This window comes from Chenopodium album, chromosome 1 (genome assembly GCF_948465745.1).
Source record: "Chenopodium album chromosome 1, dcCheAlbu1.1, whole genome shotgun sequence".
Lineage (NCBI taxonomy): Eukaryota > Viridiplantae > Streptophyta > Magnoliopsida > Caryophyllales > Amaranthaceae > Chenopodium > Chenopodium album.
Window position 1 is genome coordinate 85,611,820 of NC_137834.1, and position 58,936 is coordinate 85,670,755.

Genomic DNA, 58,936 nt, shown 5'->3' on the forward strand with positions numbered 1-58,936 from the left:
ATATCATAAAACCTTAACATTAATATAAACAAATCAAACCAAACAAAACCAAACTAAACTAACATATCATAATATTAAATATAGTAACATGCATTATAAAAAATTATACTTAAGTAAGAAACATTATATTAAACTAAACAAAACTAAACTAGATTATAATGAACTAAAGTAATCTAACATATATCATATTAAACAAAACAAACAAAATGTACCTAAAGTTTCATAATATTAAACTAATCTAATATACTTTAGTAAAACTAAACTAAATTAAACCACATTATATTAAAATAAACTAAACTAAAATTTCATAATATTAAACTAATCTAATATACTTTAGTAAAACTAAACTAAATTAAACCACATTATATTAAAATAAACTAAACTAAAGTTTCATAATATTAAACTAATCTAATATACTTTAGTAAAACTAAACTAAATTAAACCACATTAAAAAGTAAACTAAACTAAACTAAACTAACATACTTACACAAAAAAAAAAGTAACTAAACTAAACTAAAACACATTATATTAGGGTTTGTAATGTGACTAACCTTTAGATCTGCACTTGTTTTTGAAAAATTGTACAAATCCTACATACAAAATATTTTAAAAAAATAATTAAATTAAATAAATAAGGGTTTATTATTAAAAAAAAATTAAAAAAAAATTGGGGAAAGGACAACTTACCAACTGCTTCAGCCACGACGAGGGAAGGGAGGAGGCCGGAGGCTGCGGTGGTCAAGGGAGGCTGCGGTTGTGGTGTCAAGGAAGGCTGCAGATTTGAATGTGTTGTAAAAAAAAAAACCGAATAAAAAAAAAACAACAAAAAACAAAAAGAACTTACCTAGACGCGGCGCCGGCAACAACCAGAAGCGTCAACGGAGGGTCGCCGGAAAACGGAGGCTCGACCTCTTTCTCTTTCTCCTTTTCGTCCTCTTTCGCTTTCTCCTTTTCGTCCTCTTTCTCCTTTTCGTCCTCCTTTCGTTTTGGTCTTCGTCGGCGGCAGATTGGTGAAGACCGGCGCCGGAATCGGGACGGCCGGCGACGGATGCCCCTTTTTCTCTTTCCCTCTCTCTTTCTCTCTCCTTCTCTTTCTTCTGTTTCCAATTCGATTTTTAAGGTTTAGTCCAATTTGGGTATTTTTTAAAAAACGTATAATCTTGCGACGGAATTTTTTTCCCTCGTAATTTTCATTTTACGACGGAATATTCCGTCGCAAACATATTTTCGACGAAATATTCCGTCGTAAAAAGAAAATTACGAGGGAAAAAAATTCCGTCGCAAGATTACTACGGAATATTCGTCGTAGATATTTAAATCCGTCGTAAAGTTGCGAGGGAAAAAAATCCGTCGTAATTTTTGAATTTTGCGACGGAAAAACTATCCGTCGGAAGTAAACCGTCGCTATTTTGCCTATTTCTAGTAGTGTGAAGCAAGGATGACCTTGGAGTTGTGGCATCGTCGAATGGGTTATCCCTCAGAAAAAGTGGTTAAGTTACTTCCTCATGTTAGTGGCAATAAACATAATCTTTCTAAAGGGTGTGAGGTATGTATGCGTGCTAAACATCCTATAGATAAATTTCCTTTGAGTGATAGTAGAGCTTCTAGGATTTTTGAGAAAATACATTGTGATTTGTGGGGTCCGTATCGACATGTTTCTTCGTGTGGAGCTCGTTATTTTTTAACTATTGTTGATGATTATTCCCGAGCTGTTTGGATTTACTTGTTGGTTGATAAAACTGAGGTTTTTCGAATGTTTTTAGCATTTGTTGCTATGGTTGATAGACAATTTTCTCAAACCATTAAGGTTGTGCAAAGTGACAATGACACTGAATTTAATTGTTTGCATGATTATTTTAGTGCTACTGGAATTATTTTTCAAACCTCTTGTGTGGGGACTCCACAACAGAATGGGAGAGTTGAGAGAAAACACAAACACATTCTTGAAGTTGGGAGAGCTTTAAGGTTTCAAGCCAATTTGCCTATTTATTTTTGGGGGGAATGTGTTCTGGCCGCTGCTCACCTAATTAATCGTACACCCACTCCCTTGTTACAAAATAAAACTCCATTTGAAATTTTGTTCAATAAACCTCCCTTATTTGATGCCCTTCGTACTTTTGGATGTTTGTGTTTTGCTCATAATCAGAAAACAAATGGGGACAAATTTGCAAGTCGAAGTAGGAAATGTATTTTTGTGGGATATCCCTTTGGGAAGAAAGGATGGAGATTGTATGACCTTGAGTCAAAAGTTTTTTTTTGTGTCACGTGATGTGAAATTTGTTGAGGAAGTGTTTCCTTTTTGTAGTCCGGAAGTTGTGAATATAGAGTCCACGAATTTTGATCAAAATAATGATGTTAATACGAATTTCATGGAGTATGAGGTGTTTGATGATCATGAGGTAGTTATGGGAGACGAGAGCATTTTACAAGCTGCCACGAGTGTCGAAAATATTGTCCAACACACGCAGCAGCCCGAGACAGACCATGCCGCAGCCTACCCACGGCAGCAGGGGCCATCCCGCAGGCAGGCCGCGGCGTCTGCTGCCCAGCAGCCTGTCTCCCCGCAGGAAGATGCCGCGGGCGCGGGCTGTGAGGCCGCGGGCGCGGGAGGTGAGGCCAAGGGCACGGGAGGTGAGGCCGCGGGCGCGGGGTCGGCTTCCCAGCAGCAACCCGTTAGTTCTGTCTTCCCCGATGGATTTCCATCGGGCGATGGGTCGAGTGACCACCGATCGAGTGTAGAACCCTTAGGTAGGGGGTTCCGTGAAAAAATTCCCAATGTTCGTCATCGTGACTATGTGACTCACTTAGTTTTTGCTAAAAATCCGTCTCCGTCCACTCCGTCTCCAATCCTTCCTTCAGGTACGCCTTACCCTCTAGCACACTATATAAATTGTGACATGTTTTCTGTGAATTATCGCAAATTTCTTGTAGCTGTTGTTTTGGGAAAGGATCCAAAATCCTTTAAAGAAGCAATGAAATCCGAAGGTTGGCGACGTTCTATGAAAGAAGAAATAAGGGCATTGGAAGATAATGGAACTTGGACATTGGAGCATCTTCCTCCCGGCAAGAAAGCACTAGGTTGTCAATGGGTGTATAAGACGAAATTTTTGTCTAATGGTGATATTGAACGTCTCAAGTCACGTTTGGTTGTTTTTGGTAATCATCAAAGAGAAGGTATTGATTATGGTGAGACCTTTGCTCCGGTTGCAAAAATGACTACTGTTCGCGCTTTTCTTACTATAGCAGTTTCAAAAAACTGGGAGATTCAACAGATGCATGTTCATAATGCTTTCTTACATGGTGATCTTGAAGAAGAGGTGTACATGAAATTACCTCCAGGTTTTGAGAGCTCGGATTCAAGTTTGGTGTGTCGTTTGAGAAAGTATTTGTATGGGTTGAAACAAGCTCCGAGATGTTGGTTTTCAAAGCTCACTACAACTTTGAAAGGGTAAGGTTTTATTCAATCTTACTCTGATTATTCTCTTTTCACATACACTAAAGGCAATGTTCAGATTAATGTCTTAGTTTATGTTGATGATCTTATTATTTCTAGGAATGATTCCGCTGCATTAACTGTGTTCAAAGCTTATCTTGGTGACTGTTTCAAGATGAAGGACCTTGGTTCTTTGAAATATTTTTTGGGCATTGAAGTTGCTCGTAGTAAATCAGGTTTGTTTTTGTGTCAACGAAAGTACACCTTGGATATTGTTTCTGAAGCAGGGCTATTGGGTGCGAAACCAAGTGGTTTTCCGATTGAGCAGAACCACAAGCTTAGTCTTGCTAGTGGTGAGTTACTTGAGGATCCTGAGTCTTATCGTAGACTAGTAGGGCGGTTGATTTATCTCTCGGTGACTAGACCAGATTTGGCATATTTAGTTCATATTCTTTCTCAGTTTATGCACGAACCTCGGATTGAGCATTGGGAAGCAGCTCTCAGGGTGGTTCGTTATTTAAAAGGTACTCCAGGACAGGATATTTTGTTAAGTGCAGATAGTGACCTGACTTTGCAGGGTTGGTGTGATTCAGATTGGGCGGCGTGTCCTCTTACCCGTCGTTCGTTGACTGGTTGGCTAGTTTTTCTTGGTAAATCTCCTATTTCGTTGAAAACCAAGAAGCAACCCATGGTATCTTTCTCTTCTTCTGAGGCTGAGTATCGATGCATGGCTTCAACCACACATGAGTTGAAATGGTTGAAGACATTGCTTTTGAGTTTGGGTGTCTAACACCCTAAGGCGATCAAGTTGTTTTGTGATAATCAATCTGCTTTACATATAGCTCAAAATCCAGTTTTTCATGAACGTACAAAACACATTGAGATTGATTGTCACATTGTTCGTGATGCTATTACAGAGGGCTTAATTGCTCCTTCCTATGTCTCCACTAAGGAGCAACTTGCAGATATTTTCACTAAGGCGCTTGGAAAGTCTCAGTTTGATCATCTTCTTTCCAAGTTGGGCATTTACAATCCCCATGCTCCAACTTGAGGGGGGGTATTGGAGGATATATTTTGGATATATTTTGGGAAATTATTAGGATATATTTAGTTTCCATATTTTATGCTTAGTATATAATTTATGCCTAGCATATAATTTATGCCTAGCATAATATGTTTTTGATATCTTTGATTATTTCCTAATTCTATCAGGTTTGGGAACGATGTTTTATTTATTGGCCATGGCCATCATAATTGTAATTCAAGTGATTGAGTTTATTCAATTTATCAAATTCTCTCTATATTTTAGCAATGCTCCATAATTGATTTTACTTGAATGAATCCACTAAACGCACTAGTCATTTATCTAATCTTTATCTCCCTCAATCTTCTAAAAAATTGATCATAGGTGAATTAACCCACCTAGGTCATGTTTTCTTTACCTTTTTCAATTAATATATGGTAACAAAATAAGTTGAGTATAAGGATCTGTTCTCATACGTTGAAATTCAGTTCAGTTCAGCTCAGCTCAGCTCAGTTCAGTTCAGCTCAGCTCCTTATTTCCTTCTCTTATAAAATATTCTGTTCAGTTCAGTTCAGCTGAGTTCAGTCAATGAGAACATGCCCTAAGTTCAGTAAAATAAGTTAAGTACATTTAGGTTCTAGTTGATAAAAGGCATAGAATCGTGGATACCATGCTTAAATATGATATGGTTCTAGAGTGTAGTTGGCACTTGTCTCACCATGTCGATGGTATGAGGAGCCACTTTTTAATTGCAAATCACATAAATATTAGGGTGTTTAGTTTGGAGCTTTGTAAAATAGTTTTTTATCCAGCAAACTATATATCTTTCAAATACCTCATATGAGGATTTTTTAGTTTTTCGTTGTTTAATACACTAAAATAACTAATCACAACGAATCAAAATAATAGTTATCAAAATAATAGTTATTTACCAAATAATGTTACACAAGTAGCTAATTTAATCCGCTAGTCAAGCAGCTAACAACTAATACCCATTCAAAGCGGCCAACATAAACCGTTTAAAGCTACTCGCAAATCGCAATTGCCAAATAGGGCCATTGTGGCCCATTAATTAACCAAAAATTTCAGCTTTAAATTATTTTGATCATTGATAATCAATCATCTGGTGGTAGGTCCATTATTGTCTCCCCCTAAAGAAAGGCCCATTCAGGCCATTCGAAATATTTATGTATGGACCATCTGTATGCCCACCTTGTATAGAGTACGTCCACGGTCCACATGATACTGAATAGGTGAATTTAACTTTTTTTTTTTTTCCTTTGAAACGTTTGAACTTTGAATAGTAGTATATTAAGCAAGAACTTTTCGACTGTTTATTGAGCTAAATCATATCTTCTTTAAGGGATTATTCCGACTATAAGTAGACTCATTAGGATTGTTTGACGGGTAACTTGACTTCTCAATGTACCTTTAAACATATTATTCACTAAAATTCTAAACACACGTAATAATGATAATTCGCGCCAGGTATGGGTGGACCTGTGTTGCATCCACATTTCAAGCCCAAAAGGGCCTTTCATGTGAAGGGGAGTGATAGAGTATAAAACATATTCCTGGGCCTCAACCATCAGCTTAAGCTTTTGGTTGAGTTGGTCCTCTAACAATAGTAATAGTACAATTATTTCATATTGAAAGTTCGTCATTACCACCTAGCAAAATCAACCTTGTTCATTAGTGTTGTAACCCAAGTCTCAACATAAGAAATATGCAAACTACCTCAAAAAATAAAGAAAGAACAATATTAATGTTGTTAGTGATACTTCTCAATTTCATATCAGTAACAAAATCAATAACATATCCAACAAAATGCATCCGATCATGCAACGGAACAAAAGTAAAGTACCCTTTCGGATTCTCCGAAAACTGCGAGTTTGGACTGAATTGCACGTCCGACGGTACTAAATAGGTGAATAAAATCAACCATACTTAAGTAACAACTTTTTTTTTTTTCCTTTGAAATGTTTGAATAGTACTATAGACTATAGTAGTGTATTAGGCAAGAACTTTTCTACAGTTTATAGAGCTAATCTATCTTTAAGGGATTATTCCGCTTATAAATATGGACTCATTAGGATTAATTGACGGGGCAACTTGACTTTTCGATGTAACTTTAAACATATGATTCACTAAAATTCAAAACACGTAAAAATGATATTAGGAGCACAATTATTTCACATTGAAAGTTCCAAATTACGACTTAACAAAGTCATCCTTGTACATGTTCATTATGAGTTCTGTACGTAACCCAAGTCTCAAACATAAGAAATATGCAAACTACCTCAAAAAATATAGAAAGAACAATATCAATGCTAGTGATACTTTTCATTTTCATATATATACCAACAACAAAAGCAATAACAAATCCAACAGAATGCATCAGATCATGCAACGGAACAACAGTAAAGTACCCTTTCGGATTCTCCGAAAATTGCGAGTTTCGACTGAATTGCACGTCCAACGGTAGAATGGAATTCCAAGGTTTTGATATTATGAACATAACATGGAACTCCTTTTTACTAAGTCTCTCTCCAAATTGCAGCCGTCCGATCAACCAAATACATCATCTTTACGGAAGAAATTACGCTTTAACTGCGCAAAATAGTTTACTTTTACAAAACTGTGTAACGCCGTTAAACAAGTGCGTAATTCCATTATTGAACTTGGTTGAGAGCAGATTTTCGAAGTGTAAAGGAAGGAGTGAATATGCGTATTGTAGTCATGTCGGAACAATTGGGTTCCGGTGTCGGTGTCGTCCGGGTTTCACCGGTGATGGGTTCATCGACGGAGAAGGTTGTCGTAAAATTCGTTACGGTTAGTCATGGAAATGTAATTTGCACAGTATTGCATACGACCGTGAGTCAATGAGTCAACGGTGTAGTAGGTAATGATTTTAGATTTTTATGAGATATGTCTTGGTCAATGTTCATTGCGCAAGACCTTGAGAGTCAATGCGTTGACGTAATATGCCTTAATTTTCATTTTTTTTTTAAATAAATTCAGTACATAAAATTGTTGTATTTAAGGTTTAATTTAAAGTATTTTATAATACCTCTATTTCTTATTATTATATATAATAAGGGGTTTTATCTGTGAGACATAAAATATTATTTTAATACAAATAAGAAATGAAATGTGGGAAGTTAAAAGTATCAATTTTTTAATTGCTAAATTAGTGTAGGATAGCTCATCATCTTGCTAGGGTGATTTCTTTTGGGGTAGAACAAGTGTGGATTAACCATTGTCCTCCAGACGTCTCTCCCTATATACTCTCGGACAATTTGACCCTTGATTAATCTATTTCTTAAATGTGTTTTCCTAAAAAAAAAATAGATTTAGAGGATAACAGTGTTGGAAGTTTTTAATTTTCACTAAAAGACTATCAACATTTGTAAATAGATAGATATTCAATTCAATTGCTTGTTTTGACTAATACACTAGCAAACTTACGTTGTTACCAGGGGCATGAAGATTAGTCATCCCTCAATCTTTCAAGTTTAGTCTAACTTGTTTCTATTTGTAAGATTTTTCTTGTATTGTTGTTGAATAGGCAGAGCTAGATTTTAATTTTCTTGTACTGTTGTTAATATGCAGTAACAAAATTTGAAAATAACAAGATTGGTAGAGCGTATCCTGGTGATGATGAGCTTCATAGCCTTATTCGTTTGTCAAGTTCCCAAGTCAAGCAATGTAAGTGCAAGGGTCGACGACTTCTTCTTGTGGAGGTGCTTATTGCCTTTGTTGGGGGCTTTGGGTTAATGTCTTTGATATTGTTAATAGTATACTTCACAGTTCGTAGTGGGAGGAAATACGATAAGTTGTCTCAAATTTATAAGAGGAAAAAAAATAAGTTGTCTCAAGTATCATCTTTGAAATTAAAATCGCCCTTCTTGAAAGTATCTTACAACATGCTTTTGAAAGCAACAAAAGGATTTTCGAATGAAAATTTAGTGGGTGTAGGTCATTTTGGTTCTGTTTATAAAGGAGTTCTTGATCTGGACAAAAAGAACATGGTTGTCGCGGTTAAAATCATTAGCCTTGATCTGAAAGGAGCGACCAAGAGCTTCATGGCAGAATGTGAGGCATTAAGAATTAGTCGTCATAGGAACCTTCTTAAGGTTGTTACTGCTTGCTCGAGTATGGACTTTAAAGGTAACGATTTCAAGGCGTTGGTTTATGAGTTCATGCCAAATGGTAATCTTCAACAGTGGATTCACATTGGTAAATACGAGAGAACCTTAAGCCTCATTCAAAGAGTAAATATTGCAATTGATGTAGCATGTGCACTTGATTATTTGCACAACTATTGTGACATTCCTATAATTCATTGCGACCTCAAACCAAGCAACATTTTGCTCGACAATGATATGGTTGCTCATGTTGGGGACTTTGGCTTAGCAAGGTTTCATTTACATGCGCGTGTAAGTTATAGTAGTTCCCTTGCAGTTAGAGGGACTGTTGGATATGTTGCTCCAGGTAACTCCACACTATTATTTATTAATTTTTCTTGAAATAAGAAATTATTTTCGTATATTTTACCTATCAATAGCCAATTTGCTCACCTCTTAAATGTCCTGTTTTGGATAGAATATGGCCTAGGAAGCATAGTATCCGAGGAAGGTGACATTTACAGTTACGGCATTGTGTTGCTAGAGATGATGACTGCAAAAACTCCCACGGATAGGATGTTTGGCGGAGACTTAGACCTTCATAAGTATGCAAAATCAGCATTATTGACGGATCAGTTGTCCAAGATAATTGATCCACGACTTCTAGAGGCAAGAAATGGGAATCAAGATGAAACTTTGGCAAGTACTGACTGTTATATCAAGTGTATAAAATCTGTCGTTAAGGTTGGATTGAAATGTTCAGTACAATCATCTCTATATCGGATAACAATCAAAGATGCCATCAACGAACTACTGGGGACAAAGGATAAATTACTTAAAGAGTTACGCATCATCAATAGATACATGTATTGAATAGTGTCAGATGCTATATTTATAGACGGTTAAGCATGCTATTCAATTACAAAGTATTCATTGTGTCTTGATAACAACTTTTTTTTTGATTAATTTTTAAATTAGGTATAGTTTAGTATAGGATATATATATATATATTTTTTTAAAAGAAAATTTTGTCTAGAACTACCCTAAAGATAGGGTCATTTGTGAACAATTACCCAATTTTTTTTTATTTGTTTAGAACTACCCACAAGTTACAAAACGTTTGGGTAACACTACCCATTAACGTTTTCCGTCCAATTAAGACGTTATTGGGCCTACTTTTTCACTTTTCCCACTTAATTAACTCCCCTAATTACCTTCTCCCTTCTCCCTAATTAACTTCCTCTCCATTCTCACTCTATATTCCAAAAGATTATACTCAATCAATTGAACACAAATTCACAATTATTCAAGTAATGTTTCACACTTTCCTTTTAATTCATTGTTTATTGTATTTGTATACAAGTTTTAATTGAACGCAATTAACATAATTAGGGTGTAAATTAGGGATTCGAATTAGGGTTTATGGGTTCAAATAAATTTGGGGGTTTTGATTTCTAGGATTTAGGGGTTTAATTGAGTTCTAGGTTTCACTTATTTTGACTTTGAGATTGAATTCAATTGCACTTCAATTACTAATTGGCCATTGCAGTTGGTAGGATGTCTAATTGGTCATTGTAATTGATAGGATGTCTAAATTTGGGGGTTTTAATTTCTAGGGTTTAGGGGAAGTTAATTAGGGAAGAGGGAGAAGGTAATTAGGGGAGGTTAATTAGGGAAGAGGGAAAAGGTAATTAGGGGAAGTTAATTAAGGAAGAGAGAGAAGGTAATTAGGGGAGTTAATTAAGTGGGAAAAGTGAAAAAGTGGACCCCATTAACGTTTTTTTGGACGGAAAACGTTAATGGGTAGTGTTATCCAAACTTTTCTTAACTTCTGGGTAGTTCTTAACAAATAAAAAAAAAACGGGTAGTTGTTCACAAATGACCCTATCTTTAGGGTAGTTATAGACAAAATTTCCTTTTTAAAAATCTAAAATAAAAGGGTGGTACTTAAAATTTAGTCTGATATAATCTTAAATTTTAGTGGTCTAGTCGGGCGATGATGCCTTGATCTCTTAATCTAACAGAGTTTGTGCACAGTTGTTGCCTTGTTGGCATAAAAAGGATGGATACCGTGCTCAATGGAGTTATATAAGTGCATATTGATACGCATACTACGCTACCAATAAGCCTATTCTACTTCTTGAAATATTTCATATATATCAAACTTAGTTATGAATCTCATTTTTGCCTCTCTATTCATTTTGTTTTACACCGTTTTGCCTACAAATGATGTAGACCGTGTTGCCCTCTTAGCAATTAAGTCAAAAATTAGTGAAGACTCTCGAGGGGAGTAATTCCATGTTTCTCATATTGATTAACAACATTCGTTTCTCATGGGGGTAATACAGTAATTTCCAGGGGTATGAGTGGTTTTACATATTGTGAGGTGTTTCTGATTATGTCCAGCTGTACAAGTAGTGTAAAAGAAAAGATGACGGAGTTAAATTTCACCGTTAACTTACAAGTGAAGATCTGCATCTTGTTCGCAAATTCAAGTGTACCCAAAGTGAAGATCGAGGGATTCAAGTCTATTTCCCTTAATTTTGAAATTAAATCTGGATTCATGACGAAATTTTGATATATTTGTAAATTGGTCTTCTTTTGGCATCCATCTCTTCCACCAGTTGCTCTTCTTCTTCCCTTTCCTCACCTTCATCCTTGGAATTCAAAGACTTTCAATGGAGATTTTGAAGCTCACGAACATGTTCAATGGAGTAGGAAGATAAACCTTACCATTTTAGGTTAACCATGCCCTTGTTTCCCCATTTTTGTTAGGGTTTTCGTGAATACGGCGGCAAAGCCGCCTGAAAGACAAAGGAGGACAATAAAGACGGAGGAGCACAAAGAAGATGGTGGAGGTGCGAGCTAAAGGACACGAAGGAGATGTGGTTGACAGCTTCAATGGAGGACAAAGGTGTTGGAGGACAGTAGAATTAGGAACATTGATAATGTTTGATTACAATAACGGCATCCCACATACTCAGCTGCTCATGCCAACTAAGCATGTCCCACATATGTCTACTTACAGCACAACAACACAAAAAAGTTGGAAAAAATTGCAAATATGCCACTAGAGAAACAAAACCCGTTTCTCATGAAGAGTAACTGGGGTCTCCTCCCTCGAGGGGTTTTGAGCTCTTGGAATATTCCTCCTCTTTCACACTAGGCTTTGGAGCTTCCACACTAAAACCAATTGGCGATAGTAGGAGTAACTCCTCTACCTTATAAAGTGAAATCACCTCTCCTCTTTCTCCAATGTGGGACACTCACAAGTGGGCTACAATGGGTTTCAACATATAATATATCAAAGGCAAGGTGTATTATATTAAAGATCATGATGTAAATAATACAGAGTTACCAGCTTATCACTACTATACTATTGATCTCCCAGGTCCAGCAGTATCAAGAACGTACAATATCCAGCCTAAGCTAATCAAAGCAACTCAAAGAGAAGTTTAGTTATCGGCTTATCATCACTACTATACTATCCAATCAGGAGAACAAGATCATATTAAAGGTTGTTCATAGTTGCTATTTTTCGGTTTCTGTAGTGAGTAAAATCTACATCAATGGATTCACACGGATCCAAATTTGAGAACGAACCCTAAGTCTACTTCAAAGGGTTGGGGACTTTGGGCTGGCAAGGTTTCATTTACGTGCAAATGCAAATAACAGTAGCTCTGTTGCAGTCAAGGGAACAGTTGGGTATGCCGCTCCAGGTAATAACAAAACAATGACACTATTCTAATATGTTCAATCTTCATTTTGTCTTTAATTTTTTTAACAAGTGTATATTTTCTCTACTTTTATGATAATTTTTTAATAGAGTATGGTGTGGGAAGCATGGTTTCTAAGGAAGGTGACGTATACAGTTATGGCATTGTGTTGTTAGAGTTGATGACTTCCAAAAATCCCACTGATAGGATGTTCGAAGTAGGTTTAGACCTGCATAATTATGCTAAATCAGTAACATTGCCTAATCAATTGATAAACATCATTGACCCAAGGCTCTTAGATGATGGCGCAGATGATGCAGGTGAAGGAAATGAAGGCGAACTTTTGGCAGAAAATGAAAAGAAAATGAAGTGCATAAGGTCTGTGGTTGAAATTGGAGTGATATGTTCAGTAGAGTCACCACAAGATCGAATGAAGATCGAAGATGCCATCGGAGAGTTACAATGCATATCAAATTTCACTACTGAAATTCAGGCAAATTGCGACCATCAGAGACGGTTGCTGAAAATAGGAAAAACGGTCGGTATTTAACTCAATCGCATAGTATAATAAATTCAATTACATAGTATAATAAATTCAACTCAATCGCATAAAAATGTCATACAAGTCAAAGCATTACAAGTAGAAAAAAAAAATTTAAGAAACAAAAGGAAAAGGGAGTCTTTTATAGATTTTCAGCACATATTTTCAATTTAGCAATTTGTTATTTTGTCATCGTTGCGTCATCATTTTCCACTAGAATGGAACAACAGGTATAGCAAATACTCCCTCCGTTTCATAATGTTAGTCCCATATGGAATCAATCACATAAAATAAGAAAATAAATATATTTGGAATCTAACATTAAAGTACAACATAATTCATGATTAGTTTACCTTATTTAAATTTTTTGATTTTTTATTAGGAAAGCACAAGTTATAATTGCATAATTTAAGGTAAAGATTTCCTTACTTAGAGTTATGTCATCAATCCACAACCAATCAATTTATACAAAAATGAAGTTATAAATGAAATATATTCAATATGGGTAGATCTTTTTGAAACGCCCAAAATAGTATATGGGACTAACATTATGAAACGGAGGAAGTAACTTCTTTCCAAAATCACGAAGCCTCCGTAAAAAAAAAACAGCACGGAGCCACGAGCTAATGATTTCGTTTTTTGCCTAAATAAATGCATGATGGAAAATTCTGATGAACTCGTATGCATATGGGAAGATTAACACCATCTTTAACTTCAGATTTTAAAACTCCGTTTTAATTTGACATGAAACATTTTTATAAAATATAATTTTTTTACGAAAAATGAAATTTATTTTGTGGAGGCGGATGTACAATGCTCCGTGCATCCTTTTTTTTTTTTGAAAATAGGCGGAATGAATATTTAGTTGTTCAGTAAAAAACATACATATATTTAGTAAAGAACATTTACCTATTTTTATAAAGAACATCATATATAGTTGTATTGTAATGAACATATATAATTATTTTGTAAATAACATATAGCTATTTTGTAAAAAAAACTTCCAAATTTATGTTCTTTATATATATATATATATATATATATATAACATCCGTAATATTAATAAAGAACATGATAGATAGAGGTGATCAACTTCAGCCCGGCTCGATTCGGCCCAAAAATAGGGTGGGTTTGGGCAATCCTAAAAATGCATTTTTAGTTAAAAATCCAAATTCGTCCCGAAAAAAGCCCAAAAAGCCCGCTACATTTTCCGGGTTTGGGCACGAGATATTATGTTAAGACTCGGTCTGACCCGAATTTTTTATCACCTCTAATGATAATATAATGTAACTAGTTAAAGTCCCGCGCAATGCACGGATTTTAATAACTTATATAGTAAATTACTACATTAATTTAACAATTATATGCTAAAAAAAAAATAGAATTACTATAAAAAATATATTTTCAAAAATATTTCGTTTGAGTGCGTATGACAAAAATATAATCGCTAAAATGGAAAGTAAATATTATAGGCTATAAATATTTTTCATAAGGAAAGATAAAGAATGGAGGGAAAATTTTTTACTAGTGAATAACATGCATGTGTCATCACTGGTTTCGCTTTTAGTATTAAGTTATTGATTATTGATGAACATTATTTTTATTCAACCACCATAATCTATAGACAAAATTCAAAGAACATTTCCAAATAAACAATTAACATTGTGTAATAGTACATTATACTGACAATCAAAGAACATGAAGATAAAAAATATTATTTTACAGCATATATGTTCTTTATAATTTTATAATATGTTATTTTCACTTTAACCGAATGTTTTATATATTTCTATATAATGTTCTTTACAATTCTATAACATGCATGTTCTTTTCACTTTAACTATATGTTCTTTACATTTTTATACAATGTTCTTTCTGTTTTTTTTTTTTTTTTTTTGGAAGGGATGCATCAAGCAGATCGTGCATCCTGCTGCAGGAACTACGCATTGCACGAAAAGTATGTTTTTAAAGACAATAATCGCATGTGTAAATTATTTTCCTTTGTTTAATACTCCCTCCGTTTTTAAATACTTGCTCCAATTTTCTTTTCCGACCGTTTTTAAATACTTGTTCCATTTCGTTATTTGAAAAACTTTTACAATATTTAATTAATTTCTCTCACCTAGTGAACCCAACATAACTCAGATTTTATTAATTTCATATTCTCTCTCCTCCAATTCTCTCACCTTCAATTCTATCAACTACTTTTGCTTTTTATAATTTTTTATTCTTTCTACTACCCATTAACTTTATATTTTATTACTTTTTTCAAATTTTCTTAAAATTCCGCACATGGAGAAATGAACCAAATATTTAAAAATGGAGGGAGTACAATTATAGTTATAGTGGAAAATAAAAGTGGATGACATAATAGATAAAGGTAAAGTAAAAAGTTAAAGAAGGAGAAAAATATAAATTCCTCCATTAAAATACTCTTATAACTTTTCACCTTCGAAAATTCCACCCTTTCACAAACAAGAAAAAAATATTTGTACATTTAAAAAAATAAATTTATGGGAGTATTCCACTAGGATTGTTTAACCTCGTTGGCTTAAGACGAATAAACTTACAAGGAAACCTACTGACCGGACATCTTTCACCTCAAATCGGAAAGCTAGCAAAACTAGAAATATTTTCTTGTATAGGCAATCGTCTCACAGGAAGTATTCTCGACTCGATTGGAAATTTGTCGCGGTTGAGTTCATTGTGGTTGGGTGAAAACAACTTCAATGGAATGATACCGTCGAGTCTTGGGCAGTGTACAAATTTATTAGACTTGTATCTAAGCCAAAACAACCTCACCGGACTAGTACCTCCTCAATTATTTCTTTCTTCTTCGACCTTGATTTATTTTTACTTCGATAGCAATCAATTGCAAGGTGAAATCCCAGAAGAAATCGGTCAGATAAAAAATTGGGTTTTTCTACATGGTACCCCTGAGTTATTGGGTTTTCTACATTGTATCCTTATAAATTCAAAGTTCTACAAGGTGCCCTTGAGTTTTTGGGTTTTTCTACATGGTACCCTTGAGTTGTAATTGTAAATTAAATGACTAACTTAATTTGACTCAAACCGACACCATCTAAATGATCTATTTACCACTTCTATATTTATATTAGATGGAGGAATCACCAATCTTCATTATTCGCTATTTAGTGGAACTTTTATATGATCATTTGAGATGGAAGGTAAGAACTTTATTTTGCTCCTACTTTAACTATAAGAGCTTGTTTTAGAGGGACTCAAGTTGTTAGCTTTTTTTTTTTTTTTTTTTTTTTTTTTTTTTTTTTTTTTTTTTTTGGTTTTTTGCAATAAACATGTTAGTTGTGTATTTGATGGTGCTAAATAAGTCGTTTAGGTGGTGTGGGTTTGAGTCAAATTAATTTAGAGCCATTTATATTACTACTCAAGGGTACCATATAGAACAATCTAAAAACTCAAGAGTATAATGTAAAATAAACTAATAACTCAAGGTCACCTTGTAGAAATCTGAATTTAGAAGGGTACAAGGTAGAAAACTCAAAAATTCAAGGGTACCATGTAGAAAAACCCTAAAAAATTTAGTTCAATTTGTCATACACGAAAATGCATTCTCTGGGGAGCTTCCTAGTAGCCTTGGAAGCTGCACCGCCATTGATGTTATAGATGTGGGAGCTAACTTCTTTACTGGATCCATCCCTGACTCGTTCAAGTCATTAACTAGTTTGAGTTATTTAAATTTAGCGCATAACAATCTTTCTGGTCACATTCCAAATTTCTTGTCCAAGTTTCCGTTGATGACAATAGATTTGTCCTTCAATAACTTCCAAGGAGAGGTTCCTACAAAAGGGGCTTTTGCAAATTTAAGTGCTCTCAATATTTCCGGGAAGAATCAACTTTGTGGAGGTGTTCCTAACCTTCATTTTCCAAGGTGTTTGCCCAAATCTACTTCGGATAATAGAGGGTCTAAATATAAGGGTAATAATTTATCTAGTGTCGAGATTGTGACAATTTCAATAGCTTCTTTAGTTGTAAGTGTGTCCATATTATCATTAGTGTACTTCCTACTTTGTTCAAGGAGAAAACAAAACAAATTGTCACATGGATCGGGTATGAACTTGAAAGAGCCCTTCTCCAAAGTATCTTACGATATGCTTCTCAAAGCAACTGATAGCTTTTCGGAAGCAAACTTAGTGCGGGTCATTTTGAGTCTGTTTACGAAGGGGTCCTTGATCTAGAGAGTAACATGGTTGTAGCTATTAAAGTTATCAGACTTGAACAGAGAGGAGCTGCCAAAAGTTTCATGGCTGAGTGTGAAGCATTAAGAAGTATCCGTCATAGGAACCTTCTTAAGATTGTCACGGTTTGCTCGAGTACTGACTTTCAAGGCAATGATTTCAAGGCTTTGGTGTACGAGTATATGACTAATGGAAGTCTTCATCATTGGATTCACACCGATCCAAATTTGAGAACCTTAAGTCTACTTCAAAGGGTAGAGATTGCAATTGATGTGGCGAGTGCACTGGATTATCTGCACAATGATTGTGACGAACCTATCATTCATTGTGACCTAAAACCAAGCAACATTCTCCTCGATGATGACATGGTTTCTCATGTTGGGGAATTTGGGTTAGCAAGATTCCATTTACGTGCAAGTGCAAATAATAGCAGCTCAGTTACGGTCAAGGGAACAGTTGGGTATGCCGCTCCAGGTAAGAACAAAATAATATGGATTAACACTATACTATGTTCAATCTTTTTATCTGTTTTTTTTTTAAAAAAAAAATAAATGTATATATCTTTTCTCTACTTTAATAAGCTCTGTTTTTAAACAGAGTATGGTATGGGAAGCATGGTTTCTAAGGAAGGTGATGTTTACAGCTATGGCATTGTGCTGTTAGAGTTGATGACTTCCAAAAATCCCACTGATAGGATGTTCGAAGGAGGTTTAGACCTGCATACTTATGCTAAATCAGCAACATTATCGCCTAATCAATTGATAAACATCATTGACCCAAGGCTCTTAGATAATGACGTTGGTAATTTAAGTGAAGGAAACGAAGGTGAAGTTTTAGCAGAAAATGAAAGAAAAATGAAGTGCATAAGGTCTGTCATTGAAATCGGAGTGAAATGTTCCGTAATATGCGATTGAAGAGTTACAAGTAACAAGGGATGTTCTCCTTAAAGAACTACATATCATCCGTGCAATGCACATTACGAGGTACATAAAAATATACAATTTACATTAGATTTAATTCTTTGGTATCATTATATTCCCTTACTAATTTTTCTAAGCTCTTTCAGGGATCTTGCTGGTTAAATAAACACCGTATTATATGACTAATCCAAGACATACACAGAAAATTGATTCAGAGTAAGTTTTTTGTTTTACTGTCAATCTATTATTACTACGTACAATATATCAAAGGCAAAGAGTATTATATTAAAGATCATGATGTAACTAATACAGAGTATATATATTATTTTCTGATTATGAAAAAAAAAACTTTAATAAATTAAATGATCTTCCAGGTCCAGCAGTATAAAGCACGTACAATATCCACCTAAGCTAATCAAAGCAACTCAAAGAGAAGTTTAGTTATCGGCTTATCACTACTATTCTATCCAATCAGGAGAACAAGATCATGTATTCATAATAAAGGTTGTTCATAGTTGCTATTTTTCGGTTTCTGTAGTGTGTAAAATCTGTACATTGTACTAAATGCATACAATGGAGAAAGATTTAAAGAGTAATTAATTCAAAGTATTTAATTATTTTAGCATGTACACGTTTTTTCCTGTTCAGTATTAAAAGCAAGAGATTTATAAGGTCAAAAAATTTACATACATCTATCGGATGTGTAGTGTTTCAAAATTGATATGCCCAAGCAATTTTCATATACTCGTTTTACAAGGTTTGATACTTAAAAGTTGGTAAGCTCATGTATGATTAAAGGACTGATAAAGTAGCTAGAGTTAAAATAATTCAACATTGAATTTTAAAGAGTGCTCTGGTTTGCTTGTCTTGGTTTGATTTTATATCTTACTCAAAGTTCAGTGAACTCGGGTGTATTTAATTTGTGGAGTTATTATTATAATGCTTGAGCTGATGATCGATTAAGCAATGAATGTAAGGGGGCGTTTGGTATAGTAATTTTAGATGTAGGAAACAGATTCAATTAAGTGTTTTATTTCTAGTTGTTTGGTATGGGTTAAAAGTAACAAATACCGTTTTCGGAGAGTAACAAAATCCCCCAATTTGTTACTCTTGACAAACTAGTGGAAACAAAATACGTTTCCTTAATTACAATCTACTCAAATTGTTTCCATTCAACTAGGATACTAAACACATAGTAAGGGGATGTTTGGTTCGCACAAGGGAATCGAAATGGAATGAACAAAGGGAAAGGAGAAGAATGGAATGAAAATACCTTGTTTTTGCTTTGTTAGTTGTTTAATTTGTTTTTAAAACAAAGGGAATCAATCCCACCACCACCACCATAACCACACATTTCATTAATTTTTCATCTTTCTCGGCCACCAAACCCCTCGTCGGCCCTCCCCCGACCCTCGTCGTGTCTCCCCCTCCCCTCACCACCCTTCGCAAGCCGGCCTCCCCCTCCCTTGAAGGAACTGCAGCCTGGAAACCGCTGCAATATCTGCCTGAATAGTCGCCTAAAACGGACGTGGAACTAACCTGAAATTCGCCCTGAAACAGCCTAAAAACCCGCTTGAAACTGCCTGAAATCCAACACAAGAGCAACTGACCAACAACCTTACGCCTGAACTGACCCATCGCCGACAGCTTTGCCGGAAAATTGACGTTTTTCGGGGCTAGGGTTTTCGGGGTCGAGGGAGATCGAGGCTAGGGGTGGTTTTTGCGGGGGAGGGGAGGGCGGTGAGGCTCGAGGGAGGATCGGCGATGGTCGGGGGAGGGGCGGCGGTGGTCCAGGTAGGGGCGGCGGTGGTCTGGACGTGTTTTCTGGTGGTCTTGGTAGGTGTGAAGGTGGTGATGTGGTGGTGTGAAGGTGGGTAGGGAATGGGAATGGAAATGGAAATACGGAGGGGTGGGGAATGAAGTTAGAAGGATTTGGGGTAATGGGGAGGGTAAAGGGAATTAATAAAAGTGCTAAACAAACATCAACAAAGGGAATCGGGTCACTTGATTCCCATTCCCTTTCCTGATTACCCCCAATCAAACGGCCCCTAAAGGTAATGTTTATCATTACCTTTTTCAACTTGCCTACTTATTTGAATCCTTTCCGTTTCATTTACAAGGTTTATACCAAACACCTCCTAAAAGTTTATGACGTTGCTTTTCTTGTCTTCCTATTTTTTTCATTTTGGATAAAAAAAAATTTTTAGGTTTAATTGGAGTGAACTTATTTTTATTTCTATAAAAAAAATTTATAAAAAAAAAATGAAAAAAAGAGAGCTTATTTTTATTGAGCTAGATAAACATAAACAAAACTGATGATTCTACTGTAATCTTATGACGTTTGACTATAATTTTTATTTTTAATGGACGGCGAGATTTTTTTTTATTTATTTTTAATTAAAAAGATTATTTTAATTATTTTAAATATATTTTTAATTAAAAATATTATTTTAATTATTTTAAATATATTTTTATCTTCCAAAAATTATTTTTAATATTTTGAAATTCTGAAAATAAAAAATATATTTATAATAATTAAAAAACAATTTTTTAATTAAAAATAAATCGAAAAACAAATAAACTCAGCTGTCCATTTTAAAACATTGTGGTAGTCAAAAGTAGACTACATTAAAAATAATAATAATAATAATTTTAATTTCCTACTTTCCTTGTAGTTTCATTGAATAATAGCAGGAATGCATGCAGCCATGCATACCGTGTTCAAGGGAGTAGAAGACTTGGAAGTACGTACGTTGACGACTTGACGGTAGTACAAGACTCGTTTTTTCTTTGTCTGCTGACCTCGGTAAATGAGTTGATGACTTTCTTTGTCTACCTCCTTAGCTACGGTAGTACGGGCACTACGGGGTACTTTTTCTTAATCTAAGGTCCATGTACTGTTTTGCTCCTTATTTATTCCATGTAAAGTGGATTTTTCTCACCCACTAGTTTTCTTCCAATCAATTAAACTACTTGTATTTCTTTCCCTCAAAAAAAAAAAAAAAAAAAAAATACTTGTATTTCTTCCATTTTATATACAAAGACAGTAAGATATTACATCCCGTTAATACAATCCTTAACATATGTAGTTAAATTGGACAATAAGATTATTTGTAGACGGATGAAATTAATATTATCCAAAACCCAAATCATAACATCTCTATGATTCTCCAAAATGAAAACTAAAATTATAGTTATGAAAATACAAATCGCACATAATCAACATTTATTAAAAAGATGGGAAATTTTAAAAATGCAACATCACTAAATTTCTGTTCTATTCACCTAAATTTACTACTAAAAAAATATTTTTATTAAAATCAAACAATTTTTTACTTAATTTAAATAATTTTATTACACTTAAAATTACTTTTACTGAATATAAAAAATTGATAGTTTTTGGTGTTTAGAGAGCCACAAGGGCGGTTGATGAGATTAGGAGGCCAGGGAAAGTCTAACCACTTGAGCTATCCCTGACTCTCATAAAAAATTGATAGTCACTGTTATATACTTTGTATATTGACATCAAATCGTAAAGAGGAGTTTTTTCCCGAGTTGTTAGAGAGCCACGTAAGATTTAATTTTCATAACGTGTCATGTAGGATTATAAGTTTTAGTTGTAACCAATTAAATAAGAGATTATTATTTTCTTTTAGAATTAAATAATTCAAATGTCACGTAAGAAAAATTGGCGAATGAGATTTTTAAATTTAAACTAATTAAATATAAAATTTAATCTTTTGATATTAGGAATTTTATCTAATTATATAACAAATTTTAGCACATAAATAAAAAAAAATTAAAAATTCAAACAAACTGTGCATCACACGGGCTTCATCTAGTACAAATTATTATGATGTCAGAAAAAAAAATACAAATTATCATTTAGTAGGTGCAGTGGAGTACTACTTAGGAGATTGTAATATGATAAATAAAAAAATAATAAATAAATTAAAAAAAAACAAAATACAATACAAATAAAAGAGTTACGCATCATTAATAGATAATCGCTCCGTTTTTAAATACTTGCTCCATTTCTATTTTTTGCACTATTCATTTGTCCTACTTAATGTTTGTGATTTATACATAAAAAAATATAGTCTTGTGAGTACTTGTTGGAATCATCTCAATGAATAGATTATTAATTTTCAATTGCTAGAATTTTTACTTATTGGTAATTAAAGATATTAGTGATCAAAGATTAACATCGGCATGCGTGTCCAAGAGAAATGTAGCAAGTATTTAAAAACGGAGGGAGTACTTGTATGGAATATTGTCAGATGCTATATTTATAAACGGTTAAGAAGCATGCTATTAAATTACAAAGTATTCATGAGAGTGAGAGATAGCTCAAGTGGTTAGAGCTTTCCTTCTGATTTCAGGAGATCCTGGGATCGATTCTCACCCCTGCCCTTGTGGCTCTCTAAACACCCAAAAAAAAAAAAAAAAAAAAAAAAAAAAAAATTACAAAGTATTCATTGTGTCTTTGTGCACAGTTGTTGCCTTGATGGCATAAAAAGGATGGAGTTAATAAGTAATTTAAATGAACAATGAAGTGAGACTTTATTGTATGAACAAAAGCCAAGCTTCTACAAAACCATCATAATCTTGACCAATAATCACGGGTCTTCATTGATTGCTCCATAAGATGGGGTACTTAGTTACCCTCTTCGAAGGTAGTCTCTTGAGTCTTGACTATGATAGACCACGCATTTGAACATTCTATATTTGTATTCTTTACCGCGTCTTGGTACTACAACTTATGTGCTTATATAAGTGCACATTGATACGCATACTACGCTACCAAGCCTATTCTACTTCTTGAAATAATTCATATATATCAAACTTAGTTATGAATCTCATTTTTGCCTCTCTAGTCATTTTGTTTATCCATTTCTTAAACCTGTTTTACACCGTCTTGCCTACAAATGATGTAGACCGTGTTGCCCTCTTAGCAATTAAGTCCGAAATTAGTGAGGACCCTCGAGGGGTTTTGAGCTCTTGGAATAACTCCCTCCCTCACTGTCAATGGTCGGGTGTTACTTGTGGTGTTAAGCATCCACAACGAGTCGTTGAATTACATCTTGGAAACAAAGGTTTGGTGGGAACTTTATCACCTTATGTAGGCAACTTGAGTTTCCTTCATTATCTCGGCTTGTCCAATAATACTTTTAGAGGCTACATTCCACCTCAAATTGGTCATCTACTTAGATTAAGGTCTCTAGTATTAGAAAGAAACTCCTTTGAAGGTGAAATCCCGGGCAACATATCTCGCTGCCTGAGACTGAGGGCGATAAGTCTTGAAAGTAACAATCTTACCGGAGTCATCCCACCTCAATTTGGTCTTCTAACCAACTTAGAGCTGTTATTTATTCAGCAGAACCAACTCACCGGTGACCTACTCAACACGGTTGTTATCAATATGACATCCTTGCAAACTTTAAGTGCAGCCTATAATTCGTTCCAAGGAAGCATTCCAGACAACATTGGAGTACTCCAAAATTTAACATACATCGCCCTTGCACAAAATATGATTTCAGGTAATATTCCTCCTTCTTTATACAATTTGTCATCTCTTCGAATCTTTGATTTGGAATTGAATCGACTCCAAGGAACTCTTCCATTAGATATCGGATTTAGTCTTCCTCAACTCACTTATTTCAAAATAGGTGGGAATTCCTTTCATGGTCATCTTCCAATATCACTTTCAAACCTTACTCATCTTAAGGAACTATCTATATATTCTAATAATTTCACAGGAAAATTCATGTTTAGTGCTAGAAACATGCCTAGTTTATGGAGTCTAGATATTGCCGACAACTATTTGGGAACAAGAGAAGCTGATGACTTAAGTTTTTTACAAACGCTTGCTAATTGTAGCCAATTGAAACTTCTAGGATGTGCCAATAACAACTTTGGAGGAGTCCTACCTCATTATCTTGGCAACTTGTCAAGTAGTCTAACTGAAGTAACTTTTGGTGAAAATCAAATTATAGGAAGTATTCCAATGGGGTTATTTAACCTCATTAACTTGAGGCGACTAGGTTTAGAACACAATCATTTGTCCGGATACCTTCCACCACAAATCGGAAAGCTAAGAAACTTAGAAGCTTTTTCATGTGTTAACAATCATCTTATTGGCAAGATTCCTTTTTCATTGGGAAATTTGTCACGGTTGAGTGAGCTCGATTTGGACCAGAATAGCTTCGAAGGGATAATACCCTCGAGTCTAGGAGAGTCAGGGAATTTATTGTATCTATCACTTTCACAAAACAACCTTAGTGGATTTGTTCCTCCTCAACTATTCTACGCGACTTCAACGTTTATTGAGCTACTTTTAGATCACAACAATCTACAAGGAATTATCTCTATGGAGATTGAGCAACTGAACAATTTAGTTTGGCTGGATTTGTCAGAAAATGGATTTTATGGGGAGCTTCCTATAGGCTTGAGTAGTTGCATTGGCCTTTTTGTGCTAGACCTGGGAGGAAACTTTTTTAGCGGATCTATCCCCAAATCTTTTAAGTATTTAGCTAGTATGAGTGCTTTGAATCTCTCTCATAATAAATTGTCTGGTCCAATTCCAAGTTTCTTGGCAAATTTCTCCTTGATGGAACTGGATTTATCTTTCAATAATTTTGAGGGAAAGATCCCTAAAGAAGGGGTTTTTGCAAATATTAGTACATTCTCAATTCTTGGGAATAACAAGCTTTGTGGAGGGATTCCAGAGCTTCACTTGCAAACATGCCCTCTCTATGCTACACCGAAAAGAAAGAAGGGTAAATTGTCAATATATGTGATTGAGATCATTGCGGTAGCTTCTTTGGTTGTGGGTGTGTCCATATTGTCATTAGTGTACTTCCTACTTGGCTCAAGGTGGAAACAAAATAAAACATCTGGAGGATCAGAGTTGAACTTGGTAGAACACTTCTCAAAAGTAACGTATGACATGCTGCTCAAAGCAACAAACAGATTTTCGGAAGCAAATTTACTTGGTGTAGGTCGTTTTGGGTCTGTTTATAAAGGGGTCCTTGATCGAGAGAGTAACATGGTTGTGGCTGTTAAAGTTATCAGCCTTGAACAGAGAGGAGCTACCAAAAGTTTCATGGCCGAGTGTGCAACATTAAGAAGTATCCGTCATAGGAACCTTCTTAAGATTGTCACGGTTTGCTCGAGTAATGATTTCAAGGCTTTGGTGTACAAGTTCATGAAAAATGGAAGTCTTCATCAGTGGATTCACACAGATCCAAATTTGAGAACCTTAAGTCTACTTCAAAGGGTAAAGATTGCAATTGATGTGGCGAGTGCACTAGATTATCTGCACAATGCTTGTGACGAACCTATCATTCATTGCGACCTAAAACCAAGTAACATTCTTCTCGACGATGACATGGTTGCTCATGTTGGGGACTTTGGGTTGGCAAGGTTTCATTTACGTGCAAGTGCAAATAACAGTAGCTCTGTTGCTATCAAAGGAACAGTTGGGTATGCCGCTCCAGGTAAGAACAAAACAATGACACAATTCCAATATGTTCAATCTTCATTTTGTCTTTAATTTTTTTAACAAGTGTATATTTTCTCTGCTTTGATGATAATTTTCTAACAGAGTATGGTGTGGGAAGCATGGTTTCTAAGGAAGGTGATGTATACAGTTACGGCATTGTGTTGTTAGAGTTGATGACTTCAAAAAATCCCACTGATTGGATGTTCGAAGGAGGCTTAGACCTGCATAATTATGCTAAATCAGCAACATTATTGCCTAATCAATTGATTAACATCATTGACCCAAGACTCTTAGATAATGACGTTGGTAATGCTAGTGAAAGAAATGATGGCGAACTTTTGGCAGAAAATGAAAGGAAAATGAAGTGCATAAGGTCTGTGGTTGAAATCGGAGTGAAATGTTCAGTAGAGTCACCACAAGATCGAATGAAGATTGAAGATGCGATCAGAGAGTTACAAGTAACGAGGGATGTTCTGCTTACAGAACTACACATCATCCGTGCAAGGCACATTAGGTACATACTATTTACATTAAGTTTAATTGTCCCGTATGGCGGTTTCGCTACATACATTTCTTGCTTTACTGATTTTTTTTAAGCTCTTTCAGGGATGTTGCTGGTTAAACAAGGAATATGACTAATCTAAGAGGCAGAAATCGATTTAAAGTAAGTTTTATGTTTCATTGTCTACTTCTTATATTGTATTCAAAGGCAAAATGTAATATGTTCAAGATTATGATTTGAAAAAATGAGTATATATTTTTTATGATTATGGAAAATAATTAACTATGTAAAACTAATTAAGTGATGATCATCAAGGTCCATCAGTATCAAGCACACATAATATCGATTACCGGCTTATCGCTATATTATCCAGGCAAGACAGAATGATCATGGTTAAGGTTGTACGTAGCTGCTAGTTTTCTGTTTCTGAAGTGAGTGAAGTCTGTACTTTGTATTGATTCAAAATTCATAAATTGAATTAAAAAATTATAGAATAATTATAATTCGATTTATCTATATTAACTTGTACGCTTTTTTCCCTTATTATAATTAATGGAAGCAAGATAGTTATAAGATCAAAATGTTTACATATATACATCTACTGATGGGTATGTAGCGTTTGATACATAAAAGTCTGATTAATTTAAATAGCTTGAGTGATAGCCTGATAGGAGGGGCACCCCTGGCCCTGGCCAATTAAAAAAAAAAAAAAAAAAAAAAAAAAAAAAAAAAAAAAAAAAAAAAAAACCTTGAGTTCAATGATTCAACGTTAAGACTTGGTGAATCCAATAATGATAGAAACAAACATGCCATATGGTGTAATTCGTGATGAATACTCTTTATATATATATATATATATATATATATATATATATATATATATATATGGACATTTTGTGAGAAACTACCTTATAAAAAAAATGTTGTAATAAACTACCTTATAAAAGTCTAAATGTTGTAAGATACTACCCTTGGTCGGAAAGTGAGAGTTGACTAAATTTTCCGGCGTTGACCAAGTCATGTGCCGGTCACGTGACATTTAATTCATCTTGGGTATTATATATATGGATAGACTCGGGAAAAATTAGGGGAAAAAATGGGGAAAGATGACTTGAACAAAACCCAATATAATATTGCCATGTCGGTACATCAAATAAAAAGTTCAGAGCTATCTTGAACAAAACCCATTTGGAAGGGCATTTCTTGACATTGTTCATAGAAAACAAGTATTGCTGTCAAATTTCAAACCGAAACCGTTTAACTGCCCGAAACCGACCGACCCAAATGAGAACCGAACCGATTTTTTTGAAACCGAAAACCAACCCGAACCGTATTTTAGTAAACCCGAAACCGAATCGACCCGAATAATGTTAAACCGTATAAGAACCGAACCCATTAACAAACCGAACCAAATATAAACCGAACTGAAAGAAAACCGAACCGAAAAAGAACCGAACCGTATCTAACCTGAAACCGGTTCCAACCCGAAACCGTTTAAACTGGCAAAAAAACCGCTTACACCGAACCGTTAGCAAACTGCTACCCGTTTGCATCGAACCATTTAAAAACCGAACTGATTGTAAACCGAACTGGTTATAAACCGAACCGTTTATGAACCAAACCGCTTCTAAATCGAACTGTTTACAAACTTTTTTATATATATAAATGGATTTTTTTTTTTTTTGACGGGAATATAATTAAATGATTAAATATTAGAAATCTTAGAATATATTTTTTTTAAAATAGCAAGGCAAATCATTCATTAAGGTCTTAAGGATAATCAATATTACCTTGTTAATCAGTCATTAGTGTTTTCTTTCATTATACAAATCAAAGCACTTTGTAATATCTTCATAATTTCATGAAAATATATAATGATAAACGAGTCATAATTATCAGTCTTGTTGACTAATCAAGTATCGAATTACCAAATTGCAAATTTCCATTTCACAAGAACTCAACAAATCATGATTATGATACTATGCGTAGTATATAAATGATTAAATAAGAAGCATATAATAACCTAATTGTAAAACAATAATACATTAATACACTAACTCTTATAATCTACTTCGTAATAAACTAGTAAGATCAGTATGACTAAACTTGAAAGTTGAAACAGAACATAATATGTATTTATAAAATCAATGAGAATTTGTTTATAATATGATGCCTAAATATGAAATGATTCACGACTTTATTTAAAACTTGTGAACGCAAAAGGTTAGCAAGTACTATCAAATTTCAAACCAAAACCATTTAACTGCCCGAATCCAAACAACTCGATAAACAATTTATTTTTTGAAACCGAAAACCGACCCGAACCGTAATTTAGTAAACTTGAAATGGAACCGATATGAATAACGTTAAAGTGGTTAAACCATCGAAGAACCGAACCAGTTATAAACTGAACCGAAAAAGAACCGAACCAGTTAAAAACTGAACCGAAAAAGAACCGAACCAGTTATAAACTGAACCAAAAAAGAACCGAACTATTTCTAACCCGAAACTAAACATGGGCACGGGCCGTGCCCGTGCCGCCGCGGGCCGTGCCTGGCCGTGCCGTGCCGTGCCTGAATTTGGCACACCCCAGCCCACGGCACGGCACGGCCCACGTGCCTTGCGGGCCGTGCCGTGCCGGGCCGCGGGCCAAACCGTGCCAGTTTTTTTTTTTTTTTTTTTTTTTTTTTTTTTTTTTTAATAAATGAAAAAAAAACGAATTAAACGATATATATTTTTTTTAGTACAACTTAATATATGTGATTAATTTATGTTTATGTTAAATGTTAATGTTAATATATTTTGTTTTCATTTTTTGAACAACTTTATTTTAATTTAGGTTATATAAATTATTTATCTAATTAATAATTATGTTTAAGTTTATTTAAACAAATAAAAACAATTTCATTAATTTAGCAAAAAACAACAATGCATATAATAAAAAAAAAATATGAGTGCGATAATCCGAAAACACAAAAAATTGAAGAATAACTTATTTTATTATATGACGGTAGCCGGTACGAATGTACGATAATTCAATAATACAAAACAAGTAATGATAATTAAAAATCGTACAATAGTGTATGAATATTGAATAACTTCATTTATTATACGGAATACGAAGTTCGATAATACAAAAAGAATACAATAGTGTATAATGTAAATATGTAATCATGTAATTATTATTGGTGGTCTTCGTCTTCGCCTTCGTCTTCATCTTCGTCTTCGTCTTCGTCTTCTAGAGGTTCAAGTTCATCCGCCAATTGAGTTGATTGAGAAGTATGAGAACTAAAAGAAGTCGACGTTCCTTCATCGTCGTCGTTTTGTGCATAAGTACGATCTTGAGAACGAGTTTCGGCATCCAACCAATCCTTGAAGCAAACACACATTTCAAGTGTTTCGGGTTTTAGTCTTGTTCTTCTATCTTCTAAAACTCGTCCCGACGCACTAAAAGCTCTTTCGGAGGCAACGGAGGAGACTTGGATTGCAAAAATATCACGAGCCATTGCCGACAAAATTGGATGTTTCACGGTTTGTGATTTCCACCAATCGAGGATGTCGAGGCCAAACTTCTCTTCATCGTCCATGCCTTTCATGAAGTCGTAACTTAAGTACATTTGCAACTCCGAAACATCGCTTTGTGTTCTCTTACTTGATGATGATTCCGTACCTGAAAACTTGGACATCATGTTAGCAGCTTGTGCAAATAAACCTTTGGCCCGTTTACTTACATTTTTGGATGTTTGAGAAGGGGCAAATCGAGACACGGTTCCATATTTACTTTCATAGGTGGAGTATAAAGAAAAAAAATCATTTGTCACCTTACTTTTAAAAGCTTCAACATCATCTTCAAAATTCATGTTACTATAATAAATATCAATTAATAAAAAGGTGCCATCATATTTTTGCCTAGGATCTAAAATAGAAGGAATCATATAAATCATAGGAATATCGGTGTAATATTTACGCTATTTTTCCTCCATGGATGGAAGATATCCACGATAAACATGTTGAGATCGGTGTTCCGCAAAAAGTTGTGCAAGTAAACATGCATTACTAAGAAAAGAATGAGAACAAGGATTATATACAGAAGAAAAACAATGTGTCATACCATATAGTAATTGTAAAAACTGCATATATTTTTCACAATTAACCCAATCATCTTCTAGTAAAGCATTTTGTGGAAATTTCATATTATAAAAAAGTGTTAAATGAACCTTGTACTCGATTGTCCGACTCAACATTTCATAGGTGGAGTTCCACCTAGTTGGACAATCCGGTGCTATTTTTATGGTTTTTATCCGTTGTTGCCTGCAAAAACCTTTCCATTCTTGATATCTCATGTTAGAGCTATTAATAGACATAATAGCATTCCTTATTTTGTGATAAAATGGACCAATTGCTTGTGTTCCATCCTTCACACACAAGTTAAGAATATGACAAATGCATCTAACATGAAGTGCATCTCCATCTAATATAACATCGGTCAATTGGTTTTTGACCAAATTCGCACTATATGTCATAGAAATTGCATTATCGAAAGTCATTGACATGATTTTATCCCTAAGACTATATGCATCAATGGCTTCCATTAAATGATGTGAAATGTTAAGACCGGTATGAGGGTATTCAAGCATTTTGAAATGAATGATGCGTTTTTGTAACATCCACTCATTATCTAACCAATGACAAGTAACACATAAATAGTGGAGTCCGTAACCACCATCCCATGCATCGGCGGTTAAAGAAACTCTACTAGGAAGATTAGCTAATTCATTTACTAATTTCAATTTGTACTCTAGATAACTCTTCATGGCAGCAGATCGAACGGTTTTTCGGGAGATTTTTTTGTGTTTTGGTTGTAGTGCTCGGTTAATATAGTTGTTGAAGGCATCATTTTCGGCGAAAAGAAAAGGTTGTTCCGCATGTACAATCATTCTCCCAAGTTCATCCCTATCTCTCTCGTAATTGTAAATGAAGCCTTGTGGATGGAATTGAGAAATTTTGGGTTGGGTTGGATCACTAGATGGTCCACCACATTTTTTTGTATGTCTATTAAGGTGTCCCGTCCCTCCCTTGGTATCGGCCGAGAAAATTTTACCACAAGTCCGACACTTGGCCTTTTGTCCATTTTTACTTAATTGATAATGTGACCAAACTTCACTCTTTCTTTTGGTTTGAGCAAAATCCTCTTCGGTACACCACTCTAATATGTTAGGATTTTGGGTGTTGGGCATTTGGGTGGATGGTTCACTCGACCCGCAGGCTTGTGTTTGGCTACCTTGGGAAGGAGGAGGAAAAGGAAATTCATGTTGTTGAAATTGGCTTTGTTGAAATTGGGTCCAAGGAGCCATATCATCCATTTGTTCTTGCCCTCCCGTGTTTTGGGGATGAAAGAAAGGGGTGGAAGTGTTTGGAAAGGGCATTTTAGGGGAGGGAAAGGGCATGTTAGGGGGGGCATAGGCATTGAAGTGTTTGGATTTGGTGATTCCCTACGTTTTGACTTGGCTTTTCTAGAGGAGGAGGAAGCGTTCGGGTTTGATGCCATGATTAATTAATAATAATAACAATAAAAGTAACAATAACAATAATAATAATAATAATACAAATAACAATAACAATAACAAAGTAACAATAACAATAATAATAACAATTCACAACAATAATAATAACAATAACAATAAGAATTAGTAAGTAGTTTTTATATAAATTAAATTTTTAAAAATAATTATAATAATAGTAGATTACTTGGATCAATGAGATCCCAGGTAGGAGAGGTTAGGAGCGACGTTGTCCAGAGCCCAAGTCTCGCCTTAGACAGATTTCAACAATCCAAATAACCCACAATTAAAATAGAAAGTAGTTTTTATATAATTAAGTAGTTCCAACTTCCAAGAATACAATAATAATAATAATAATAATAATAATAATAATAATAATAATAATAATAATAATAATAATAATAATAACAACAACAACTAACAATAACAAATTAAAATAAAGTTGAGTTAGATCTTACAATGACGCTTCAATGCTTTCCCAAATTTATAATTTCCCGAACTTATAATTTCCCGAATTTATAATTTCCCGAATGTAAATACAACAATTTTTTTTTTTTGGTAGTAGACTAATAAAGGTAATAATAGTAAAAATGTAAAATTTATAAGAGAGTAGGAATTTTATTTTTTTTTCACAAAAGAGAGCAAGATTGTAGGATTTGTAGGAATTTGAGAATTGAAAATTTGGGACTTGGGAGTAAGAAAATTAGAGAATAAGAGAGAAGAGATGAGTTGATGAATTGTGAAAATTTTGGAGGAAAATATGAGGTATTTATAGGGAATTTGGGTGGGAAAAGGGGTGGAAAACTAGCCGTTTATAGCTGTTGGAAAACGGCCATAAACGGCTAGTTTTCCAACGGTAATTTGGCACGGGCCGTGTCGTGCCGGGCCAGGCTCGTGCCGTGCCGTGCCGTGCCCTGCCGTGCCGCCGGGTCGTGCCAGCGTGCCGGCCCACGTGCCGGCCACCGTGCCGCCCGGCGTGCCACGTGCCGGCCACCGTGCCAAATCCCACAAATATGTTCACGGCACGGCCCACGGCCCACAGGTGGGCCGCCGTGCCGTGCCGGGCCCGTGCCGGCACGACCCGTGCCCATGTTTACCCGAAACCGTTTCCAACCCGAAACTGTTTGAACCGGGATAAAAACCGTTTACACCGCACCGTTAACAAACCACAACCCATCTGCACCAAACCGTTTACTACCCGGACTGTTTACAACCCGAACCGAATTAAAACCACTTAAGAATAAACCGAAATCGAATCGAACCGATAACTATTTAAACCGAACCAAAACCGACCCGTGAGATAATTAAACCGATTCCAACTGACCCAATTAAATACCGAATCGAATTCAAACTGAACCGAAATCGAACTGTCAAAAACAAGTTATACAACAAATTAGCTAGACTTTTTTTTTTTTTGTTTTTTTAGGGGACAAATTAGCAAGACTTGGCATTTGAATAGTCGTCTGTCTATTCTACTTGGAATTTTTCTACTCCGTGGTCATTTAATTTCCTAATTGAAAAGCAGTGTAGTTGGACTCCATCTATTCTATTATCTTACTACTCCGATCCGTACTGCATTCAATTTTCTAATTGAAAGCAACCAAATTAAATTGGTTAGACCTGGCATATATTTATGAATAACGGTCCATTCATTATTCTAGCATCTTGCTAGTTGCTACTACATTCAATTCAATTCAATTTCCTAACTAAAAAGCAACAAATAGATTTGACCTGGCATTTGAATATCTCTTCTACTCAAGCAATTGCCACTACCAGTAATAAATTCCTATATATAGGCAGCATGTTAATAAACATAACATACTTCACAAATAACAAAAATAGCATTCAAACACTTGTTTATGTACAAAACGCAATGAATCCTACTAGTAAACTTACCTTGGTATTCATTTTGCTTATTCATTTCTTAAGCCTATTCAACTCCGTCTTTCCCTATACCATAGACCATGTAGCCCTCTTAGCGATTAAGTCTCAAATCATTCTTGACCCTCGCGGAGTCTTAAACACTTGGAACAACTCCCTTCCATATTGCGAGTGGGAAGGTGTCACTTGTGGCACCAAGCATCCACATCGAGTTGTCGGTTTAAATCTTCAAAAAAATAATTTGGTGGGAACTCTATCACCTTATGTAGGCAACTTAAGTTTCCTTCATGTACTAAATTTATACAACAATAGCTTTGGAGGACACATACCACCTCAAATTGGAAATCTATTAAGGTTAAGGTCCCTAGAGTTAGTTAGAAACACCTTTGAAGGCGAAATTCCAGCCAACATATCTCGTTGCTTAAACCTCGAACAACTTCAATTATCAGGCAACAATCTTGGTGGATTCATTCCATCTCAACTTAGTCTCCTTAATAAGCTACTAGTTTTGTCACTTTCTTATAATCGTCTTAAGGGTGACATCCTTAACAAGGTCGTCATGAACATGACTTCCTTGCAAATATTGTTGGCTTCGAATAATTCCTTTCATGGAAGCATTCCGGACAACATTGGAGTAGCACTCCAAAATTTGGCTTACATCTATATGTCTGGAAATAAGATCTCAGGTATTATTCCTCCTTCCTTTTACAACCTTTCTCGTCTTCAAGAGGTTAGTTTAGAAAAAAATCATCTCCATGGTACACTTCCCTTAGATATTGGGTTCCGCCTTCCTCAACTCACCGCGTTTTTCATAGGTAAAAACTCCTTCCATGGAAAACTACCAACCTCCCTCTCAAATCTTACTCATCTTGAGAAATTAAGTTTGTATTCTAACAATTTCACAGGAAAGTTCATGTTTAGTGCTAGAAATATGCCCAATTTGTTATTCGTCGAGGTTCAGCTTAACTATTTGGGGACGGGAGAAGTAGATGATTTAAGCTTTCTACAAACTTTTGCAAATTGTAGTAAATTACATCATTTGGAAGGTACACAAAATAATTTTGGAGGGATCATACCTACTTCTTTAGGTAATTTGTCTACTTTGACTGCATTTGATTTTCCATATAATAAAATTTCAGGAAGCATTCCATCATGTCTTTATAACCTTGTTAACCTAAGAATACTTGGCTTGCAAGGTAATCAATTGACCGGACATCTTTCTCCTCAGATTCAGAAGCTAACTATGTTAGAATTATTCGATTATAATGATAACTACCTTACTGGAAATCTTCCAAATTCGTGGGAAAATCTCTCACATTTGAGCGAGGTCAATCTAGCTAACAATATATTTGAAGGAACAATACCATCGAGTCTAGGTAGTTGTACTAATCTATTGTATTTGACACTTTCAAATAATAGACTAAGTGGAACTCTACCTCTTCAATTATTTCATCCTTCATCGATGTTGGTTGAAATACGATTGTCCTACAACCAATTACAAGGAGTCATCCCGGTTGAAATTGAGCAACTGAGAAATTTAGTTCTGTTGGATATATCAGGAAATGCATTTTCAGGAAAGTTTCCTACCACCCTTGGTAGTTGTAATGAGCTTATTGAGCTAGATATAGGAGGAAACTTGTTCACCGGGTTTATCCCTCCTTCTTTTAAGTCATTAACTAGTTTGCGTTTTTTGAATCTTTCTCATAATAAGTTGTCTGGTCCAATTCCAAGTTTCTTCGAAAATTTTTCACTTATAGGACTAGATCTATCTTTTAATGATTTTACGGGAGAGGTCCCTAGAAAAGGTGTTTTTGCAAATTTAAGTGCCTTGAAAATTCTTGGAAATAACAAGATTTGTGGAGGGATTTCAGAGCTTCAATTGCCAACATGTCCACCTAGTAATGATTCGAGAGGAAAGGGGATTAAATTGTCTGTTCCTGTGATTGTGATCATTGTAGTAGCCTCTTTGGTCGGGAGTGTGTCCATAGTGGCATTAGTGTATTTCCTACTTTGTTCAAGGAGGAAACGAAACAACCCATCTCAAGGATCCGAGTTTAATTTGATAGAGCCTTTCTCAATATCTTATGACAAGCTTCTCAAAGCTACAGATAGATTTTCGGAAGCAAATTTACTTGGTAAAGGTCATTTCGGGTCTGTTTACAAAGGAGTCATTGATCATGAGAGCAATAATATGGTTGTTGCTGTTAAAGTTATCAGCCTTGAACAGAGAGGAGCTGCTAAAAGTTTTATGGCCGAGTGTGAAATGTTGAGAAGTATCCGTCATAGGAACCTTCTTAAGATTGTCACGGTTTGCTCGAGTACTGACTTTCAAGGCAATGATTTCAAGGCTCTAGTGTACGAGTTCATGACCAATGGAAGTCTTCATCAATGGATACACACGGATCCAAATTTGAGAACCCTAAGCCTTCTTCAAAGGGTAGAGATTGCAATTGATGTGGCGAGTGCACTGGATTATCTACACAATGGTTGCGACACTCCTATCATTCATTGCGACCTAAAACCAAGCAACATTCTCCTCGACAATGATATGGTTGCTCATGTTGGGGACTTTGGGTTAGCAAGATTTCATATGCGTGCAACTGCGAATAACAGTAGCTCAATAGCAGTCAAAGGCACAGTTGGATATGCAGCTCCAGGTAACATGAAATAATAACACTGAAATCTAAAATTAGATAGCTAATATAAAATGAAATAATATAAAATTTCTCTGCTTTGAAAACTCTGTTTTGAACAGAATATGGCCTAGGGAGTATGGTGTCTAAGGAAGGTGACATTTACAGCTTCGGCATTGTGTTGTTAGAGATGATGACTTCAAAGAGTCCCACTGATGAGATGTTCGAACGAGGTTTAGACCTTCACAATTATGCTAATTCAGCAGCATTGTCTGCTCAATTGGAAAACATCATTGACCCAAGGCTCCTAGAGGATGAAGGTACAAGTGAAGGAAATGAAGGCGAAATTTTGACAGAAATTGACAGGAAACATAAGTGCATAAAATCTATCATTGAAATTGGAGTAAAATGTTCCCTGGAGTCACCACAAGATCGAATGAGGATCGAAGATGCTATTGGGGAGTTGCAAGTACTAAAGGATGCTCTCCTTAAACAACTACATGTCATTCGTGCAAAGCGCGTCTAGGTACATACTTCTAAATTTCATAATTTCTAGTATATGCCAAATTCATCACTTACAATACTGAATTTTACTAGGCTCTTGCAGGAATCATGCATGCTAGCAGCAGAAGTATAAGACTACTGTGAGACACTATTAGAGTATTAGCATAAACTAAGTGTAAGTTTTGCTTTCGATAGTATTTCTCTGTTTAAATGATGTAACAAAAATGCTCTAGAATACATTCTTATTTTAAATTGAAACGGTCAAGATTGTAATTTCTATGGAATAATAAGTATTATTCATTGTTGGGTCCAAGTATATATATAAAGTTGAAAATCCTTTGTTATTTACATGTAAGTTATCACACTTGACAAGCTCGGTTCGTGTATATAGTTTGAAATCTAGCAATTTGAACATAAAATTTGTAGGAACTAAATTAGAATTTTTATGGATATTTTTTTGAAAGACAGAATTTTTATGGATAAAAGTAAGGAGTGTAGTGTTTTTTGACGATTTTTGACTTATGTTTGACTTATTTGCATGACAGTTACTTAATGCCGACTTGAAGTTAGTGGGGGCAGCTCAGGAAAACAAGAAAAATAAGATCATCAGATCAACATTACACATAAAATTATTTCTATAAACTTTATATTTGCCCATTTAATCTTTATCAAGCTTTTATATTTAATAACATTATATTCTACATACAAGAATAAAAAAAAAAAAAAATAAAAAAAAAAAGAATATCGATTGCTTTTTGATATTTCAATTATATTCATCATGTTTCACTTTAATATTTCCTCCTATAATGTGCTACTCATACTTGTATATCCTTATAAATTTTAAATTGAGTTGGAAGTTTGAACAATGGTAATCCAATGTCTCTTGAACAGGAAATTTAGACCTAAAAAGAGAAACTAATAATAATAATAATAATAATTTTAAGTTATTCATATACTAAGGATTTATAGACTACTTCACTTCTTTTTTTCTTTTCTTTTTTTTTTTTTTTTTGGAACTTCATGTTTATTTAAGTCTAAAGGCCTTGGGTTCGATTCTTAGTCCGTTTGAGATGAGCTCTCTTATTTCCACATCTTAACATGAGTGTTTTACTGTTTTACGATAAGTTTCAAAATTGTTTTGACCTGTACGATTAATACTCCCTCCGTCGCTAAATTACATTCCTCTTTCTCTCTATTATGTGAGGAATAAATACTAGAAAGAGGAATGAAATTTAGGGATGGAGGGAGTATAAAATACGAGTACTTAAAGCAAATCAACATAAATAAATGAAGGTTATGTAAATATTGTTGGATTTGGAAGATATTTTAGGGCCTGACCCAATTCTTTTTAAAAAAAAAATGGGTTTTTGACATCCTAAAATTTCATTTTTAATTGAAATTTTAACTCGATCTAATTTTGACCCAAAAAATCTATTAATTCCCAAAATAGCAAGTTTGGACATGTTTTTGCAGCCCAGTATAGGGTCCAGATTAATCTTCAGATTATTTAGGGTTACAATTAGAGGTGTCAAAAGTTGACTCGATCCGAAATACCGACTCAAATCCGATTATTAACCGACCCATCTGAACCCAAAAAAATGGTGACCCGAACCCGACCTTAAACCAACCCTAGACCCGAGTTGACCCGGGTATGTGAGACCCGAACCCGAACATGAACTGACTTGGAGATGACCCGACCCGAATATAACCCGTAAATTATTGACCTGAACCAAACCCGACTTGAACCGAAATTGACCCAAACCCATTTTAACCCGTCAAAACCCGAACTTAACCCGACTTGTTACTAACCTGACCTGAATTCAACCCGACCCGTTCCTAACCCAACCTATTACAAACCCGACCCAAAATCAACCCGACTTGTTATTAACTTGACCCAAATTCAACCCGACTTGTCATTGACCCAACCTGAATTTTACCTGACCTATTATTAACCCAACCCAAAAATTCAACTCGATTTGTTACTAACCCGACTCGAAATCAACACGACTTGTTATTGACCCGACTTAAATTCAACCCAAATTGTTCCTGACCCGATTTCAAATCACCTTAAATGTAATTTAAACCACCTTATTATTGTTGATCAAAGCATTTTGTCTAGGGAGACCACGTTGGTCCAGGCCAACGAAAGAAAGGAACATCATCCTCAAATTTAAGAGTTAAATATAGTATATATTTGTTGTATGGTCAAAGGAGATAATTATCTTCATAAATTATAAACTATAGTTTCCTAGTATATTGTCATATATATTATAGTAAAAGAAAATAATTAGCTTGATAAAAATGATAATTATCTATTTATATTTAGTTGAATCCGAATATGACATGAGTAGGAAATGACCCGACCTGATTGTAACCTGCAAATTATTCCTGAATTGACTCCGAGAATGACCCGACTTGAAAATGACCTAACCCGATTATAACCCCCAAATTATTGACTTGAACCGAACCCGACTTGAATCCGAGAATGACCCGATTTGAAAATGACCTGGTTTACAACTTGCACCGATTTCATTAACTCAAGCCTACTGCAAACATTTATAACAATATATAATGATCATATAAGGTTCCAAACGGCATTATATGACCCCATGATATATCCCCTAAAATCTAAAGGCTTTTCAACACTGGGCCCAAAAACCTCCGAAATTTCTCAAAAAGCATGGATATTAGCTTTCAATTTTGGAATTCTTTTTACTTTTTTTCGCCCGGAAATAAAAATTGCCGAAATGTTTACCATGGTCCCTAATACCCTCTGGTAGTCCAATTGTTTGGGTGGAACCATCCAATTTGCCTTTAAACGCTCAATTTACCGATTTACAACTTACACCGATTTTATTAATTCCAGCCTATCACGAACATTTATGACAACATATAATGATCATATATGGTTCCAAACGACATTATAAGACTCCAAGTTGTATTCCCTAAAATCTCAAGCATTTTCGACGCCGGGTCTCGAAACCTCCAAAATTTCTCAAAAAACGTGGATATTAGCCTTTAACTGTGGAATTTTTTTACTTTTATCGCTCGGAAATAAAAATTGTCAAAATGTTTACCATGATCCCTAATTATCTATGGGAGTCCAATTAGGTGGGTGGAACCATCCAATTTGCCTTTAAACGGCCATTTTACCGATTTACAACTTGCATCGATTTCATTAAATCAAGGCTACCACGAACATTTAAGACAACATATAATGATCATAAATGAATCCAAACGAAATTATATGACCCCGAGATATATCCCCTAAAATTTCAAGGCTTTTCGACACCGGGTATTAAAACCTACAAAATTTCTCAAAAAGCATGGATCTTAGCCTTCAATTTTGGAATTTTTTTACTTTTTTTTGCTCGAAAATAAAAACCGTTGAAATGTTTACCATAGTCCCTAATACCCTCCGGTGAAAATTGTATAGTACACCTAGTGTTAAATGATGCATTTTTAACATTTCATTTGCAAGCTGTCAGTTTGTTATTTTAAAACAAATAATAATAATATCTTCCACAATTCATGGGATTCAACATGATATTCTCCATTTTTACATAACTTTCAAAATTAAATTTCACCATATTTCAATTTCGAATTAAGAGATAATAAAGTCTATAAAGAATTTTGTAGAGAGAAAAATACAGAGCAAATTATGAGATCTTTGTAATTGATGGATTGGAGAAGGTAATTTTATTTTATTTGTTATGATTTTAATTTCAGGATTTTGCTTATTAGGTTGATTATATTTCGTTATTATTTTGCACGATTATTGTAAAATATCGTTTTTTTTTTCAATTTTGATATTTATGAATTTGAGATCCATATGACAAAGGTTGAAGATGATGTTCTTTTATTTTGTCGAAGGTTCAAGATGAAGTTCTTTATATTTTGTCAAATATTGAAGATGGTGTTCTTTATAAATTGTACTTATGTTCGTTATTATAGTTATTAAACAATTATATTAATGTTATTTATTTTTATCCTTTATGTTCTTTGCTTCGATGTTCTTCGATTTATTCTGTATTTTTAAATAATATATCATTTATTAATTCTATATATATATATATATATATATATATATATATATATATATATATATATATATATATATAATATTAATTATCACTAACTACGTATATAATTTTTAAAAATCAAGATCGTGAAGGTTGATGACGATATTCTTTAGAGATCTCCTCTATTGATGATTGCTTTCCAGATCTAAAGAACATCCGTAATATTAGATCTAAAGAACATCCGTAATATTATTAAAGAACATGATAATATTATGTAATGAACATAACTTATATATATACCTACCACGATTCAAAGACAAATTTCAAAGAATATTTCACAATAAGCAATGAACATTATGTGACGATAAAAGTACATTGCAATTACAATAAAAAAAACATGGACAATTAAAATAAAATATCAAAAAATCTAATAAAAATCATTATATGATATAATTATGGACATGAGGAAAAAGATATAGTTTTAAAAAATAATTGTACAATACAAACAACTATAAAGTATATCATGATTTCTAATAAAGAACACTATTAAATCACATATAGAACATCACAAAAACTTTATATATACAAATCCTAAAATGAATATTGTAGCTATATATATTAAAGGTGAAAAATATGAACCAAATAAAAAAAAATTGAAAACTAAAATTTTGAAAACGAAATTTTATAAATTTAAATTTTGAAATTTAAAAACGAAATCTTAAGTTATTTTTAGGTGAAATAATTTTAGAGAATAAAAATTAATTTTTTTTATAAAGAACATTACATAGTCATATAAAGAGCCTAATAAAAAGTACACAAAACAATAATTAAAATAAATATTATAATTAAATTTTTTAAAAAATTGGTGAAAAATATGAAGAAATATATATATATATATATATATATATATATATATATATATATATATATATATATATATATTAAAAGAAAGGGAACTAAATATAGTATTTTGGATAATAACATTTTGAAAATAAAATTAAAATTATAAAATTTAAAATTTGAAATTCAAAATTCAGGTGTACCATGTGCATGGTACACCTGGATGTAGGTACCATGCATTGCACTCCGGGAGTCCAATTGGGTGGGTGGAACCATCCAATTTGCCTCTAAACGGCCAATTTACAGATTTACAACTTGCACCTATTTCATTAACTCAAGCCAACCACGAACATTTACGACAACAAATAATGATGATAAATGGTTCCAAATGACATTATATGACCCCCAGATGTATTGCCTAAATTCTCAAGACTTTGCAACATCGTGCACCAAAACCTTCAAAATTTCTCAAAAAATGTGGACATTAGCATTCAATTTTGGAAAATTTTGGCTTTTTTCGCCAAAAAATAAAAATTTTCGTAATATTTACCATGGTCCCTAATATCCTTCGATAGTCCAATTGGATGGGTGGAACCATCTAATTTTCCTTTAAACAGTCAATTTACTGGTTTACATCTTGCACCGATTTCATTAACTCAAGCCTACCACGAACATTTATGACAACATAAAATAATCATATATGGTTCCTAATGGCATTATATATATGACCCCGAGGTGCATCCCCTAAAATCTCAAGGATTTTGACAGCAGGCCTCGAAACCTCCAAAATTTCCCAAAAAACGTGGATATTAGCCTTTAATTTTGGAATTTTTAGAATTTTTTTCGCCCGAAAATAATAATTGCTGAAATATTTATCATAGTCCCTAATAGCTTTTAGGAGTCCAATTGGGTTGGTGGAACCATCCAATTTGCCTTTAAACTGCCTACTTAACAGTTTATAACTTTTACCGATTTCATTAGCTCAAGTCTACCACGATCATTTATGACAACAAATAATAATCATATATGGTTCCAAACGGCATTATATGACCCCGATATGTATCCCCTGAAATTAAAAGGCTTTTCGACATCGGGACACGAATCCTCTAAAAATTTTCAAAAAGCGTGGATATTAGCCTTCAATTTTGAAATTTTTGACTTTTTTTCGCCTAAAAATAAAATTTACCAAAATGTTTACCATGATCCCTAATACCGTCCGGGAGTCCTATTGGGTGGGTGGAACCATCCAATTTTCTTTTAATAAACAACTAATTTACCGGTTTACAATTTGAACCGATCTCATTAACTCAAGCCTACCACGAACATTTATGACATCAAATAATGGTCATTTATGGTTCCAAACAACATTATATAACCCCCAAGATGTATCCCCTAAAATTTCAAGACTTTTCTACACCGAGCCCCGAAACCTCCAAAATTTCTCAAAAAGCGTTGATATTAGCCTTTAATTTTGAAAATTTTTTATTTTTTTTTTTTCCCGGAATAAAAATTGCCAAAATGTTTACCATGGTCCCTAATACCCTCCGGAAGTCTAATTGGGTGGGTGGAACCATCCAATTTATCTTTAAACGACCAATTTACCGCTTTACAACTTGCACCGATTTCATTAATTCAAGCCTTCCACGAATATTTGTGACAACAAATGATGATCATATATGGTTCCAAATGGCATTATATGATCCCGATATGTATCCCATAGAATTTCAAAACTTTTTGACACCAATCCCGAAACCTAAAAAATTTCTCAAAATGCGTGGATATTAGCCTTCAATTTTGGAATTTTTTTATTTCTCTTCGTCCGAAAATAAAAATTGCCGAAATGTTTACCATGGTCCTTAATACCATTCGGGACTCCAATTGAGTGGGTGAAACCAACCAATTTTCCTTTAAACGACCAATTTACTGGTTTACAACTTGCACCGATTTCATTAACTCAAGCCTACCACGAATATTTATGACAACATATAATGATCCTTTATGATTCCAAATTTCATTATATGACCCGAGATATATCCCGTAAATCTTATTTCTTTTCGACACCAGCCCCGAAACTTTCAAAATTTATCAAAAAGCATGGATATTAGCTTTCAATTTTAGAATTTTTTTACTTTTTTCGCCCGAAAATAAAATTGCCTAAATGTTTACCATGGTCCTTAATACCCTTCGGGAGACCAATTGGGTGGGTGGAACCATCTTATTAGTCTTTAAAAAGCCAACTTACCGGTTTACAACTTGCACCAAATTAATTAACTCAAGCCTACCACAAACATTTATGACAATATATAATGATTATATATGGTTCCAAACGGCATTAAATTATCCCGAGATGTACCCCTAAAATCTCAAAACTATTCGACATCGGACCTCAAAACATGCCAAATTTCTAAAAAAGCGTGGATTTTAATTTTGGAATTGTTTTTTACTTTTTTTCGCTTGGAAATAAAAATTGTCGAAATGTTTACCATGGTGGCATCGTCCCTTATACCCTCTGGGAGTCCAATTATTTGGGTGAAATCATCCAATTTGCCTTTAAACGCCCAATTTACCGATTTACAACTTGCATCGATTTCATTAATTCAAGCATATCACGAACATTTATGGCAACATATAACGATCATATACGGTTCCAAATGACATAATAAGACTCCGAGTTGTATCCCCTAAAATCTCAAGCCTTTTCGACACCGGGTCTCGAAACCTCCAAAATTTCTCAAAAATCACGGATATTAATTGACCTTCAATTTTTGAATTTTTTTGACTTTTTTATCTCAAAAATAAAAAATTGTCAAAATTTTAACCATGATCTCTTATACCCTCTGGGAATCCATTTGGATGGGTGGAACCAACCAATTTGTCTTTAAACGGCCAATTTACCGATTTACAATTTTCACCAATTTTATTAATTCAAGCCTACCACAAACTTTTATGACAACATATGATGATCATATATGGTTCCAAACGGCATTATATGACCCCAAGATGTATCTTCTAAAATCTCAAGCCTTTTCTATACAGGGCCCTGAGACCTTAAAAATTTCTCAAAACACGTGGATATTAGCTTTCAATTTTTGAATTTTTTAACTTTTTTTCGCCCAAAAATAAAAACTGCCAAAATTTTTTACCATGGTCCGTAATACCCTTTGTTAGTGCAATCGAGTGGGTGGAACCACCAATTTGACTCTAAACGGCCAATTTACCGGTTTACAACTTGCACCAATTTCATTAACTCAATTCTACCACGAACATTTGTGACAAGAAATAATGATCATAAATGGTTTCAAACGACACTATATGACCCCGAGATATATTACCTAAAATCTCAAGTCTTTTCGACACCAGTTCCAGAAACCTCCAAATTTTCTCAAAAAATGTGGATATTAGCCTTCAATTTTGGAATCTTTCGACTTTAGAAATAAAAATTGTCAAAATGTTTAACATGGTCGCTAATACCTTCTGGGAGCCCAATTGGTTTGGTGGAACCATACAATTTGCCTTTAAACGACCAATTTACCGATTTACAACTTGCACCGATTTCATTAATTCAAGCCTACTACAAACATTTATGACAATATATAATGATCATATATGGTTCCAAACGGAATTATATGACTCTGAGATATATCCCCTAAAATCTCAAGCCTTTTTGACACTGGGTCCCGAAACCTCCAAATTTAATTTCTTAAAAAGCGTTAATATTAGCCTTCAATTTTGGAATTTTTTTACTTTTTTTCGCCCTGAAATAAAAATTTTCAAAATTTTTACCTTGGTCCATAATACCCACCGGGAGTCCAATTGGGTGGGAGTATCCATCCAATTTGACTTTAAACGGCCAATTAACCAGTTTACAACTTGCACCGATTTCATTAAATCAAGCCTACCACGAAAATTTAAGACAACATATAATGATCATAAATGGTTCCAAACAACATTATATGAACCCGATATGTATCCCCTAAAATTTCAAGGCTTTTCGACACCGAGTCTCAAAACCTCCAAAATTTCTAAAAAAAGCATGGATCTTAGCCTTCAATTTTGGAAATTTTTTGACTTTTTATCGCTCGAAAAAAAATTGTCAAAAATGTTACCGATGGTCCCTAATAATCTCCGAGAGTCCAATTGGGTGGGTGGAACCATCCAATTTACCTCTAAACGGCCTATTTACCGGTTAACAACTTGCACTGATTTCATTAACTCAAGCCTACCACAAACATTTACGACAACAAATAATGATCATAAATGGTTCCAAACGACATTATATGACCCCGAGATATATTCCCTAAAATCTCAAGTCTTTTCAACACCGGCACTAGTGGAAAAATCCTCATCCATAACGGGCAAAAAAGGGTCATCCGTAACGGGTAGCGTCCGTTACGTATGCGGCCGTTACGGATGGCCATTGTTATTCGTAACGGGCACTGTCCGTTACGAATAAGGGGTTATTCGTAATGGACATTTGAAATGTCCGTTACGAATAACCCCTTATTCGTAACTGACATTTCAGATGTCCGTTACGAATAACCCCTTATTCGTAACTGACATTTTAGATGTCCGTTACGAATAATGGGTTATTCGTAACGGACATCTGAAATGTCAATTACGAATAAGGGGTTATTCGTAACGGACATCTGAAATGTCAGTTACGAATAAATTTTTTTTGTATTAAAATAAGTCCTTATTCGTAACGGGCATATAAACCGCCCGTTACGAATAAGTGATTATTCGTAACTGACATCTTAAATGTCCGTTACGAATAAAGTTTTATTGTATATAATTTACACTTATTTGTAACGGGCAACAAAAGTGCCCGTTTACGAATAACTGGTTATTTGTAACTGACAATTTTGCTGCCCGTTACAAATAGTTATTAAATTAAATTTTCATTTTATTTAATTTCGACAGCATGTATTTATATATAATTAATATATATTAATTAAAACCTGTTATAATATACCTGTTCCTGTAAAAAGCAATTATACCGAACAATCTTTCGTAAAAATTAATACGACGTAATATAAAAACTGAAGTAGTAACACATTACAAATAAAAACTTGTATAAATTTATCCAACATATACAACAACACTAAAAATATTACATTGTTCTACCTAAGCTAATAGTTAAGCATTCAATAAATATTTACTTCTAAAGTATTGCGCCCATTGTTCTCGAACCACATTCAACTCGTCAACATCATACGGGGCGGTCCTTGGACAAAAATCCTATTGAAAAAAAAACCATATGAAAGTGGTTACAAAATAAAAACAATCCATAATAAAAACAATCATTAGAATAAATGTGATGAACCAAATTATATAAATAAAACTCATAATATAGAAATAAAACACATAACATCCTTAATTGACTTATATTTTGATTTCTATGAGTTGAAATCAATAAAAAGTTAACATTTACTCACTTTTGGGAGCGTATAGAGCCAAAAAGGCTTCAAAATTGTGCTAAAGGACTTCTATCTTTCCCATATTTCAAGTATTGGTTCAAATTAACACAATGTAACACATAAAATCCTTAATTATCTTATTTTTTTGGTTTCTATGAATTGAAATCAATGATAATTGACCACTATCTCACTCTTGGGAGCGTATAGAGCCCAAAACGCTTCAAAATTGCCTAAGGGCCTTCTACCTTTCCCATCTTTCAAGTATTTATTCAAATTAACACAATATAATACAAAACATCCTTAATTACCTTATATTTTGGTTTCTATGAATTGAAATCAATGAAAAGTAACCATTTACTCACTTCTAGGAGCGTATAGAGCCAAAAAGGCTTCAAAATTGCCTTAGGGATTTCTACCTTTCCCATCTTTCATGTATTGGTTCAAATTAACACAATATAATACTAAACATCCTTAATTACCTTATATTTTGGTTTTTATGAATTGAAATTAATGAAAATTAACCATTATCTCACTCTTGGGAGCTTATAGAGCCAAAAACGCTTCAAAATTGTCTAAGGGACTTCTACCTTTCCCATCTTTCAAGTATTTGTTCAAATTAACACAATATAACACATAACATCCTTAATTACCTTATATTTTGGTTTCTATGAATTGAAATCAATGAAAATTGACCAATTACTCACTTTTAGGAGCGTATAGAGCCAAAAAGGCTTGAAAATTGCCTAAGGGACTTCTACCTTTCCTATCTTTCATGTATTGGTTCAAATTAACACAATATAACACTTAACATCCTTAATTACCTTATATTTTGGTTTTTATGAATTGAAATCAATAACAATTGACCATTATCTTACTCTTGGGAGCGTATAGAGCTAAAAAGGTTTCAAAATTTGCAAAAAAAAAACTACTAACCTCTTCTAAGACACCTTTGCACTCCAAGTGAGAAGTAACAATCTCATACATGTATCTCATAATGTAGTAGCCACATTCAACGCCTCCTTGTTGTTGAGCACACTAGTATTTATAACAAATAGTTAAAAATTTTGTTTTCAAAGTGAACAATGTACAACAATATGGGGTGAGTAGTGTATTTACCTCCATTTGTATGAATTTCAATTTTTGCCTTTGTGATTTCAATTCACTCCCTCTGAGATTCGCCCGATATACTTTATAAGCCCTACAAAAATAATATATATTCTAACACTTAGAACAAAATAATCTACAACACCACATACAAAAATGATATAGAAACTAGAGCATAATTTCAAGGTTGTGGCTCACGTCATCATAATCTCGGCAATTTTCAATTTTCGGGGATTTTCTTTAGGTAGCTTCATAGAGTCAAACTCATAAGCTAAACCTAATTGTAGATCGACCACCACAAGAACCCAATGACCACTACATCATTTAAGAGAAAAACACAAGTTAGAGTATTGGAAAATTGGTGAAAAACATATCATTTATATGATTAAGTTTAGTGGCAATATAAAAAACATATTTTGAACCTTACGACATATGGAGCCATGATGAATTTGCAACGTTTACCCTTCTTTCTTACTTCATGCAAAAATGTATTCTTCACATATGTATAAGTTTCAAGGTAATCATTCTCAATTGAAGATTCAGAAATGAGTTGAGGACAAAAGAATGTGATCTCAGTCCTGTTGAAAAGGTCGATGAAGTTGTCTACTAAATACCTACATGATAAAGACATAGAAAACAAAAAATTCAGCATTATAGCATTAAAAATATTATTATAGTGAATATAAGAACCAAAGTAAAGGAAGATTAAGTAACCTACATGATATAAACATGAATCAACGAAACATTAGCCCATGATCCTCTTAGAAATTCACGTACATCGGTAGCGGTTACCCAAATCTGTTTGTCGGTATCAAAATTAAACATTGAGGCCTTTAAAAGTACCGATGTTGTATCATACTTTGCATCATCAGAATTCATTAACCAATACAACAAATCACACCCCTCGCCAAAAGTATCGACAATTTTATCTTCAAGTGGTAGGAATTTTGTGGGTTTGATGGTAGATTGCCTTGATTTCACACCACAACTATCGTCCCCTTCTTTGCTTTGGCTAGATCTATGCTTCTTTTTGGGCTGTGGTGAAACCTTTACAGATAGGTGAATATTAGTCTAGATAAAGTATACAAAAATGATGAGATTTAATGTTAATAGTAGGAGAATATACCTCTTCTTCAAAAAAAACCATGTCTATAGGCCATAGTACAAGGGAAGACTTGGATTTTCCCAACTTAGTCACACCATCGGGAGACGGTACCGGTATATCGAGGAGGGCACAGTCGGGATAAGGGTTGTCCACACTAACCCTGTAATGATCAGGTAACATCTTCAGGTTGTGCGTAACTTCACCGGTAACAGGATATACCGTTCCATCTGCCACAACCATTAAATTTTGATTGTACTCATCTTTCAATGCTAGGCGACATTTAGTGGCTACCTACATATTACAAAAAACTCGATCAATATTATACATGTTAACCATGTAAAGTCATATCTTTAGTATTAGTTAAAGACATATACCTCTATTACACGAGGGCTTTGTTTTGCCTCCATGTTCGTCATCACTTGCATTCCTTGAAATGCCTCCACGTCACCGGTCATATGTGGTAGTAAATTGGCGAGATACGCTTTCACCTCCATTGCCACCCGTTGTTCCAACCTCTCTTCGATCCTCTCTTGAAGCTTCTCTTCAACCTTTTCTTCTAGCCTCGCCTAAAATTCTTGAGTTAGGGTAGTTTTCATTGATTCTAACTCTTCTAATGAGCATCCACCTTGGCTGGATGATTTATCCTTTTTGTATCCCTTTCCAAATACTTGTGTGTGACTAACTCCAACCCCACACCTTCCTAGTGCTTTTACATGCCCACGGTGATCCCTTTTTCCTAAAGCCTTGTCGAGGGCATCCATACCAATAACATCACTTGAATTGTTTCCTTCATCATTCTTTTGCAAGTTTTCCAACTATTAAAAAAACATATATAAGATATGGTAGAACCTGAATTGAAAAAAAAAAGATATCAAAACAGTAGGTTGAATGTACATCAACCAAAATCAAAACACACCTAATTTAGGATGAAACTGAAATCTCAAAACTGATCAGAACTGAAATTTCAGAACTGATCGGAACTGAAATTTCAGAACTGATCAGAACTGAAATTTCAGAACTGATTGGAACTGAAATTTCAGAACTGATCGGAACTGAAATTTCAGTGATCGGAACTGATCAGAACTGAAATTTTAGAACTGATCAGAACTGAAATTTCAGAACTGATCGAAAGTCATCGGAACTGAAATTTCATAACTGATCGGAAGTGATCAGAATTGATCGGAACTGAATTTTCTGTGATCGGAACTGATCAGAACTGAAATTTTAGAACTGATCGGAACTGAAATTTAAGAACTGATCAGAAAGTCATCGGAACTGAAATTTCAGAACTGATCGAAAGTGATCAGAACTGATCGGAACTGAAATTTCAGTGATCGGAAGTGATCAGAACTGAAATTTTAGAACTGATCGGAACTGAAATTTCATAACTGATCGAAAGTCATCGGAACTGAAATTTCAGAACTGATCGGAAGTGATCAGAATTGAAATTTCAGAACTGATCGGAACTGAAATTTCAGAACTGATCTGAAATTTCAGAACTGATCGGAACTGAAATTTCAGAACCGATCGGAATTGAGACAAACAATAGTGCATAATGGATAATATTAATCAACTTGAAGACAAGGTAATAATTGCAGAACTAAAGTAGAAGATGTAAGGCCACAAGAAATACCAACAACAAAGTAGGCCTCATGATTTCAACTATTAAGAAGATAGTATAGCTAACTAGATTTGTATATTATATGTATGTGATAATTTGAGGATGTATATATTGTTAGTGTAGTTTAGTGTATAAACAAACAAGAAGATATATAGCTTACAAGTATATCTAACACTTGATCTCTCTTTATATATATATCTCTATATATATGGTTCGAGAGAAATGGGGATATGAAGGTTGTTGAGTAAACAAGACTTTGATAAGAGTGGCTTATAACTTAATAAAATACTAATAAGAGAAAAGCCTACTTACTTAAATAAGAGATCAGAGGGTCCACCTTTGTTTTGTCAACATAGACATAGCAAATGGGGCTGTTTTTTTGTTCACTTCCCCTTCCTTTTCATCTTTCCTTTTCTTTTCTTTTCTTAATGGGCAGTCATTTAGTTACTGATTTTTCTATTGCATCCTTAATCTAGTGTCATCTGTCATGTTAAATTGTTTATCTACTCCCCTCTTCTCTTCTTTCTGTAACGAATTTAGGGGTCAATAGGATATCAATTTTTTAGTCAAATAGAAGTACATCTAAGTACATCAAATGAACCACATATAGGACAGATTAGGACCTCATTATTACCCTTAAAATTCTCAATATTACCATCACTTAGATGCTAAATCATTACTTGTTTAAAAAGTTTAGTTAATTGGCCTAGTAAATATGATGGCCACTAAAATAACAGAAGAAAAATCTCAGCGTGTTCTACAATGTTCAGAAATTAGCTTCCTATTCCAAAAAAATTTCTCAAACAACTTACGATTGAGGACAACCATGAAGACAGACAAAATTGAAGACAAAGCCAATTGCAGATGATGAGCTGTTGTCTAATGTAATAGAACTTGCTGCCCATTACATAGCAAATGATCAGAACTGATTGGAACTGATCAGAACTGTAATTTCAGAACTGATCGGAACTGATCAGAACTGTAATTTCTGAACATCAATTAATCACCATCCCCCTAGCACCGCCTCGCCCCTGTCCATTAATCACCATCCCCACCAACCAAACCACCACCTGTCTAGCTGACCTCCATTGCCCCCCATCACTAACTTCAACCCAGCACTCAGCTCCGTTTGGGTGTTTGAACTCTTGAACCCATAAACTGATACTTAATTATACCTATCTGTAGTACTGTAGTAAGGCCTTAATCCAACTCTTAACCTACAAAAAAACTACCTTTAATTCCACCTATCTTTCCTGATTACTCTCAATAAGATCAGTAGCAAACCTCACTCTATACTAACCCCCAGCCATGGCTAGCTTTTCAAAAACCCGTCGAGGCGCCAGGTGAAGAACATCTGAAAGCACACATGAACTGATCAGAACTGAAATTTCAGAAATGATCGGAACTGAAATTTCAGTGATCGGAACTGATCAGAACTGAAATTTCAGTGATCGGAACTGATCAGAACTGAAATTTCAGAACTAATCGGAACTGAAATTAGCTCTGAAATTTCAGAACTGATCGAAAGTCATCGGAACTGAAATTTCAGAACTGATCAGAAGTGATTTGAACTGAAATTTCAGAACTGATCGGAACTGTTCAGAACTGATCATAACTAAAATTTCAGAACTGATCAGAACTGATCATAACTGAAGTTTCAGAACTGATCGGAACTAATCAGAACTGAAATTTCAGAAATGATCGGAACTGAAATTTCAGAACTGATCGGAACTGATCAGAACTGATCGGAACTGATCAGAACTGTAATTTTAGAACAGATCAGAACTGATCAGAACTGTAATTTCAGAACTGATCGGAACTGATCAGAACTGATTAGGACTGGTTAGAACTGATCGGAAAAGGCCTCAATTTTAGCAAATCCCATTAAACAACGCAGGAAGCAGGAAATGAGCAATAAACAGAAAAGTCCTCCCATTAAACAATGCAGGAAATGAGCAATAAACAGAAAAGGCCTGATCACTTATCAGCTCAAAAGTATAAACAAGTAATTGAAAAAAAAACTATACTTGGTTACTCGGAACAACACTTACAATAGCATTGGCTATTTGCTGGGTTTCGACATTCTTCGGGTCTATATCCCACGATCCATCTGAATTACGAGTTTGACGGGCCAAAATCCAATAAAGAGACCGATTTTTAAGCTTTTCATTCATTACACAGCTTGTTGTGGACTCTGTGGTGCTTTAGGTTGAAGATTCTGTTGGAATTCTATTGGTCTTACTCCAATCAACTCGAGACCTCTCATAACTCTTGGAGCCTAGATGGTGGTGATGCTTATTATTCTTTGCATTTTCCTTGCCTTTTTCACTCAGAGCCTGTTACAAAATGGAAAGCTATTGTAAGTAGTATTGTAGTTGAAATAAAGTATATATGTGAAAAATACTTTCATAATATCTTACACACCTTAAATTCATCTGTATTGCAATATGTCTCAAACTCTTTCCATTGCTCTTCTGTGATGTAACCTTCATAAAGCTCTCAGGGCTTAATGTTTGCACTTGGTGAGTCAGGCGGAGGTGCAATTTCCTTAGTAATGAATCGTGAAACTAACCAAGACTTGTGCTTCCTAAATCTAGCACCAACAGCTTCATGGAACTTCTTCTCTTTACTACCCTTGGGATCATCAATGTGGAACTTCCGCTACAAAATTAGAGAATGTTAATATTCATAATTAATTATAAGTATCGTTAAATTTAGAGCAATAGACCATATTTATATCGTAATTACCTTACTCTCCTCCCACAAGTTTTGCTTTTGAACTTTATCATACTTCGGATATCCCTTCACATTAATGTTAACTCTTTGAGCACAATTACCAATTTTCTTCCCATAAGCAGATTCCCACTTTCCAATAGGCATGTCAAACTCATCAAATTCGAGGAACATGGGTGTAATTGTTTGGACTGATTTGGACGGGCCTCGTCCCTTTTTTGTAGAAGATTTTACTTGGGAAGTGGAGGCATCCATGTCACCAGATTGTTCCTGTCCATCATGATCATCTCTGTTTTCTTCCATTGTAGTATGCCTACACCTACACAAAGAATAAAATTAACAAGAATAGAATCAAAATCATAACAATAAAATCATATTAATGTAAATACTATACAATAAAGAAATTAATTATTTAGATATATACCAATTTAATAAATTCAATATTAATTGCAAAATTATACTATTGTTAAAGGAATACAATAACACAAACCTTGGTTGTAGGTATAGGAACCACTAACCCTTCCTCACGATCATACTCTACATCACCAACAATATCTTCCCCTTCTTGTAGAGGTTGCACTCCCATTGTTATAGGCGGGATGTCATCAAATTGGTCATACTCTTCTTCATCCACAACATCTTTCACACCCACAATTTTTCTCTTGCCTTCAACTACAACACGCCATTGCGGATCTATATTATCCTTGATGTAGAATACTTGTTTCAATTGTGAGGCTAATACAAAAGGCTCTTCACCATCAGTATAACGACTAGAGTCAACCAAGGTGAATCCAAATAACTCATCGGTTTTCATACCACGACGGTTATCAGCCCATGTGCAACGAAATAAAAGAATTGTGAAATCAACATAATCCAACTCCCAGATTTCTTGAATGACACCGTAATATGCCTGTGTAGCTTCAACTGGCCTTGTATCCCTAGAACTTGAGTATTCAGTAGAAGATGCAGCCACGACAACACCACTATTTTGTTGCACACTTTTTTCATCTTGACGACAAGTGGCAAAAGTAAATCCATTGATATCGTAACCCTCATAAGTATACACAAGTGGTTGTGGACCTCGTGAAAGCCACTTGAACGTTTCAGAAACATTCTCATCTAATCCATTGATATCCTAAGGATTGCAGGGCAGGTATAGCTTGGTGCTTCTATTCCTTAGATACTAATGCTAGTCTGGGTGGAGCGGCTCGGGCCTGTTTTGCTCTTTCGGCCTCTCAAGCAGAGTTGTTAGCTACACTTTTTGGTTTACGAATGGATTTCCAGCGGGGTTATTCACGAGTTCTTCTTCGTACTGATTGTCTGGCTTCCATCTCTTCTATTCGTGGGTCTGCTACTGACATTTCTACTATTTGGATACAACACCAGCTTTGAGAAGTTCTTTTGTTGTTTCAGGTCTGCGTTATCCAGAAGGTTCCCAGGAATGATGTTCTTCCTGCCCATCTCCTTTCTACTTCGGCTAGGCGTCGTCAGTTACTTAGTTTTTTGTTTTAAGTTGTTTTTTTTTTTTAGTTGCTCTTTGTCAAAAAAAATATATATATATATATATATATTGACAACTCCCTCGAAAGATAGGGTTTTGCTCCCTTGCGAAAAAGGATCGATCTCTGTCTCGAACGATTAGCCTCCGTCCTGATGGAGGATGAATTGATTGACAAGTGCTCTTCTCTAAATCTGGAGGATGATGAAGAGAACGTGATTGACTTAGGTAGTATAGAATCCGGAAAAGCTGAAGGCAATCTTGAATTGCTCGTGGTAGGGCGGTTATGCACGGCTAGACCTTACAATGTGGAAGCCTTTAAGCGCACAATGCTGAAGGTCTGGGCGCCTGTAGAAGGGATGGTTATTAGGGTATTAAGCCCTAATCTGTATGGTTTTCAATTTTTCCATTGGCGAGATAAGGAGAAAGTTATGAAGGGTAGACCTTGGTGCTGGGATAATCACCTCCTTGTTCTGAATGAAGTGGGAGGCGATGAACAACCTGATCAGGTGAACTTAAAGCACTCGCCTTTTTGGTTACGTATTTGCAAATTGCCTTTCAACCGTAGATCGAATGAATATATCGAGGCCCTAGTTTCGGGATTAGGGGAATTACTCGAGATTGAAGAGGATACTCTTGGCTTGAACCGTTATAGAAGAGTGCGCTTGATGTTGGACGTTACTAAACCATTGCGTCAATACCAGCGCATTAAGTCTAGGGGAGGTAATGAATTTAAGGTAAAATTCAAGTATGAGCGATTGCCTTATTTCTATTTTGCCTGTGGTGTGATTGGTCACTCCGAAAGAGACTGTCTTGCGGTTACATAGGAGGAGAAAGAGAAGCGCCTGGGATGGGGATTATTTCTTCGTGCTTCACCAAGGAAAGGTCATGCCAAGGAGGTTGAAGAGCTTGCTCAGATTACTAAAGGGAAGCGCCAATTATTTGTAACTAAAGAAGCGGATAAGCAGAGCTCTAAAGAGACTGAAGCAGAACAAGGTTTGATCACTTGTAGCGACTCCAACACTGACTTGATTGCTGCTCAAAATCATGTAACAGGGGATAAAGGGATAGAGAATGCTACGATTGAGCAGATTTCTGTGGCTAAGGATGTTGCGATTAATGATGCCACTACCTTTACATTTGCTGCTGCTACAAAAATTCCGGGTAAGCCAGTTGGTGCAAAAACGTGGAAGAGGATTGAGAAGGGAGGAGGGGAAACTAAGGGAGGGCCTCTTTCAGCTCTTGTGAAGAGAGATGCTTGCTCTCGGTCTGAGGACTTGGCTGCTGACAGTATAGAAGGACATGGTAAGAAACAAAAATTGATTGTTTCAGATTATGTTGATGATATAATGGCGGAGGTTGGTTTGAACCAGCCCCGCCAAATCCAATGAGTCTACTATGCTGGAACTGCCGGGGGATGGGCAACCCCTGGTCAGTTCGTAGACTCCGTAAATGGAGCTCTCTTTATGCCCCTAATTTGGTTTTTATTTCCGAAACCATGATCAGCAAATTGGATGTGGAAGGCATTAAACATAAAATTGGCTACACTAATGCTTTTGGTGTTGCAAGTCGTGGGAAGGCTGGAGGGTTGTGCTTATTCTGAAACGAGGACAAAGTGGATTTTTCTCTTGTCTCTTTCTCCCAACATCATATCTGTGGTGACGTGGTGAGAGAAGGGGTTAAATGGAGGTTTGTTGGTATGTATGGCTGACCGGATTCCTCTCATAAACACTGTACGTGGAGGCTTATTCAGTCTTTGTGTGCAGGCGTTTCATTGCCCATCATCTTCGGAGGTGACTTTAACGAGATTCTCTCGTTGAGTGAGAAAGAGGGAGGTTCAAACCGTGATCGAAAGGAAATGCCAAATTTCAGAGAAGTTATGAACAATTGCGAGCTTCGTGATCTTGGATTCAGAGGGCAATGGTGGACCTGGGAAAGGGGGCAAACCGAAGCTACCAAAATTTGGGAAAGACTAGACAAATTCATTGCATCTCCTTCATGGTTTCGCTTATATCCCGATGTGTTTGTTGAGCATCTCTTAAAGTACCAATCTGACCATACACCAATCCTTACTCGCTTTGAGCAAGGTAAAAAGAATAAGAGAAAGGGTAGGAAGAGCTTCAAATTCGAATCGGCTTGGTTTTTGGATGATACTTGCGAAGCTACTGTACGGTGTGCGTGGAGTAATGTCGCGGGGGAGTCAGTGGTGGAGAAGCTTAAGGCTGTGGGGCGTAAGCTGCTAGAATGGAGTGAGGTGAAGTTCAATGATCTTGGCAAGCAAATTGAGTTAAAAGAGGAGGCCCTTCAAAGTGCTCAGCAGCGATCTATTTCCCCTGCAAGTTGTGATCAATGTGTGAAGCTAGAAAAAGAGTTGGATGATTTAAATGACAAATATGAAGCACACTGGTACATGAGGTCGAGGGTAGCTGAAGTGCGTGACGGTGACAGGAACACGAGTTACTTTCACCACAAAGCTTCACAAAGGAAGAAGAAAAATCGAATTAAAGGGCTATTTAATTCGGAAGGGGAGTGGCAGGTGGACATGCGTCAAATTGAAGGTGTGGTGACTGATTATTTTAGAGGGATTTTTACTTCTAACAAGCCTTCTGACGAAGAGTTGCATGATGTTCTAGAACATGTCACAAGTTCTGTTTCGATGGATCAGAATGTGGACTTGATGAAGCCTTACACAAAGGATGAAATCTTCTCTGCTCTTCAACAAATGCACCCCTGCAAAGCTCCGGGTCCTGACGATATGCATGCCATTTTTTATCAAAAATTTTGGCACATAGTTGGAGATGATGTGACTAACTTTGTTAGTGGGGTTCTTAATGGTTCTGTCTCTTTAGAACATGTAAACACTACTAATATTGCCTTAATTCCGAAAGTCAATGATCCAACTGTAACTTCCGAATTTAGGCCAATTAGCCTCTGCAATGTGCTATATAAACTTGTCTCGAAAGTGCTTGTAATGAGATTGAAGTTGATCTTGCCTGGTGTGGTTTCGGAGAATCAGAGTGCTTTTGTCCCGGGTCGGCTTATTACTGATAATGCCCTCATAGCTCTGGAAATGTTTCACACGATGAAGAATAGAAGTAAGGGGAAACGGGGTACGATTGCTCTCAAGCTCGATATGAGTAAGGCGTACGATAGAGTTGAATGGGGCTTCTTGAGAAAGTTGTTGCTCACTATGGGATTTGATGGTCGATGGGTGAATTTGGTTATGCAATGTGTGTCTACAGTGAGATACTCTTTTGTTATCAATGGAAGAGTATGTGGTGACGTGGTTCCTTCTCGCGGACTACGTCAAGGGGACCCTCTCTCCCCTTATCTATTTATTCTGGTAACAGATGCTCTTTCTTTCATGCTGCAGAATAGGGTTCAAAGAGGGGAGCTTCATGGAGCCAGAGCTAGTCGCAAGGGTCCTACTGTTTCTCATCTTCTTTTTGCAGATGACAGTCTCCTTTTTGCTAGAGCCAACCGACAGGAATGCGAAACCATTGTTGATGTTCTCAACCAATACGAAGTTGCATCCGGACAGAAAATTAATTATGAAAAATCGGAGGTTTCTTTTAGCAAAGGGGTTCGACAGGAGCAAAAAGATGAACTTATGAGTGCTTTGAAAATGCGACAGGTCGACAGACATGGCAAGTACCTTGGCATTCCCACCGTTGCTGGGAGATCGAAGAAGGAAATTTTCGGGGCTCTTTTGGATAGAATTTGGAAGAAACTCCAAGGTTGGAAGGAGAAGCTTCTTTCCCGGGCCGGGAAGGAAACTCTTCTCAAACCGGTCATTCAAGCCATCCCGACTTACTTGATGGGGGTCTATACATTCCCTTGCTCGGTTATTGATAAAATAGCGAGCGCAATGGCTAGATTTTTTTGGGGTCAGCAAGGTGCTCAACGCAAGATTCATTGGAGAAGTTGGGCCTCGATTTGCACCCCAAAGTGCTTGGGTGGCTTGGGATTTAAAGACCTTCGGGTTTTTAATGATGCATTGCTTGGAAGGCAGGCTTGGCGGTTAGTGCATAAG

At 35.1% G+C, this 58,936-nt stretch overlaps 3 protein-coding genes across 6 annotated transcripts; 2 read left to right on the forward strand and 1 right to left on the reverse strand.

Moving 5' to 3' along the window:
* The first annotated feature begins 22,797 nt into the window (after window positions 1–22,797).
* LOC145624275 (uncharacterized) lies at window positions 22,798–26,722 on the forward strand. 2 transcript variants are annotated; one of them, XM_081677282.1, is made up of 4 exons: window positions 22,798–25,477; window positions 25,585–25,996; window positions 26,089–26,146; window positions 26,300–26,722. In XM_081677282.1, the coding sequence occupies exons 1-3, from the start codon at window positions 22,831–22,833 to the stop codon at window positions 26,102–26,104; spliced, it is 3,075 nt and encodes a 1,024-aa protein (XP_081533408.1). In that variant the 5' UTR covers window positions 22,798–22,830; the 3' UTR covers window positions 26,105–26,146; window positions 26,300–26,722. The 2 variants fall into 2 exon arrangements, with proteins under 2 accessions (XP_081533408.1, XP_081533400.1); XM_081677274.1 differs by having other exon boundaries at window positions 26,089–26,722.
* A 6,667-nt stretch (window positions 26,723–33,389) lies between these two features.
* Window positions 33,390–37,499, forward strand: LOC145624292 (uncharacterized). 3 transcript variants are annotated; one of them, XR_014110417.1, is made up of 4 exons: window positions 33,390–36,083; window positions 36,182–36,585; window positions 36,667–36,738; window positions 37,109–37,499. XR_014110417.1 is itself a non-coding variant. In XM_081677302.1 (3 exons), the coding sequence occupies exons 1-2, from the start codon at window positions 33,419–33,421 to the stop codon at window positions 36,583–36,585; spliced, it is 3,069 nt and encodes a 1,022-aa protein (XP_081533428.1). In that variant the 5' UTR covers window positions 33,390–33,418; the 3' UTR covers window positions 36,657–37,007. The 3 variants fall into 3 exon arrangements, 2 of the variants coding, with proteins under 2 accessions (XP_081533428.1, XP_081533419.1); XM_081677302.1 differs by lacking the exon at window positions 37,109–37,499 and having other exon boundaries at window positions 36,657–37,007; XM_081677293.1 differs by lacking the exon at window positions 37,109–37,499 and having other exon boundaries at window positions 36,667–37,007.
* Window positions 37,500–46,437: 8,938 nt separating this feature from the next.
* Window positions 46,438–48,256, reverse strand: LOC145624311 (uncharacterized). Its single transcript, XM_081677317.1, has 4 exons — window positions 48,145–48,256; window positions 47,959–48,040; window positions 47,776–47,877; window positions 46,438–46,663 (listed from the first exon to the last, which is right to left on the reverse strand). Exons 1-4 carry the CDS (start codon window positions 48,198–48,200, stop codon window positions 46,562–46,564), a joined length of 342 nt encoding a protein of 113 aa, XP_081533443.1. The 5' UTR covers window positions 48,201–48,256; the 3' UTR covers window positions 46,438–46,561.
* Between the last annotated feature and the right edge of the window lie 10,680 nt (window positions 48,257–58,936).

Coding starts and splice junctions, on each gene's coding strand:
- LOC145624292 (XM_081677302.1), top strand. CDS start 33,419: ATGAATCCTACTAGTAAACTTACCTTGGTATTCATTTTGCTTATTCAT. Junction 36,084..36,181: donor AGTTGGATATGCAGCTCCAG/GTAACATGAAAT, acceptor TGTTTTGAACAG/AATATGGCCTAGGGAGTATG.
- LOC145624275 (XM_081677274.1), top strand. CDS start 22,831: ATGAATCTCATTTTTGCCTCTCTAGTCATTTTGTTTATCCATTTCTTA. Junction 25,478..25,584: donor AGTTGGGTATGCCGCTCCAG/GTAAGAACAAAA, acceptor ATTTTCTAACAG/AGTATGGTGTGGGAAGCATG.
- LOC145624311 (XM_081677317.1), bottom strand. CDS start 48,200: ATGAAGCTACCTAAAGAAAATCCCCGAAAATTGAAAATTGCCGAGATT. Junction 48,041..48,144: donor ATTGCCGAGATTATGATGAC/GTGAGCCACAAC, acceptor TTATTTTTGTAG/GGCTTATAAAGTATATCGGG. Junction 46,664..47,775: donor GCAAAGGTGTCTTAGAAGAG/GTTAGTAGTTTT, acceptor TTTTTTCAATAG/GATTTTTGTCCAAGGACCGC.